We start from the raw sequence: 72089 nt of genomic DNA on the forward strand, positions 1-72089 counted from the left end.
GGGTAATGTAAGGCCAAACAAAAAGTTTCAACTTCGACTCTTACCTTGATTTCTTTCAGTATGAAGTCAACTTCGAATTAATAGCTCCAAAGCCAGTAGTGGTTAAGTCAACAAAAGGATCTGTCTTCGATCAAGTCGAATGCTCTCCTCTGTCAATCTCCATCTCCATCTCGTTGTGATGTTTTATTGTGAAAACCACCCATTTTAAAATGACAGTCCTTTGTGTATGGGAGCCATTCGCTCTATGATGGTGGTCCCATCAATTTGAAATTTTATCTCTCCACCTCAAATTTTTCAATACCAGATAAATCAAAATCTCAGGCAAAATCATTCCCAAGTAAATCGAAATATCTGGAGTTAGGGAGATTTTTTCAAAAATTGATGTTGTTGATGGTTGTCAATGCTGAATGCCAATGATGACTTGGATGCCGAGTTGTTGTCTATACTACTAAAGCTTGGACTTGGAGTTAATGCCACCATTTCTACTAGAGTTTTTTTCTCTCTCTATATACTTCCATCGAGCCAATACTAAATCAATCCCTATTGAAACTCAATTTCACAGATTTAAAGAGATTTAATGGATATTTTGGCAATTAATTACTGATTTGGCAAGATTCTTGTGATGTTTATTAGGATTTGGTGGTTAATCCATTCGCTGGCATCAAATTTGTAGCCCTACAAATATATGGTGACCCTCCATTTAGAAAATCAGTCCTGACCAAGGCACATTTGCTGGCATTTTTGGCTCCTTCCTGAGTTTTGTAAACAGAAATTTGCTATTCAAAAAGAAATAATAATCCAATGCCCACCTTAATGCATGAAGCCCTTTATAACTTGGATGAAAGGGGATCAGCACTTCATTAAAGACTGCCTGATCCCAAGTTCAATCCAAAAACTCAATTGAAGGAATATCGAGACCCAAAATTAGAAAAACCCAGAATTAAATACCCAAATCCTCATCGTGTGAGCATATCGAGACCAACCCATAGAAGGATCATTGAAGACATCATCGTATCCATATGCAGTCATATTTGAGAATCCATCTGTCATGGATTCAACATCACAGTCCCTGTAAAGAAACTTAAATGGGTTCTGTAGATAGACAATATCGACATCAGACAGTAATACATTGTACCCTAGCTGCAAAAACTCCCTCAATAAATGGAATTTCAGGCCTAAAATTGCATGGTTATCTCTAGTTTCAAATTGCGGTGGAAAACCTAAGCAAAAGGTTTCATGCCCGAGGGGCTTCTCTAGTTCATACCTTCCCAGCAAAACATTAGGCTTTATCTCCATTTTTTTTTAACAAATCACTAATCAGCCTCAGGGCTTTGTTCTATTCATGATGCCTCTGTTGATTATTTTCTTTCTTTCCATGGCATTCTCAGAGAGCCGAATCAAATCCACACTATTCAACCATCGTCAGGTAGTTTCCTCAACATAATCCTGAGGAAAATATTCTCATTCCAGAAAACCTCCTCATAGCCCCTTGAATGTGTCATATGCAGAAACCTAATTGTTTCATGGGTGGTTGGTTTTTATTTAGTTTTGTTTGTTTTTTATTTTTTTATTAAATTTTTAAATGATTTTTCTTGGTCTGGATTTTAATTTTTCAAAAATTAAAATTTTATCAACGTTGACATTTATTGTATTCTATCTGATTTTGAAAGAAAATTTATTTATTTATTTATTTATTTTTTCCTTTTAAATTTAAAATATATATGAAAATTCTTTTTCTGATCCTCCAGGTCACACAAAGTGCAGGAGGAGAGCATACTCAAGTTTTTATTAGTCGATTCCTCTTCTTCTTTTTTAAATTTGGATGCAGAAAATAAAATGAAAAGAATCGATCTCATACTTGAAATTATCGCTCCTGATCTTCGCTTGTGCTCCTTGTTCATAATCACTTTTATTGAAATTTGTCCTACCAAGGATTAGTAGATGTGCGACTCTTATTGTACCACAAAATCGCAAATTTATCCTAAAAATCACAAAAACTTGTTTTTTATTTGTTAGTCCTATTCTATTGAAAAAGAAATCAAACATTCTCTTAAGTATAAGAGAATTTCCAATGCATCCATTTGCGCAACAAGATCATGAGTAGACTCATATCCAAGTTTGAAAAGTAAACCCTATTGAGTTCTTGGACATGATCATGAAGACTGACTAGTTGAAACCAAATTTGAATGTGATCTTTAGGTTTTTTATTTTCTTCAACTGTCATAGCACGAAGCTCTTTAGATCTTGTTTTTGCAATTGGATATTTTTTTTGTTTTTTTTTTTTAATGAATGGGGGTTCTTGATTTTAATGTTCTATGTTTTCTATATGAAAATACAAAAAAACTTAAATGAAAAATGCATCTAACCCCAAATGAAAATGACCTTAAAAGAAAATGTTTCCTAAACAATCCTCCTAACTTAGTTACCTCTAAGTTTGCTTCCCCGGCAACAGCGCCAAAATTGTTGGGTGATTTAATGGTATGTTAAATCCCTTGTTATTTTAATATGTCAACCCTGGGGTTTCGTAAACTTAGAAGCAAACCAAAATATATGGGACCTCAAATGAAATTGTTGTAGAAGGTTTGTTTAGGATGGAAAGAAAGAAAGGAAATGCATATTAAAAATAACTTCTAAAACTAAAAAGTTTCTAGTTCAAGATGTAACAAGCAAGAGAAGAGGCTCCTAACTTAGGAGGTCTTGGTTGTCCTTCCTCATAGTACTGTCCCCAAGAAAAGAAACTAAAGTGCAATGGTTGATGATGTGTAGATAGCAAGGGAAGAGGCTCCTAACTTAGGAGATCCAGATTGTCCTTCCTTACAATTCTATTCCATCATTGTTACCATTGCATTAAAACTAGAGATTCAGAAATAACTCAAACAAGGAAAAGAGGATGAATTTCAGTTATTGTTCGTGATCAGATAGAAGGAGAATTTAACTTAAACCCTTGTTTGTCCCTTCATATGCAGATTAGAATTAAACCAAGAATCATCCAACAAGCATAAGAAATCTTCACACATCTAACTTAACACATGGCCATAAAATGAATTCACATTAAAGATATTTACAAATATTTACAACAAATGAATATAATAAACATGAAGAACTAAACTAGCATATGCACAAATATAAACATCATACAACAAAGTGTACTTGGCTTGGTATGGGGGCCCTCCATTCCTCAACGAGCACACTTGAACAGCTATCACATCTTAAGAATCAAACAACACTCATAACTCATGATTTGGAGAAAATGATATTATTCATGCTAAATGAACAATCATAAATCTGATGCTAATGATTATCTGACAACTGTTAGCTTCCTTTGAAGGATGCTCCTCCTATTTATACATGAATTAGGGATATCTACTCAATAAATGTAGATCCCTTAAATATCTACTAGATCCATACTTGTCTCAACTTATCCCTAAATGCTAGATACAAATCCTATGACACATCAATATCTTCAAGATCCTTCTCCTTGGAATATGGTCCACCTCTTGAGTTGAAATTCGAATTTGATCTTGGGAGGCCAAGTAAGACCCTTCTAGAACCTCCAAATAAGCCTACACATGTCACAAAACTCATAACACATATATAGATATATGAAACCATGTTAATTTCCTAGTTTTTAATCATAAATTCACTTTAAATACATAAAATAAATAACTTTGGAAAACAAGGATCCTAACCCATATAATCATGAAGATGGTCACTTGATGTAGGGTTTTAGGCTAGATAGTTATGAAATGAGGGCTAAATAGTTATGAAATGATGGAAATATGGATGATAATTTTGAGACTCAACACAGTCGTTTCCCAGACCCCAGACTTGCCACCACTATGAATCCCTACTAATTCTTCCATTATTGCCCATTCAAAATGTGATAGTTGGCACAAATATATCCATTCCAACCACCCACATTCTCTACTACCTCTCCTCTAGTATCTCCTCATTATCTCAATATTTAACATTGTCAATAACTGCGTCTACCGACATTTTGTGTGGAGTGGAGTGAGGACCCTAGCCAAGACCACACGAGAAAGAAGTGAGGGATAAGGGATCACACTAGAGATAGTACATCCACCTACCACCATCCTTATTATAATACTTAACCATGTTCCCTTCACTTGATTTCTTTCGGTGCCACCTAGATCCATCACCCATCCTTCGGATTGGTTGCGTGGAGAGATGGGTTCTTGACTTCAGTTAATCATTTATTGTACATTGGAATTTTCCCCTCACTAGGGTCTATCACATCCTTAGTCACTTCTTCCTGATGCTTACCCTTATTAAGATTGTCCACCTCATCCAATCATTTGTAGTTTGTTCTGAATGGGTCATCGTGGACCCTTCTCCATTTACATTCTTATTTCTCTAAAGTCCCATTGGCTCCCTTATTTTCTAACCTCTCAGCAACCATGTTCATTGATCTCTGAACTAGATTTAAATTGATGGTTTGCATGGTCACTAGGTGTCCTTATATTTTCTGCATAATTTTGCCTAAGTATCAATGGGTCGTTTCCTTGCCAATTTTTATGCCACATTTTAATTTCTTCGCCACCTTAATCACTAAGTTTGAGTCCCCTTCAATGGTGATATTGTGAATTCCTTCACGAACAAGTGATTATAGCCCCTGTTTTAAAGCGTGAAATTTCACGGCATTATTTGTTGCCTTGCCTAGATTGTTATAATAAATGTTATGAATCCTCCCATTGCTATATCTGATAACCCCCCCTACACCAGCTCGTCCAGGGTTACCTTTTGAGGCCCAGTCGAAATTTAGTTTTAGGAAACGAGAAGTTGGAGGCGGTCATTTTTTTGTAGCTCCTTGGATCTGGGGTTCCCTATTTTGGTTATGGAATCTTGACCTCCTTCCAACCTTAGGATTTCTAAAATTATTATTTCCTGGTCCATTGACCTTTCCTCTAATAATATTACTATTGGGGATTGTTTCTTACATTTGTTGTAGGATTTGAGTTAAAAGGATTATCGTCATGAGGAATTTACTCTAGAAGATTCACTGGTGTCTTTCCTTCCAAATGGCCCAAACCACAAAACTTGAAACCATCCGCTAGGTAAGGTTTACAAATTTGTGTTTCATATTTTTTCTCTCCACTTTCTCGTGGTTTCTTTAATATTATATCATTGTCGCTCTGTTTAGTGAAACACTAATGAGATCCAATCCCATAAAGTGGTTGTATACTCGCACGTATTTAGGAGGTAGTTAATTTTTTCCTCGTTTTTCTCACAGAGACAACACCATTAGGGTCTCGTGAATCCTCTTTGGAGAAGATTCTCCCAGGTTAATATTTTCCTGTGCAACACTAACCGTGACATAAAAAAAATGATTTTCATCTAATGAGGAATAGACCATATCTTATTCCACAATGGACTTAAATTTTCTTGCTAGTGTCCCACAATGTAGAGGTGGGATTACTTTAGAGTGAATTGTCCTCCATCCTATCACCCCCAGCTTAACTGGTCTTCTTCCTCTAAGATAAATATTTTTCCTTTCTGTAGTTTTTTTTTTTTTTGGTTCTTTACCAATGTGGATTAGTTGTTCTTTCTCCTGGTGACTCATAGGTGTCTATTTTTGCCATTTTTTACTTTCTTCCCCTGGGTCCCAATAATGGTGAACTTCCCTTTTCCCAAATATTTGTGTTTCTTGCTGAAGGGTTCTTACTTGAATGGTCAACCAGGGTTCCTTTTTCCATGCATCCTCCCAAAAGAGGGTGGTTTTACCATTCCTAATTTCCCAAAAGCAGTAATCTTGGATAACTCCTTGATTGCACCAAGTCAGATTCTAGGTTACAGAGCCTTTAATGTTACCATTTAATCTAATTAGGGCCTGGGGGTTCCATCTTGGATCATACCTGGATTTCCAAAAGGCATCACGGGGGACTCTGACCTCCTTAATCCATATTCACCATGACTTTTCCCCACAAGCCTCATTAACTATCTCAGGATCCTGCAGGTCTAAACCTCACCTATATTTCGGTTTTCAAATTTTGTCCCACCCTACAAAGGCAAATTTTTTCCACTCCTCGATCCCCCTCCATAAGAAATTACTTTGAATTTATCTTATTTTTTGGAGGGCCCCTTTGGGGGCGGGTAAGACCGACATCAAATACATTGGTATGGACTGCAACACCACTTTTGCCAACACTAACATACCTGCAAAATTTAGGGCTCTAAAGGTCCACCTGTTAACCTTATTTTTCATTATGGAGAGCATGTTTTCCCAAGTGGACTTTTTACAGGCTTTGTTTATCAAAGGTATTCCCAGATACTTTGAAGGAAATAATTTTCTTTGGAATCCTAGAATGTTTGTGAGATCCCTCTGCACAGATATATGGGTATTAAAAAAAAAATCATTGACTTCAAGCGGTTGACGTCCATACCTAAAGCTTTTGCAAATTCGTCTAAGATTTGTTTATATGCCTTGGATTATTTTATTGTTGGTATTCCATGGAGCATGGTATCATCCAAAATCTGTTGATGGGTGGTTGGTTTACATTATGGGTGAGGTTGTAATCCTTTGATCTTGCCTGCTTCGACCTATTCTTTAATAGATATGTTTAGTCTCTCTATTAGCAAGACACATAGAAATGGAGAGAGTGGGTCTCCCTAATGCAAACTCCTTATGGGGGAGAAAGGTTTGGATGGGGTTCCATTAACCATAATTAAGAAGCTAGGAGTAGTGACCAACTACATAACCCACCAGATCCAATGTTGGTTAAATCTGAATGCATGCATAGTGTTAGTGGGAGAAACCTCCCTTCGGCAAGGGTTGAGAACCTTAACAAATCAAAGAGAGAATATCAACAAGAAGCACTCATTCAAGCAAGAAAACTATGAAAATTGATAAATTTGGATTTAGAGAGAATACCTTAAGGTCCCATGTTTGATGTCGATCATGTAGGGTCCAAACCCTCTGCTTACTCCAAGCGTTCAAACCTACAACATAAACTAGAGAAGCATATACATAGAAAATATTTCAAATAATGTGCATATTAAACATGTTAGATAATCAAGTATAGATATATAAAGCATGACATATTAGACATGAATTATAAAAACATGATATCATAACATTTTAGGAAAAAGACATAGATTCTTTCTTGGTAGCAACAAATAAGAATGGAAGAATACAACCTGGTCCAACCACGCAGCACCAACGAACCTTACTCTGGATCTATCCAACCCAAGCCTCAAATATCACCTCAATATGTGCAAAAAGATGTCATATAATGGAAGATGAATATCTCTGCAAGGAACCAATGGTTTCCTATGACTTGGAGTGCAAGAGGCATAGGGAAAATCAGACTTGATCTAGGGACAAAAGGACTATAATGTTGATATCCTCTCTCCTTCTACGTTTTAGGTCTTCCCATGAGGTGTATAAATACCACTATAAATCAGTTCATTTAGTTAGGCCACGGGATCCTATAGGTTTTCTTTCGACGAAACTCGTAAACCCCACCCAAGAATTTTTTTTTTTTTTGTATGTGGGTTTAGTATTATGGTATGCGCATGTACACATGCTTTTATAAGGGCAGAGTCTGAAATTTAAAAAAAATATTTTTTAATAAATGACCAAGTCTGAATGGGAAAGGGTTGCCCAAGGCCATATAAGAGAATCATAACTATAGGAGTGTTGAATAATGATATAATAGATGCTCCCTAATATATAAAGTCAGAAGGGTACATGATGGCTAAAATGTATTAAGTACAAAGAGAGATCATTTGAGAACCTGAGAGGGGATCACTAGATTATGGCCAGCTGAATACTTGTAGAAGGAATCAGAAAGAAGATTCATGTCTAAGGCGGGCATGCCAATGCTCAGAGATAATAAAGCATGTTCATTGATCAAGTACAAAGTGGATCCATCATATGTACATAAGTGTACAAAGAAGACTGGAGAATACATAGTGGATTGTCTAATCATAGCCACAAAGGAGTACATCGGACAAATGTGAGACAACTCACTCATAATGGTGATGAGAGTCAAGGTACTCCAGTACAATCTATTAAGTGTGAATAAATGTGTTGAAGTTGAAAATTTCAGATAATCTATAAAAAATGACACATTGATGTATTCTCATTGTTGATAGTGAAGGAATCTACCACTAATGACTGCAAAACCTATGTTACTGAAAAGAGGACTCTAGAGATTATTCCCATAGCAATAAGTTGAAGTCGATGCGAAAAGACCTACTGGAAGGAAGGCAATAAGGCATCCCACATCAACCAGCGCAAGTGTAACCCGCAAGCCAATAATTTGGAAGAACTCGCACATTCCTTATTGTTAAAATGAGCAATTTATCAACACAGTAGAAAAATATTCAAACATGTTAGTGGAATTGATTAATAATTAATATAGATAATTCCCATATCTTCATGCTCAGGTACCTCCTAGGTTAATTTCAAGCTCAGACATATACATAGGAAATGAATTGTTCCTTAAATCTTTAAACAAGATATTGATATTCCTCATTCATGCAGGTAAACAACACTCCTCAACATTATCATGACATTATTTCATAACAATAAATAGCGACTTGATACTCACATGGAAAAAGACATAAGATAATACTTATCTTATAAGAGATCTAGAAACTGAGATTAGGACTCTAACTCTCCACCCATCCTTTGACAAACTACAAACACATTTACTTGTAGCTACCAACCCCAAGCCAAATTCCAGTGCTTGAGGTGGAGTGATTTTAAGAGGAAACTTAACAAATATTGATAGCTAAAATAAGATGTCACAAGTTCACTCTTCTTTCATCCACTAGCTACACAAACTTCCACTCAGTCTTTCCAAACTTTAAATACATGATTAAAACCCATGCCAAGATACCACAATACAAAGAGTCTCATCTCACTTCCAGAAGAAGAGATTCCACATTAAGGGAAGGTTCATTATTGGATAATCAATTGATGGGTAAAGAGATCACCTCTCTAGGTACATCAATAATGATTCAAGCATTAGAGCTTCCACCCCAAGGAAACTCCTCATGGTTTATCAATCCTCACAAATACATGAGTGTCTCTTCCCAATCTAGTAGGTTCATCAATCTGCAAGTTTCTAGTGGGTTATTTAGCCTTCAAGCAAACTACTACTCTCTATAATATTTCACCTAGTAAGCCTCTCAAGGTTTCCTCAACTGGTTCATCTTTTCCAAAGCTCAATCACTATGATTCTAATCATTTCTCTCCACAACACCTCTGATCCTTGGAGGAATTACTCCTAGTTCTCACGACTATTTGTTTTTTTTTCCATTGCACATGCATTCAATGAGTTCTCTTCTCTCCCTCGCCAATTTGTTTTCGTGCTCCCTCAACAACGAATCGTCTTTCTTTTTCAAGGCTCCACACAAGTAAACTAACTTGGACAACGCAACCTATTCCTTCTTTAATTTGTTGTCCTTTGTTGCTTGCTATTAGAGCTAAGAGACACATGGGCATGTCATTTTCTTATTTATTTCATAGTCATCCCATTAAAATTCTCAGCTAACCCATGGCTGATACATTTAAAATAATCAATTCCTCAAGCAATCTTCCTCCCCAAGCAACTAGAATATGTGTCCCTTTATCTCAACCTTTTTAAATAATTATAATTATTTACAATGAGGGAATATTAACTAGGGGCTATCAGAGAAAACATTTTAATGTGAACATTCATAAGTAAAATATTGGATGACTATGTTAAATAACATATTTCAATGTTAATTATGTATATATTATATATGATTAGAAAAAATATTTATGTGCATATTATATAAATGCCTAGAGCATCTCTCATGCATACATAGTCTTGCCTAGGGTTGGACCACAAGACATATGAGAACCAAATCTCCCCACCTAACCTTTGGACCGCATCCACAATATATACACACACCATGGATCTATGAATATTGGAGAGTGAAGTTCCAAGATTGATGGTGAAACCTTTTTTTAAGATTTGCACTCAAAACATCTATGCACTTCTAAGAGATTTGATCATTTTTTGTGCTTGTTAGAATAGTGGTTAACATGGATTTGTACTAGTCATAATACCAACATTTTTAGTAGGAAATTAAAAACCCACTCAATGTTATTGTTGAGTGAAGCATCGAGATGAAAATTTTTGAGAACTTGCCTCTCAAATGACATCTAGGGACTAGGTTGTTAGATATCTCTAGAAAAATTAATAATGAAGTACATTTTTTTGTTTAAATATATATATTTATTTATTTTTAATTATGTGAAGAGGTGATTTCTACAGTATGGGGAAATGTGTAATACCTTCCATGCTCAATGTAGAGTTCACAAGCATTCATTTTAAAATAAAAATAAAATATTCTCTAAAAAAATTGTCAAGTATAATAAAAAACAAAAATGAATATACATGTTTGGTTAATTATAATAAAAAGTATTATAAAACATCAATGCTAGCTTGATTTATATTACAACCCTTTGTGAAAGAGTTGTAGTGAAAATATTTCATTCTCACTCTCAGATATAAGTAAAATATTTCCATGTCCATGTGAAAACATAATTTTATACCAACTTTAGAGAGATAAAGTAAAAACAAATATTATATTTTCACTTTTGAGTGTGAGGAAGATATATTATTCTTATACTTTAAAAAAATATTTCAATACAAGACTTAAATAAACTACTTGAATATCCATATTAACTAATTTATTTCAATATCACATTCATATATCAAAAAAACTATTTTAATGTTGACAATTATTAAATATTTCAACTTACAAAAACAAGAAGTAATTGAAAGTAAAAAATCCAATCCCCAAACCCCAAACATTTATAATCTATGATTATTCCTTGAAACAGAGGATCACCCTTCCCACTCCTTCCACCCATAGTCTACCCTTCGATGCTTTATAAAAAATAATAAAAGCTGATACTTGGCTTCTTTTCCAACTCTATAATTCATCCTTCTCCATTCTTAACTAAGGAAAATTACTTGCGTTAGGACGAGGGTTGAAGCTGACAACATAATTTGGATATGTAGGAATTTCTATCCATTTTCTTTCTTTAGGTTTTAAGTCCTCTACATCTGAGGTTTTAAGGCCTCGAGATAAAATAGTTTCAAATAGCAAACTTTGGGATTTTTAGGCCACTCATTAGAAAGAAAGTTGTTCTTCTTAAAAAAAAATACTTTATTCCTCTCTAACCATATGGTCCCACCCAAGAATTTTGGCAGAGATGCCCAAATTCGTCAGGCTAGAGGAGATAAGATTCGTTCTCTTGGAATTTTATTTTTCCACTGTTCAAACATGTCCTTCCAATTTCCCGGAATGAGATTTACGCATTGCACCTTTCCGAAAGTATATTGTCATACTTCCAAGGAGAAAGGACATAACTAGAATAAATGAGGGATTGATTCTTTCGTAGATTTTCAAAGGGAACACCTCCACGGACCATGAAAGTTCATGTGCTTTAAGTTCTCAACAGTAATAATTTTTCCATGAAGAGTTTACCTTAGGAAGAGCATAACTACGCCAGATCCTTGAAGGGGTTGGATGGGGAGCCTGCGTAACAATAGACTATACCCTTCCCTGGATTTACTTGGCAACCACGTTCGAAGATCCTTTTATTCGAAGTCAATGGGGGCAAAGACCTTTAGGGACATTATTAGAGATTCCCATTAACAACGAAGATTTTCAGAGAGACCTAGACTCTCCCAACCTTTCCATATGCTAGACTCATCCCATTTAGAGATATCCTTTAATATTACTATGCATTTCCATGCCATCCAATCGACCAATTCACTTACCTCATTTCGGTCCTTTATTAATTCATCAAAGGAAATATTGTCCTTCCATAGGTTGATTCTTTACCCATTTCCTAAATGTTGACCCAAATTTTCTAGTATCATAGGGGCTATAACCTTCCAAATCTTCCAAATCTTTGAGCAATCTACTATCCAATGGGAATTTTTGGCTCTGAGAAGTTGATTTTTGTTAAAGTGTCAATTTAGGAATGCCACCTTCCACTACTCTTTAGAATTTGAAATCAACTTCCATACAATTTTTCTCCCAATGTTAAATTCATACACATAATATCTTTGATTTCCAAGCCTCCAAATTCTCCGAGAAGGTGAACAATGTTCTAGTTTAGCATATGGAATTTATTCTCATTTTTTTAACCCTTTTCCATACAAACTTTATGAGCATTGGACCAACTTGATTGAGAATTTTTTCAGGGGCAAGAAGACCAAAACAAAGATAAAGTGACAAAGATGATAAAACCAATTTAATTAAAATGGAATTCCCTGTAACATTTAGCCAATTTTCTCCCCCTCAATTTTTCTTTTTAAAATTTTGAATTATCTATGCCCAATGCTCCTTAAAGCAGGCCCATAAAAATATTGGAACCCATAGATATTTAAAGGACATCTAGCCAAGATTCGCTGGAAAATACAAAGAAGTTATCTCTTGCATAGTTGTGTCTGGACAATTTCAACCATATAGTTGGTTTTTCCTTTTATTCACCATACCCCTTGAGAGATCAAAGTAATCTTCTAAGATTGCTTTAAATAAATCAACCATTATTTTTGAGGCACCTATGAAAATGATCATATCATTAACAAACTGGGAATGATTGATAATTTTATCATTCTCGACAATATTGATTCGTATAAAATACTCATTTTCTCTAGCTTTTTATAAGTTTTTGCTAAGAATTTCTGGCACAATGATGTACATGCGGGGGGAAAGAGAACACCCTTGTCGAATTCCTTTGGAAGCTTTGAAGAATGGAGTGGGTCCCCCATTAGTCAATGGAGCAATCCATAGGGGCCCAATACAATCCTTAATCCAAAATATGAATTCACGACACAAAGGAAACTTTTATAAGATGAAAAAGAGAAAGGAGTGTCTTACTTGATCAAAGGAATTGACCATGTCTAACTTTATTAGGATATTTGTTTGCCCCTTCATTTTTTGAATGGATGGCCTCAAACACGAGAATGATGCTATCTAATATATGCCTTTGTTGCATAAATCCACTTGATTTTCATAGATTAATGTCGTCATGGTTTTCTTTAATGTGTTAGCTATAACCTTGGATAGAATTTTATAATATGCATTGCATAATGAGACGGGATGAAAACGAGAGAAATTAATAGGGTTAGTTTCTTTTGGAATCAAAGAGAGAAAGGAGGAATTAGTTCCCCCTCCAAATTTTCCCTTTCTTTTTGAACATTTTTATCAAGTCTTTTTTATTACTGAACAAAACACCCTATAAAATCTGATAGAAAAGTCGTCTAGGCCAAAATATTTGTCTAGATCCATTAACCATATTGCACCAATCACCTCATCTTCCTCTATTTCCTTGATAAGTTATTGATTTTCCATTTCTGATATCTCTGGTTGGAAAGTGTACAAGAACTCTTCAGCCTTGATTATATCCATCTCATTTCCTTTTGAATATAAGGCTAAGGCTTGATAGTGAGAAAATGCTTCCTATTTAATATTCGAGAAGGATGAAATTTTTTCTTTCTCTTTCGAAGTGATCTCTCTCACCCTATTTCTCAGCTCCCTTGCTTTTGTTTGCTTGTGAAAGAATGTTGTATATTAGTCACTAGCCTTTAACCAAATACTACTAGACTTGGGTCTCCAAATTTCCTCCTCACTCCAATTTGCTTGAAAATTTTGTCTATATAATACTTTTTCCTTCTCCAAGAGCCATTCCTCAACTTCATTATTCTCCATATTTGCCAAATGTTGCTCCAAATCTTTTACTAACTCATCTTTCTTCTTACCTAGAGGAACATAAACCTCGTTTGCCCAAGTTCACAATGCTTGCTTGATTGTTGTTAGCTTTGAATCCCAAACATAAGCTGGAGAACCCTGAATAGGAGTTGACAAGCCTTCTTGATGATGTCCATGATTTTTTCTTCCTTCACCCACTCGAGATTATACTTGAAGGGAATAGGGCCCAAATCCTCCCTCCTAAAAGAATTCATCGAGATTGGGTGATGGTATGATTCACTCTATGCCAAAATTGATGAAGAGGAGTCCAACCCTTGAAGAATCCAAGAGTTGTGCATTAAGAAATGATCTAGACAAGTAGAAATATGTCCACTTCCACTTCTCTTGTTCAACCAAGTGAATTTTCCTATGTTGGGTTTGATATCAATTATATCCCACTCAATGATGAGGTCCTTCATCCTTTCTCTGAATGGGTCAAGAACCAAACTTCCTCCATTTTTCTCCAAGGCACAAATAATGGTACTAAATTATACATTCACCTCCCACTATGGATCCATGATTCCATTGCTCTTCTTTGAGTGAAATTAGTTTATCCCAAAATTCTACTTTTTCCCCATATAGAACTGGTGCATATACATTCACCACCTTAAGCCTTTCCTTTGTGTCATTCCTTTCCAGAATAAATTCTATCTGGTGAGGATCCTTTTTACTTTCCATAAGAGAAAAAATAAAATTATCCCAAAAAATGTCAAGGCCCCCATAAGTACCCCGGGAGCTTTGCGCAATTCCAACATTGTCTTTCCAAAAAACTTTGGCCGCAATCATGAGTTCACTTTCTTCTAACTTTGTCTCTTGTGGAAATAGAATTGAAGACTTCTCCACTTTTATCAAATCTTTGAAAGATAGGGATTTTGTTGGGTCGTGCATGCCCCTTATGTTCCATGATAGAATCTTCATCATTTCTTTAGAGGGGTTTGAATTATAATACCTCCATATGTTTTTGTTGTTGAATCCTTAATCCAATAAGACTTTATAATATTAGTAATTTGGGACTGACTACCCAATTTCTTGTTTTGATCTGCTTCATTCCATATGATCTCTTTTTTGGAGTGTCTGTCCCACCTTTTTATGGTGTTCTCAGTCTCCTCACTACTCGCTTCTTCTACCCCACTAGATTTCAAGGCCATGTTTCTTGTAATAATTTTCCTTGGCTCTCCTAGAGGATTGACTGGATTTTTGGGTGTATTGTCCATCCTTTGATTTGGGTTGAGAATAAGACTTCCTTCTCCTTCTGATGCAACGAGAATATTATCACTTTTAGGGTTAGGAATACCTCCATCTCTTTTTCCTGTTGAATCCTTAATCCAACAAGGCTTTAGAATATTAGTAATTTGGGTCTGACTACCCAATTTCTTGTTTTGATATGCTTCATTCTCTATGATCTATTTTTTGGAGTATCTGCCCCTCTTTTTTATGGTGTTCTCAGTCTCCTCACTACTCACTTCTTCTACCCCACTAGATTTCAAGGCCATGTTTCTTGTAATAATTTTCCTTAACTCTCCTAGATGATTGATTGGATTTTTGGGGGTATTGTACATCCTTTGATTTGGGTTGAGAATAGGACTTCCTTCTGCTTCTGATACAACATGAATATTATCACTTTTAGGGTCTTGGATTGGAGAGTTCCCTGCTAATTTAGGGCTTAAATCTATCGACAACTCCTAAATCTCTCCACCTTCTCAATTTTCATTCTCATTTCCTCCCAAAGGGGGAGAGGTTTGAACTTCCTTTATTAATTGTTCCTCTTCATTCACATCTAGATATTGCAGTACACTAAAATGGTTCGATGAAGTTGATGGTGCATTCTTATCTTGAATGACATTGTTCATGTTTATCGTTGTAGTCCTCTTATTGCGTCCTTTCCTTTGTTTTTTCCATTGTTCATCCTGAGATTCTGAAGTTGCTTCCTCTTTATTGACTTATGCTTTCTTGTAGTCCCTTGCAAAGTGGCCATATTTGTGACAAATCTGACACTTGAAGGGGAGTTGTTCGTAGTCAAGAATTTGGAAATGTTTCCATTCCTCCATTGTGAGGTTGATTTTTCTTGGTAACCCTTTCTCCAAATCTACTTCCACACATATCTTGGTTTGCCATGCAAACAAAGCCCCTTTTGGTTTGGCTCTGTCTAAATAATGCCCATCCCATTTCCTATGGCTCTGAGATAATCCTCGCTCCAACAAGATAAAGGAAGTATGGGTAGTTTAGCCTAAATAGGAACATCATTAGGGATATCTTCAATTGGGTTGAAATAAAGAGACAATTTGTTCATATACATGCCCCTGGCCCCAAAGAAATATGGGTCATTTCTAAAAATGACTTCTTTGTCTTGCTTCAGCTTCATGCTATAGTTACCCAAAAGGGTTCGATGAAGTTGATGGTGCATTCTACCTTGAATGGCATTGTTCCTATTTGTCGCCATGGTTCTCTTATTGCTTCCTTTCCTTTGTGTTTTCCATTTCTTATCTTGAGATTCTAAAGTTTCTTCCCCTTTATTGGCCTAAGTTTTCTTATAGTCCTTGCAAAGTGACCGTATTCATGAAAAATTCGGCACTTGAAAGGGAGTTGTATGTAGTCAAGAAATTGGAAATGTTTCCATTCACCCATTGTGAGGTTGCTTTCTATTGGTAACCCCTTCTCCAAATCTACTTCCACACATATCTTGGTGCATGAAAAATGAGCTCGTTTAGGTTTAGCTCTATCTAAATATTCGTATAGGTTCAAATCTATCTATATATTTTTCCCAACCCATTTCCTATGGCTCTAATAAATCCTCACTCTAACGAGATAAAGGAAGTCCGGGTAGTTTAAACCAAACAAGAACATCTTTAGGGATATCTTCAGCTAGGTCAAAATCAAGAGACCATTTATTCAGATACATGCCCCTGACCTCAAAGAAATATAGGTCATTTATGAAAATGATTTATTTGTCCTCCTTTAGCTCAAAAAGGCGAAGAATCCATTCCCGCAAGTGTAGATGCTAATGTTTCCTTTCATCATCAGCTTCCAGGTTTTCTCTATCTATTGCTCCATGGACTTCAAGGATGGCCACATGTCCATAAATTTCCCAACCAGTGCACGTTCTGAAAATACCAAGATTGTGTGACGAAATCCCGATGGCAATGCAATGGAAGGAATGTCATCCACCATTTTCATAAACTTAGATTGTTGTTTCTTAGTCTTAGGTTTTTTTAAAAAGAATGCGATCAACATGTGAAAGACCACTATAACATCCCACATAAGAGGAAGAGCCCCCTTTGGGCAAGCCATATCAGAAGCCCAAGCACCTTTGGTTTCTAGGATTTCAAAAGAGTAAAGTGCACCATAAGAGAGAATTCATATATTAACAAGGATGGCTGCGGAGCAGCAAGTCCCTGCGAAAGTTGGATTAGGAAATAGAGGTTGGTGTGCCAAAGTAGGATTAGGAAATAGAGGCTGGTAGACTACTAAGATATATTGTATCGGCTTGCTTCAGCACTATTAGCTTTCACGGATCAGTTTTGTGGGTGTTTTGTCTACTTGTTTTTACCTCAGAATTCAGTGGGTAAGCACTTGAGAAGTGGACGGATATTGGTTCCCTTGCCCAAAAGGCTGAGAAGGACTGGGAAGAGGGTGGTGGAAGGAAATCAAGAATCGTGCCACATCTATTTTGAAGTGAAATACCCATCTGAATTTTTTGATAGAATGGCTTGTTCGCACAGGTTTTGTTCTTCTTGCATGGCCCTGCATATCCGTGGTAAATTGCAAGAAAATTCGTTGCCCATTCATTGCCCAGAACCCAGTTGCAGTGAGAATCTGATTCCTCAAATATGTGAAGCGATCTTTTCGAAGCTTACCATGGAGAAGTGGAAATTGGCATTGACGGATGTGGAGAATCCCATTTCTCAGAGGTCCTGTTGCCCTTTTGAGGATTGCTCAGTACCCTTGTTGAAGGATGTGCCTGAAGCAGGAAGCTCAACTGCGGCAGCTGCTGTGGTTATTAAAAAGTCAGAATGCCCTCATTGCGCAAGGTTAATTTGCGTTCATTGCGGTGTGCCATGGCATGAGGGTTTGGATTGCACTGAAATAAAGGAGGTGTCGCCTGCGAGTAAGAGAAAGGTGACATGGCACTCTTCAAGCTAGCCAAAGAGAAAGATTGGCAACAGTGTCCAAGATGCAAACAGATTGTTGAAAAAATGTCTGGATGCCATCATATTATGTGCAGGTCAATAAATTGGTAACTGCATACCTGTTCAATTAATAGCTGCTTAATATAACTAGCCAAATTTCTAGGAGTCGATTCATATTTGAAATAATTCTTATAAGTGTGTAGTGATTGAATATGCAAGGACCACCTAGTTTTTTGTATTTTTTTTAAATTAATTTAAAATTTTTCAATTGTTTGTCTGGTTTCTTTGCCTCGGCTCTAGCTGCCTTTTCCGCTGCTGTGAATGGCTAGCAGAAATGGTAGTAAAGCAAACAGGTAGAAATTCAGTAGTAAAGTAAAGCAAACAGATAGATTATTTTAAAGCAGTCGAAAGTCAATACGGCATATAGAGTTCCACCCTTTCCTGAGAACATGTCGCATGTCAATTTGCATGCGGTTTCCTTGGAGGCCCGCGTTCGTCTGTAAGTTCAACATGCTATAAGTTGGGGGCATTTGCAATGACCACTTTGCTAAAATCGGGAAAAGAAATCAGAAAATTGATGCTCAAATATCAGATTCTCTTATGTTAGATACAATTCAGGAAGTAGCTTTACTAAAACAGATAATTCATAAGCAGGGTATTAATTCACCTGGAATAACTTATGTATCCATCTACACAGTGAAGTAAAAATTCATAACCTACAACTCAGGTTAGCAATCTTTTCCAGATTGGAACCAAAAATTTTCAAATATATATGTCAACAAATTTGAAAAGATAAATCATTATACGATATTTGAAACATATGAATATGTTGATATTTGAAACTAGTACAAAGAGGCCGATTGTATTCTGAAGAGACTTTCGATTTGCCTTTGACTTTTTGTATATATTAATTGAGCATTTAATGTCTGTAATAGCTTTAGAATATAATTACATCAGTGCAATGGTACGTAGGAGGTAAATTAGAGGAAATTTTGCAGGAGAATTTGAAAATAAAGTGAACCTTTATTTTTTATTTATTCCATGTCCCAGATTCCCAGTACAACTATTGCTTTTTGACTGAAAACGAGGAGTAGTGTTTACGCATATGCAGAGGTAATTCATTTCATTTCAAACCAACACCACCAGGAACATTTCATGCTGCAGCCTTACATGCATACATATAGAAATTTCGGAATGTGAACCCTGACCACGTGAAGCTTCACATTAAGCGACACAGGATTGAAAAGTATCATCACGACCATAAGGTTCTTGCCAATAAAGTCACCACCTGTCACTCTGTCAATGCACAGAATACAAAACCCCCAGTGCACCGATATGGTAGAACACACTACCACAATGAGAAAAGAATGAGACAAGTGACAAGTGGCACTCATAAATAAAACGTGTAGTCCATGCAGGTTCATTTTTAAATTCGTAACTAGCTTTTACTGGTTGTATTCACTTTTGAAGCCAGAATCATTTATCGAAGGAAAGAAGGGTAAAGTTCGACCTATTTGTTTTGAGAAAATAAACCAGCAGCCGGTTGTGGCATCGTTTTCACAGCCCTCTTGCATTCAATACTGCCAGAAGACAGACTACTTAGATATATTGTATCGGCTTGCTTCAGCACTATTAGCTTTCACAGATCAGTTTTGTCTGCTTGTTTTTACCTCAGAATTCAGTGGGTAAGCGCCTGAGAAGCAGACGGATATTGGTTCCCTTGCCCAAAAGGCCGAGAAGGACTGGGAAGAGGGTGGTGGAAGGAAATCAAGATGCCCCTTCTATGAAAGAATCGTGCCGCATCTGTTTTGAAGCGAAATACCCATCTGAATTTTTTGATAGAATGGCTTGTTCGCACAGGTTTTGTTCTTCTTGCATGGCCCTGCATATCCGTGGTAAATTGCAAGAAAATTCGTTGCCCATTCATTGCCCAGAACCCAGTTGCAGTGAGAATCTGATTCCTCAAATATGTGAAGCGATCCTTTCGAAGCTTACCATTGAGAAGTGGAAATTGGCATTGACGGATGTGGAGAATCCCATTTCTCAGAGGTCCTGTTGCCCTTTTGAGGATTGCTCGGCACCCTTGTTGAAGGATGTGCCTGAAGCAGGAAGCTCAACTGCGGCAGCTGCTGTGGTTATTAAAAAGTCAGAATGCCCTCATTGCGCAAGGTTAATTTGCGTTCAGTGCGGTGTGCCATGGCATGAGGGTTTGGATTGCACTGAAATAAAGAAGGTGTCGCCTCGCGAGGAAGAGAAAGGTGACATGGCACTCTTCAAGCTAGCCAAAGAGAAAGACTGGCAACAGTGTCCAAGATGCAAACATATTGTTGAAAAAACGTCTGGATGCCGTCATATTATGTGCAGGTCAGTAAACTGGTAACTGCATACCTGTTCAATTAATAGAATTGCTTTCTGGTTGGGATGTTGTAGCTTTTATCTTGAAAATACAATAGTTTCCTGTTGAAAAGAAAAAATGATGGTCCTCATTCTTATTCTACCTCTCCTATTGTTTGTTGATAAGAATTTCTGGTTCCAATCTGGAAAAGATTGCTAACCTGAGTTGTAGGTTATGAATTTTTACTTCACTGTGTAGATGGATACATAAGTTATTCCAGGTGAATTAATACCCTGCTTATGAATTATCTGTTTTAGTAAAGCTAATTCCTGAATTGTATCTAACATAAGAGAATCTGATATTTGAACATCAATTTTCTATATGCCGTATTGACTTTCGACTGCTTTAAAATAATCTATTCGTTTGCTTTACTTTACTACTGAATTTCTACCTGTTTACTTCACTACCATTTCTGCTAGCCATTCACAGCAACAGAAAAGGCAGCTAGAGCCGAGGCAAAGAAACCAGACAAACGAGTCCCATGCGAGTATCCAGGCAAAAATATGGCTATCAAGGTAGACGAAAGCAGTGCGTACCCGAACTTTCTTGCTGTCAAGTTTCTGTACGAAGGAGGCCAAACAGACATTTCCGCCGTTGAAGTTGCCCGGGTGAGTAACCACCTGTCATTTTCATATCACTCATCTATTCTAATTATCTTAATTAACAAATAACATTAGAATCTCACCGAAAAGAGAAATACAATAATTGAGAAACACGTTACAAAAAATTACACATCACACCATCTGAATCTCAATGGACTGACTGGTATCGCAGGTAGGACAATGGAGATGGTACGCTAGCCCCCTTTCCAGTTCAGAAAAGAATGCCTCTGCAACAAAAAGCCCCAACAAAGATAGGGGAGCTAAAGCCTGCAATGGAAAATCAGCTTCCAGCCCCAACAAAGATAAATCAGCTTCCAGCCCTAACAAAGATAGCGGAGTTGAAGGCTGCAACAGAAAATCAATTCAACAGAAAATCAACTTCCAGGCATGGCGGATGCAGCAAAAGGAAAATAGAAGCGGTCTTGTTATTGAATTGTCGAATTTCCCCTTCATGCATCACCGGTCTTGTTGTCGAATTGTCAAAGCTGGCAGCTGTTGCACCACATGGCAAGTTCAATGCACAAGAACAATTAGAACATGGGAACTTGGTTACCAATATAGCATTTAATATCTGTTCAACTATGAAACTAATGCTAGCATTAGTTTTCATTAGTTTCAAATTTGCGAAATAAGTACACATAACATATGGTTTTTGCCTCTACGCCTCGGGAAGAGGCCAAATAAGATGGCAAAACTATATGCCTCTGGAAACTTTGCTTTATATAAAATAGTAAAACCATATGCCTTTGAAAACTTTGGTTTATAAGTGGCAGCGACTAATAACAAGCACGTGAATTAATGTTATGACATCGCAAATCGATTACTATAGTCCCTGACCATTGCCAGATGGCAGGGACTAATAAAATTATAAAAAACTCAAAATTTTAAAATATTCAACTTACTTTTAATTTACATTAATATTAAACAAATGATCATTATATAATTTACAACATAACCACAACATTACAAAAATAACTTAATGTATTTTAACTTTTAATTTCAATTTTTAAAATATATTATATTTTAATAAGGATTACATTCTAATGCCCTCATTAATGCGTTTATCGATGCATTGATTTATATTTTAATGATGCCTTGATTTAACGAGTTACCTTGGTGTTGTCACCAAGGCGTTGGTAATAAGCGATGTAACACAAAGGCCTTGGTAATAAACGATCTATCACGTTGGATTAATTGATTTACAAGGAAACTAGTAGTTGTACAGGTCTTTATATGGTACTTTAAACTTGGTAACATCAAGTCAAATTATGTGTTTGTGTTAAGCTTAAGTAAGATTTTGGCGGTTGGGTTGTTGTTTTATCTTGAATTAGTTTGTTTGTTTGTAAGAGGTGGTTGAGTTGTGGTTTTATCTCGAATGGGTTGGTTTGTTTTTACTGGGTTAAATTTGGTTTCTCTGAGGTTGGTATTTGTATTTTTATATTAGGTTGAATTTTCTTTTTCCCGTGGGCTGGTATTTGTATTTTTAAATTACGTTGATTTTTTTAAAAAAATGTTATGATTTTGTATGATAGTTATAGAAAAGGAATTTATTAATATTTTTACAAATTTTTTTATGATTTTGATAAATAATATTAAAAAATTATATAAATAGAGTTGACAATTTAATAAGATTATAAAGTAAAGAGATAATTTTGAAAATGAAACTCAATTATGAATGAATGTTTATTAAATTATTTATTTGTTTCATATTTTTATATGTTAATGTTTTGTAAATAGTAAATGATTTTTATTTGGGATATAATAGATCTAGTAAGTGGACAATTTTGAGGACTTTTGTTTTATCAGTAATGTTGGCAATGAAAACAAAAGGATTAATATTTATGAAAGTTTTGAAAAAGTAATCAATTTATTTATTAAATGTTTTTTTATGTTATTGTTAAGATGGTTTTTATTTACTTATTATGCTAGTTTAATGATGAAATAATTGCTAAAGTGGATGGCAAGGGCATATTAACTGATTGGTGATATTTGAATACACACTTGTAAAGTGATTGAGCTTGAGATGAATCTTGAAATAAGATCATGATGAACTTGATGTCTTTTTGTTTGAGTTTGAGATGAATCTTGAAATAAGATCATGATGAAATTGATGTCTTTTTGTTTGAAACTTGCAAGATGACATGGGAAATCTAGACATGTTTTAGTTTTTATGTTAATAATCTTTGATAATAAGTTGGTTGCCCTTATCTATTAAGTTGATCTATTGACATTTTTTAATCTAGATCCTTGTTGTGGGAATTTAGCAATTTGAGTGGATTTGATACATTTATTTGGTTTATGTAGCAAGGATGCCATAATTTTGAAGAATTTTTACCTATTTTTGGAAAGCCTTATTTCTCATTTAACTTTTGCCGCTTGTATTGCAATTCTTAAAATTGATCTTATGTAAGATTTTTAGGATATTTTGGTCATATCTAGAGGCTAGAATTTCCATGTCTACATCCTCCACCTCCTCTTCACATTTAACTTTTGCGGCTTATATTGCAATTCTTAAAATGGATCTTATGTAAGGTTTTTAGGATATTTTGGTCATATCTAGAGGCTAGAAGTTCCATGTTTACATCCTCCACCTCCTCTTCTTTGAGCATATCTAATTGTAATTTTATCCTCTATGTTCTATCATTGTTATCTAGATTGATACTATTCCTCTTGGTTCTCTCCTCGCTTTAAAATACTACTTTGGCCTCTCTAATGTTGATTTTAACCAGTCAATACCTTATTTTATTTATCTGAATTTAATTTTTCTTGAGTTATAACATGCTCCACTTATTTCCCATTATATTAAGTGTTAGTGGTTTCTAGTTTTTTCCCAACTCTTTGACTTTAAGATGACCAACAAAATTACTTTTAAATTCCTTAGTTTAGAGACTTATGAAGGTGACTTATAATTAGGGTGCCCCTTTTTCTAGCTATATTTTGTTTCTTCTTGGTCTTTTACTTGTGCTTTTTTTATTGTTGCTTCCTTGCTTGGTTCAAAATTTTCTTTTACTTGGTTCAAACTTTGAACTAGTTAGATTTTTTATGTTGAGTTTCTTAACCTTTTTCCCATATTCTACTATATATTGAGTCCTTAGATTTGACCTCTTTGTGACCTTATAGATCCACTTTCTCCTTCTAGGTAGCCCTTTGATTCATTGAACTATTGTGCATTAGTTTTCCATGGTCATGGCATGTTACACATTTGAAAGGTATTTGCTCATAATCAATAGTTTGCATTATTCAATATCTTGATAATATAAACCTAGATTATAATCAAGGGTTAGATAGATCCATTACAACACAAAGACATCCATACACAACGTATTTATTTACTTTACTTTGCTTAGCTTTGAGGACTTAATAAAACCCAATAGTATTACTTATGGCATTTATTGTTTCCCCATTTGAGAAGTGTAATGGTAATGGGTAAAGTATTTTAGCCTCTAAAGATTAATCATTAATAATATCAAACTACTATGTCTAATATCTCATATATATTCCTAATAAATTTATGAAATAAAGTATTACTTGGAATTCTCTTCCAACCATATTATGTGTGTAAAATTCAATATGAAGAATCCCTTGACACATAACCTAAAATTTATGCATCCTTTGACTTTTAATTTAGATGCAATACACCATAAAAATGTTTGTTGTGATGACTACTATCTTAAGCAACAACCTATTAATACATATTCTTCATTGTATATTAGATTTCATCCACAACCACCATGGAAATGTTTGTTATGATGACCACCATCCTAGGAAAAAACCTACCAATATGTTATTTTTTATTATGTTAAATTTTATTCACAATATAAGATAAAGTGATCTTCCACTCGAATATTTTATCATCATTTTCCAAATATCCTTTTAACATTTAAAGATTGATTTATACATATTACCCAATATTTTCATAGTTGTTGTAGAACTACCATCAAATTTTATAAATGATAAATGAATAATAAATAAATAAATAGTTTCATTTTACATCTTATTAACATCCCAATTCCCTAAGAAAAAAAAGCTCTCTTTACATATTATTATAAAATTTAAATATCCAAAAAAATTATTTATATATACATCTTTTTTTTTTAATCTCAACGAATCATTCCTAAATTTCCATTGGCAATTCTTTTATAGCTTTAAAACCCAACATTTCTAAATTTCTTCTCCCGATTCTTAATTTCTTATCCTATTTTTAATCTTTTAATCTCTTATCCTGAGGGGATCTCTTATCCTTAGGGGATTTAAAATTTCCAAAGGCAATTCTTTTATAGCTTTAAAACCCTAACCCAACATTTCTAAATTTCTTCTCCCGATTCTTAATCTCTTATCCTATTTTTAATCTTTTAATCTCTTATCCCGAGGGGATTTAATATAAGGTGATAAATTTCTTCCACCATTTACAAGTCTCTTATTCTTTTTGTCTCTTATCTATAAAAGACTTAAGAGGATCTAATATAAGGTGATGGAGTCTACTAGTCTCTTATTCTTTTTTAGTCTCTTATCTAGAAGAGACTTAAGAGGATCTAATATAAGGTGATAGAGTCTACTAGTATTTTATAAATTACATAAACCAACAAATAGAATGAGCAATGGAGGATTTAACTATATAAGGTGATTGAGTCCATCACTAGATTTATAATTTACACAAACAAACACACATATACTATCATGAATAATATTCATGATATATATTAAATATTATTTTTCTTTCTCAATATCCACATACTCCATTTAATTAGTCACATAATCTCTCATTTCCTCCAACTAATTAGTCACATAATCCCTCTTTAGCAGCTCAATATAACTCTTTTGTCCATTTTGCTTCTCACCATTTTTTCCTTAAACCAAATGCAACCCTAAAAAACCCTATGCAAACATCCAAAAAAACTGAAAATGACCCTTCAACATATCATGGCCTCTTATTAAGTCTCATTTTAGCTATCACTTTATTAAGGTTTAATTTTAGCAGTGACTTTATTAAGGTTTAATTTTAGCATTCACTTCAACAATCATTAGGTATACAGGATTATTTTTAAAATAAATGCTGAGTTTCTTGAAAATAATATTTTTGAATGGTTGGGAGGTAAATTAATATTTTATAAGTGAATTTAGATTCCTAAAAGGATATTGGTTGTCATATCTTAGCTAAAAGGTAGGCGCTCTTAAGATGTCTTAAGACATCTCGACCCTAATTCTAGGCGTGAGCTTCATATCAAGTGTTAGACTGTTAAGTTGCTAGCAACTAAACTAAGATTTATACTAAAAACTAATAGATTCCTTGCCAAGCAATCTTTGACCAATTAATGATGATTTTAAATTTATAAAATATATATTATTTTTGTGATGGTTTTAAATTTATAAAATATATATTATTTTTGTGATGGTTTTGAAAATTACATGAGGTTGAGAAATTTTTTGAATTTGAATATTGTCCGAGGCATTGTTCGTGGATGCGGTAAATTTTTCTGATGTCAAAAAATTGTAGTCGTTTTTTCTCTCAAAAAAATATTACAGTATAAGTGTTTGAATCTTATTTTTGATGGAAGAAATGGATTCATCACTATCAAAAACCGTTAGACACCCAAAATCTTAAAACTTAGTAGTTTTAACCGGTATTTCCCAAAAATCTTAAAACTTGGTAGCTGTAACCCATATTTCCCAAAATTTCTGCCAAATTTTATCAAAATCTTATCGAAATTTCCATTATTTGAGGGTAAATTTGCAGCCTCATTAGACTACGCGTAGTCAAAATATTTTTTAAAAAATTACCATTTTTCTATATCAATAAATTATATTCTTATATATCTATACAATATATTTTATTCTTCTCTATCTTATATTTTTAATTCACATGATGTTGAGAAGAGACAAATTAAATATTTTAATTATAACTTAATTGGTTTTTAAAATTATATTTAGGAAGATGGTATTCGAAGTAAATTAATTAATTACAGTGTCGACAATTTAATATAATGAGAACATCCGGAATTGCCTACAACTCACATGAAAAGGGGTTGTGGCTCCTACTATACTTGGTGCATTGCATGTGCTCCTGTTACTTCATCCACAAAATTGGAGAATTCTATCAAATTGGCATAGTTGGAGGAAAAAATTAATAGTCTAGACTGCAATTTGACCATTCTAGCTAGGAGATCAACCAACATGATACATCTCCCTCTCCTCACTAGTTGTTATAACTCAGTGGTTTTTGCTTGCAACACTAGTAGTGTCTTTTGTCTTCTCATGTCGATGTATATCAAGATCTAGCACGACCAACATATATTTATAAGTTTCTATTTAAGTGATGCTCTAAATAGGTGAGGTCTTAGCAATCTCAAGACTTTAAACTTATGTCAATGGTTAATTTCTTTTTGGGTAGACTAGTAACAAATATTTTTTTTATTTATATAATTTTGGTTTGATATAATGCAAAGTACCTAATTATATATATATATATATATGTAATATTAATTAAAAATCAATAATTTTAACGAAGATAACTGATTAAAAACATGAATTACGATTTTTTATTTGCAATTCACAATACTCGAACATTCAAACTAATTAATAAAGTATTATTTTAGTTGTAACTTAAAATCATAATTTAAATAATTTATAAAGTATTATTTTAGTTGTAACTTAAAATCATAATTTAAATAATTTACAATTTATCTTTTTATAGCTCTTCCAAATAATATAAAGGAAATTAAATAATTTAAAAGTGAGTCAAAATCATTTCAAATTAAAAAATAATTACAAATAATAAATAATAACATTAGATAAATTAATTACATTAAACAGATTTGGACATGCTAAACTTATTTTGATGTTAAAAAATAATATTTTATTAATTTAAAAATGAAAGTTTGACCAAAAAATGACATGACAGAATTCGATAAAATTCAAAATTTTAAAACGCTTAACCTTCTTATAACTTAAATTAATATTAAACCGTTTTATCGAATACCAAGCACTTTATAACATAACCACAACATTGCTAAAATAATTTTGTTTTATCTTATCTGCTTGTCTTTAACTTTTGTTTTCAAAATAATTAGGTAAGGATTCCATTTTAATGTCTCCATCACTGGAATCTTCTGGCCATCTTTCTTCAATAGAGCCTTTTCCCGCATCCCATTGCAGTTTGGAACATTGAGACACATTAAGATACTCCAACTAACCCAAATGCTCAACATTGGGCACCATCTCTAAATTGGAACAACGGGCCAACCGAAGAGTTTGGAGGCTCGTTAAGTTGCCAATCGAGTCTGGGAGCCTTTGCAGAGCGGAGCACTCAGACAGGACAAGACTTCGGAGGCTTCTCAACTTCCAGACTGAGTCTGGAAGCGTATGCAGAGCGGGGCATTCGGACAAGGTAAGACTTTGGAGGCCTCTTAGATCCCCAACTGAGTGTGGGAGGGTATGCAGAGTGGAACACCCTCCCAAGTCGAGATGTTGGAGGCCTGTTAGGTTCCCAACCGAGTCCGGAAGCGTCTGCAGAGCGTAGCAGTTCCACAAGTTGAGATGTTGGAGGCCTGCTAGGTTCCCAACCGAGTCCGGAAGCGTCTGCAGAGCGTAGCAGTTCCACAAGTTGAGATGTTGGAGGCCTGCTAGGTTCCCAACCGAGTCCGGAAGCGTCTGCAGATAGGAACACTCCGACAAGTCGAGATGTTGGAGGCCTGCTAGGTTCCCAACCGAGTCCGGAAGCGTCTGCAGAGCGGAGCAGTTAAACAAGTCCAGATGTTGGAGGCCTGCTAGGTTCCCAACCGAGTCCGGAAGCGTCTGCAGATAGGAACAGCCCGACAAGTACAGATGTTGGAGGCCTGCTAGGTTCCCAACCGAGTCCGGAAGCGTCTGCAGAGCGGAGCAGCGGCTCAAGTCCAGAAGTTGGAGGCCTGCTAGGTTCCCAACCGAGTCCGGAAGCGTCTGCAGATAGGAACAGTCCGACAAGTACAGATGTTGGAGGCCTGCTAGGTTCCCAACCGAGTCCGGAAGCGTCTGCAGAGCGGAGCAGTGGCTCAAGTCGAGATGTTGGAGGCTTGCTAGACTCCCAACCAAGTCCGGAAGCGTCTGCAGAGCGGAGCAGTCCCTCAAGTCCAGATGTTGGAGGCCTGCTAGGTTCCCAACCGAGTCGGGAAGCATCTGTAGAGCGGAGCAGTCACGCAAGTTGAGATGTTGGAGGCCTGCTAGGTTACCAACGGAGTCCGGAAGCGCCTGCAGAGTGGAGCAGTTACGCAAGTTGAGATGTTGGAGGCCTGCTAGGTTCCCAACCGAATCCGGAAGCCCCTGCAGAGTGAAGCAGTCACGCAAGTTGAGATGTTGGAGGCCTGCTAGGTTCCCAACCGAGTCCGGAAGCGTCTGCAGAGCGTAGCAGTCACGCAAGTTGAGATGTTGGAGGCCTGCTAGGTTCCCAACCGAGTCCGGAAGCTTCTGCAGATTGGAGCACTTCGACAAGTCGAGATGTTGGAGGCGTGCTAGGTTCCCAACCGAATCTGGCAAACTTTCAAGATGAAGACTGTGGGACACTACAAATATTTCGAGATGCTGCAGGTTCCCAATGAAATCTGGAACATTTAAAAGGGGAGCCTGAATCCACAATTCCCTCAGCTGCAGAGGTGCCTGCATTGTTCACATACATTATTAAAGTACGTCAAAGACTGTAAATGTCACAGGCAGTGTGTTAGAGGAAGACAAGTCTTAAATGCAGTAAATATTTACAATTTGAAGAAAAAAACAAGAAATAGAAATTTAAGAAGAATACCTGAGATTCGTGTTGCCAGAGTGTTTTCAAAGATTTTCCCTTTATATGTAAAACTCTCGAATTTTTGGTTGGAATCCAGGAAGGGAAGGAGGACTCGGGACAGCTCAGCCAGTCTAAATATATTAGGTTTGGTAAATGGTGGCAAACATTCAATAGGCATTTAGGAAAATAACCTTCAGCCTTAAGCAACTGCAACCCGCTCATATTACTCAATAAACGAGTGCGAGCAGGCTCCGCAAGGTTTTCGAAAGATTGTTCAACCTCATTTCCATCTACCAGGCTAATTCCACGCACCTGAATTGTTCACTCAGAGCTGTTAGAAACAAGATTCATTCTTGCAAAGTTTTAAGAATTCAAAACTAACCAGACACAATTTTGATAACAGGACGCTAATTGGAAATCTGTCGAAAACACTTCAAAATACTTACAGGTAATTGGCCGGAAAGCTTATGAAAAAGGTTGGCAGTTGGGTTCCAAAGCCGAAGCTCACCATCAGGAGGTTCCTTCTCCGCCAGATATCTGCCCATGTCTCTAACATGGTCATGCATTCTCAGACGGTTTTCACTGTCCACTTCCACCAAGCATCTCTTTTCCAGCTTCCAAAGACCTAGCGACCCTTCCCAGCGAGATCCATTCCATATTCTAATGACTGTGTCTCTGTCTTCTCCTCTGAAGAAGCAGGCAATGTCTAAGAATATCTTCTTTTCCTCTTCATCGAGACCGTCGTAGCTAATTCTTAGCCTGCCTTGTATATCATCAGGAAGCATGTTGGAGATTTTGCGAAATTGTGCTTCCCAATGATTTAAATCATTTATTCCACAGAGAAGCGACCCAAATACTTTAATAGATAACGGCAATCCAAGGCAGGCACCCAAAAACTTTTCAACCTCCTTGTCAAATCCGACAGCAGGATGAGGCTTGCCAAATGCATGCCAGCAAAAGAGCTCTCGGGAATGCTCTGGATCGAGACCTTGTAGCCTGTAAATCGACGTCTCTGGAATCTGTGATCTTATGAGAACATCCTTATTGCGGGATGTCACTAAAATTAAGCTATTGGTTTTAAGGGCATCTTTCGCTGGTAAAAGTAATGCCTCCAACTGCTTAATATGGTCCACATCATCTAAAATAATGAGACAATCAGAAGATGGAAGATACCTTCGGAGCTTTTCTTTGCCTTCATCAGTGCTGCCTATTTGCACATTTGATTGAATTAAATCCTTCATAAGGTCGCTCTGCAAGGTAGCTAAAGATTTGTCTCTTATATCAAATAAAAAGCAACATCGCTTGTATTTTGATCTCTGATTGTTAAAGAACTCTTTTGCTAGGGTGGTTTTGCCAACCCCTCCAAGGCCCACAATTCCTATAACTCTAACCTTCCCATCTTCCTGCTGCAATGACATTGTGGTTTCAAAATCTTTTAATTTTCCCTCCAAGCCTTTTGGATATTCTGACACATACAGTCTTCTTTTCACATTTTTCAGCACTCCTTCCACCACGTCTTCTAGGAGCTGCTCCATACTAAAACAGTGAAAGAAACCAAACATGAACAGTGGTTGAACATCAGACACTCGCTATGAAGTACAAGGGCAGAACTAAAGATCTCAAAAGAATAATAGACAGGAAAGAAGAATTTATTTTGAGTGATATTTAATCTAGATTTGGTTTCATCTTTATCATTAATCATAATTAGAAACAAATAAAGCTGCCTATATGCATGCATCGGAAGTTTTAATCACATTTAACTATGAAATTTTTATGAATTTAATTTGCTTTTGCTCTAGGATATTTGTTTATTTGTTCATTATTTTTCCAAAGAGATTTTATTGATTTTTTTTAGGAGTGCTTATTGCTACCACGCAAACGAAATTCATCTTCATCTCTTTCCTTCTCTTTTAAAACAGAAATGGAAACAGATAATAATTGGCGAAAAGTCAGCATGTAGAAATGGGTACATATGGTGCTACCTATCTATCAATTAAATGCTCAAATTTATATGGAGGGGTGGTTTTCTCACCTGTTGTATGTCGCTCCGTCAAAACCTTTTATATCTGCAACTGTAGACAGAGCATTCCTCCATTTTTCAATAATGTCGGAATCGTGTCGATGCTGACCATCAAATGTTTTTTTCCCTTGAAGTTTGTATAGGGCTTGAGCGTAGACTCCCTGTCCGTCCTGCGTCCACCGAACCTCTGCAGGCGTGACACCGTAGAAGACTGGGATGATGGTGGACTTGTACTTTGACATAGAGTCTACCATATTTAGCAGCTCATCGAGGCACCATTTTGAATACGCATAATTTTGAGAAAAAATCGCTATATTCACTGAGGATGTTCTAACGGCGCTTTCAAGTTGAGGGTTTACAGTATCTCCCGCGCGCAATTCCTGCTCATCTAAAAATACCCTCAAGTCATGTTTGCAAAGGCGATGGTAGAGATCGGTGGCCAAGGTTTTCTTGACATCGGGGCCCCTGTGATTGATGAAAACATCAAACACATAGTCGTTGTTGTTGACGCTATGTGAGGTGGAGGTGGATGTTGAGGAGGAAGCCATGGGATATAGAAATGAATAACAAAGAAGTAAAGATTAAAAGTGCGTTGCAGAGCCGGGAAATGCGCACTTAACCTCAATATTGTTGTCGTCCTCCTCGCCTTTATGGTCTCACTATTTCAGAGAAACCAGTATTATGCGCCTTTATCACTCTCAACATTCGGCCAATATTCACCCAATCTATTGAAAAATTCAGCTCTGAGATCTGGTTGAATTCTGAACTTATTTTCTTGAAGAAACTGAGTCGTGAGGCCTTTTCTCTTACTGTTAATACCCTTTTTTTTGTTTAATGGATGGAAGGAAGGAAGTAATAATACATTAGTTGAACAGGGCCAGCCAGGAGTCCTTGGAAATTTCCTGGCCACTGCTTTTTAGAGTCTTGGATGTGACGCATTGATCACAGGTAAAGCATTTAACCTGTATTCTTTGTCTTATGTATGGACTGTGATAGTGATAGTAATAACATGTGATAATGATGGTAACCTGTATTTTTTGTATTTTTGTCTTATGTGTGACGCATTGATCAAAGGTAAAGCATTTAACCTGTATTCTTTGTCTTATGTATGGACTGTGATAGTGATAGTAATAACATGTGATAATGATGGTAACCTGTATTTTTTGTCTTATGTATGGACTGTGATAGTGATAGTAATAATATGTGATAATGATAATAATAACACTCGTAAGAAGAATATTCACATTACCTATAATCTAACCACTTAACCTTTTTTTTCCCGCGGAAAAAAGCAACTTTTTATTATAAGAGAAAAAGTTTTGATCCAATTTTGCTTAAGCCACGCAGGGCTTAAAGAAGCTGTCACAGCTCGACCCGCAGGGAGCTTTTTAACTGAAGGTAGCCAGAGAGAGTCTTCCTCCAAAGAGGAGGATGTAGAACCAATTACATCGGGAAAAGAAACAACATATTCTGGAGTCTCCATTATGGAAAACAACTCCATTACAGTCATATAAAATAGTATCCATCAGCCCTGAGTTTATACAAAAATAGTAAGAGTCTGGAAACTGTGAACTAACAGCCGGTAGTATATGGAGCAGCAAAAGGAAATCAATATACAAAGAAATATATACAGCGTGATAAAGCAAAACTAATAATGAGCCGAAGACAAAAAGCGGAAACAAAAATGCTGGAGGAGATGCTACTGATCATAAGGAGGCAGGACAGATCTGAAGGACTGTCCCTGTATTATTTCTTCTATCGCCCAGCTGTCCGGATCCTGTAGAAGACCTGCCTTAGATAACTGATCGGCTTCTTCGTTCCTTTCCCTGTAGAAGGTTATGTAGAAGGTTATTAATTAAATTTAAAAATAAAGTTTTGAAAATTATTATTTAAATTATTTTCAATCTAATATGCATATTATGATTAGATTATTTATTTATTTATTTAAAAAAATGTAACTTTATTAATAAAAACAAATATAATAAATTAAATTTAGCTCTTATTTTTTATTAATATTTTTAGCTTCTTTTAATTTTTCTTTTTTTCTTCTTCTTAAAACCCTAATTTTCGCTCATTTATAAAACGATTCAAAATTACATTATGTGTTTACACCTTTAAGCCTATTTCAAGAAAAAGTTTTGAGTTCCTGTACTTTGAGCTAGCATGCTTCTTCTGAATACATTTTTCTTTATTTTAGAAATTTCAGAAAAAGCTATATAAATAATATTACTACAAAAATTGATAAAAATAATTTTTTCCACCCTTTGAAAAAACGGCATATGGATGGTAAGATTCTATGCATCTTTTATGTGAAGTGTTTATACAAAAAATTAAGACCTTTTAGGCTATATTATTTGTTTTATGTATATACTGTGATAATGATAGTACTCATAGGAGGAATATTCACACTACTAGATATACCAAAAGTCTTGATCCATAATTAAACTTTATTTTGAAAACTGTGAAACACTTAACATCATTACTTTAAAAATTTATCCATATTAAAACCAATACAATATCTAATCCATATTACACTGTGAAACACTTAACATCATTACTTTAAAAGTTTATCCCAAATCTAAAACAATTTAATTTATTTTACCAAATTTTGATTCAACAAATCGTGATTAATGCTTCTCACATTACAATGCAAATGTTGGTAGAGGGCAGCTTTTAAAATAATATCAGGCAACGTTAAAGGAAAGAATTTGGTAAGAGTTATAGGAAATTGGGTTAAAGGAAAGAATTTGGTAAGAGTTATAGGAAACTGGGTTAACATGGCGCATGGCTTTTTTCTTGAGTTTGAAGAGGTTTCCATTTACATAGATCAAGTTTGTCTCAGAAGATATTTAAAGAAAATTTGTAGTATAAAATAATTTGATTTCCTCATTGTTTTTTTGGATGATTTTTGAGCTTTATGTTTGAATAATCTAGTTTAGGAGATCTTATTGATATAATAAACAACAAATATAACAATGTGGAAAAAAATAGATAAACAATATCATTTCAAAATTATAAAATTTCATAATAATTTCATAAGGTAAACGAAATTATATATAGGATTAAAAAAAAAAATCTTCGTATTTTGAGGAATTTTAAAGACACTAATTATTTTTATTGGAAAATTTGTTGGACTTTTATGCTTTTAAATAGGCTACATTAAAGAAGAATACTATGAGAAAAGCCATAAATTTTGAGAGAATTCAATAATTTAATTTAATATTATAAATTTTATGTGTTAAAATTATAATTATAATTATTAATTTTATTTTTTTATTTGTATACTTCTAATTATGCATTGATTTGAGTTTTTTATTATTTTATTTTATTTTTATTTGTCTACAATTTGACCAAGTCAAAATATTTACAAGACAATATTACAACATCTAATCTATACTAAGTTGAAATGCGCACATAATAATAATAATAATTTAAAATTATAATCAATTTAAATAATTTGTTAAATAAATAATTTTATTTTAAAATTATATATATATATATATATATATATATGATTAAAAAAGGAAGAAGCACATTTTAAATTATTAAAAAAATACATTTTTTAAAAATTAAACTATATTTTAAAAATTAACTCATACAATAAACTTAACGACTTTACCAATAAAGTTTAAACTTATATTCTCAATTAACCAAGAGAACCTTTATTCCTATTTAAAGCCAAAGTGGTTCCCAAACCAATTGCCTTTGGTGAGACTTTTTGGAAGCTTTTCCACTAGTTTTTTCCGGTCTAATTTCTCTAAAATCCGGCACGAATTTATTGAAGTCACAAGCTTGATGGGTAACAACTGCACAATCTAAGTGTCCTAAAAGATTTTTTAAGGCATTGAATCCATAAATACAGTGAAAAAGCAATTTTAAATAACACAAATAAAAAAATCACAAGTTTGATGGGTAACAACTGCAAAATCTAAGTGCCCTATGGGTTTTTTAGGGTGTTGAATCTGCATATACAATCAAAAAACCAGTTTAAATAACACAAATCAAGATTTCACCTCAAAACTTTCCGCCAGATTCCAACACTAGAAAGTCCAAAAAGTCACACTAAAAACAACTTCATTTCCAAGTCCTTTCCTGTATATCAAGCTAGTATTTTAATCACCCACTTTTTGAAGATAAACATCATCTATGTTTTTCACCCAATTTTCAAAGATAAACTTCATATATGTTTTCATGTACGTTATAATTATGATGCCTTTGATGTATGTTATAATTGAAATTTATGGTGGTGTTTCATATATAGGTTTGGGCATTAACCTTTTGTAAATGAGATGACTGACAAGTTTGGAGAAAATTGACATTGTAGTTATTTTATTAATTTTATTTTATATTTTGATAATGCAGTTGTAATGTAATTAATTTTCTTAAAAATTATTTAAAGAGGTAGATTTGTATAAAGAAATGATGCATTGAAATTTTACAAGGAAAATGATTGTATTAGTATGAAGAATTGAATGCATTGTATGTGGAGTATGTTTAGGAGTTATAGAGGTTTTCAAACATGATCAAATGGAAGGAAATTGATGGATCATCTATTATATTCATGAAATTATAAGTGAGAATGGATGTTTCTTGGTATGATTTTGTAAAAATATAATCAATGATGTTGTTGCAAGCTAGTTGGTTCAATGTCCAAGCCATAAATTCTAACATGAATGAAATATTACTAGCATAAGTCAAAGACACCACATAAAAAATGCAACCTGAATTGGAGCAAATGTTGAGATTGAGGAGGATTGACGATAATGCAGGAAAATTTGTTGTTTGGTATGTAAACCAAAGATGTCGCATTAAGGAGGAACAACACTACTCACTCTAAAAATTTAAAGAAAAGTTGAGACCCTTGTTGGGGTAGAAACATTTGTCGATAAATGTGAGTTGAGCTAGATAAAGTGACACCCTAAAAAAACAAAATACACATAAAATCAACTCGACCCAATTAGATTGTTGCATAGTTCTATGAAATAAGAGAACGTCGCAATAACCACTTAAACTAGTACTGGAAAAAGTTACATAGATGATGCTACCAGAACTTCTAGATGGTTTGCTTGGTGGTATGGATGTCAAATAGAGTTATTTCAGTATAAACACAATTTGAAGTTGTTATTCCCTTTAAGAGTCTTCATGATATTGAAAAAGGAGAACTAAGTCATCAAGTGATCTTGATTGTGAAATGGATATTACTATACAATCGAAGAAAAAAAGAGAGCCCATGTATGAAGTTGGCATCAATTAAAATAATTTGGATAAAGAACAACTCTTATACTTCTTATAAGATTTTTACATGTGTTATCTTAAATTATTATATTTTAACTTAGAACTCCATATAAAATATATGGACATTGTTTCATCCCTTGAACTTAATTGAATTTTAAATGTGATTGATCGTGTAGTTTTTCAATGTTATTTTTTACTTGTTAGTGTTATAGCTTCTTTCTACCCATTTGTTTTTGTCTTGAAATCATTCCATGTTCTAGGGTTTTTATTTATTTATTTGTTTATTTTATGTAGAAATGCTAATTTTTGTTGTATTATCAACCCGTTATTTCTTGTTTCTATCCATTTGTTTTATTATGTATTGAAATCATTCGATGTTCTAGGCATTGTTTTTTATGCACCAATGTTGATTTTTGTTTTTATTGGACACCTAATCCTCTAAGCGTTGTGTGGAAGTTGAATGGCCAAAGGGAGTCCAAGAGACCGCTTGGAATATGAATCCAAGGGTCACACCATGTACTATAAATGTATATCATGTTGTTGGGAACGGGATCCCCTAAGGACAGTTTTGGGTCTAAAATCCCATGTTTTGGGTCAATTGTGTAATAAAGTTGTAAAGTCTCCGCATTTTGTGGTCGCGGAGCGCGAAGGTGTCAAGAGTTATAAAGGGTTGTCCGCCCTTGTATTGTAAAGTGTAAAGTCAGCTGTAAAGATCCACCCATGGTCTACGGACCATGGGATGGTATAAAAAGGAGCTAAGTAAGTAAGCTCTAAGTATTTTAGTTGTAGTTTCAAGAATGAAGTGAAGAGTCTTGGTAGAGAAGTCTAAGTGTTTAGGTCTTAGCGTAGGTAGAGGCTCTGTAGCTGAGTGCATAGGGGCCTAGGGTGGAAGTTCGCAGCTGAGTGCGCGGACCCCTACAGCGGTGTGCGCAGGGCGAATAGAGTCTGTAATAATATGAAGATATCAATAAAGAGAAGTATTCTGCAAATTCTGTGTATTTATTTCCTGTTAATGCATTAGGTTATATTGCGTTTTGTGTTTCATTTACAATTTTTATGTGATGCGCGAATGTATGTGATTATATTAGTTAATTGAATGCAAGTAAGAATATCAGTTTACGTGGAGCTAACTGTGATTTTTTAGTAAGATAAGTAAAACACATAAGATAACTTGGGAACTTGTACAATTCGTTGTCATAGCAGCACGAAAGTACCTGGACTACATGTTAAGGCTGCACGAAGGTCAATCGTACACCTTTGCGGGGTACTGAAGGGCAAAATAAAGGGCTAGACTGATAGAGCCCTAAAGCTTAGTGACTTGCACGAAAGTAGGAATAGAGGGTATAACCCTACATCACGACCATCTCAGGGTGTGGAAACTTGGTTCCAACATCTCCCCATACTGCTTCGGGTGAGACTTCAGTTCGCGCTCCGTGCGCTGATGCCGAAAGGGCCAGTAGTGTAGGGATTTGTTTGGCTAACTAATGCTAAACCTGGGTTAGGCCCCACACAACCAACAAATGGTTCCGTTACCAGGACCAGAATTTACATGTTAGAAAATTATATATATACAGAGCAATGGAACACATAAAATATTACAGAAACATAAACATAGAAAATGCATAAAACACGAGAGACACAAATATACGTGGTTCACCCAGTTTGGGCTATGTCCATGGAGAAACAGCCAGTCCTTTTTTTATTATATTATCAAGCAAACTGAAAGAGATACGACCTACAACAGATCCGCTGTAATTCCCTCTTCGCTCTCAATCTCCTCTCTTTTCTTCTCTCAGAATACAGATCTACATAGACGCAATACAATTCCCTCATATATAGTGAGGGTTTGCCTTCTAGGGCAAAAAACCCTAAATTAAACATAACTTCTACCGTCAGATCATCCACCTAATGAACAACCTAGATTGACTAGAAATTACTAGAATTTTACAAGGCAATTTTACATCTATTTTTAGCTTCCAGGGGTGCTGCCCTCGAACCCTTGTCGGGGGATTGCTGGCCACTGGACCCCCCAGCCCGGGGGGATTTACCCCCCCGGACCCCCGCGAGGGGGACAAGTCCCCCTTGCACCCCCCCACGTGGATGGGTGTACAGTCTTCCTGGGGTATACATCCAGCTGAAACCTTTGAATACATAAGATAATTAGGCTCCACACCCAACACTGCATAAGAGATGTGTGATGTCGTATCACTAGAACCTAAATAAGAAAGAGATCGAAGACTGGTTGGACAAGAAGATCCATGAATTCACAACGTAAGAGAATAGAAATCCATGGCTGGCAAAGGAACAGTGGCTACATAGATACCTATATACAAAAATTCACGAGATCTTTTTTTGTTCCTTTCAAGTTGAGTTATACGAGTGGATCGCGAAGCTAGCGAGTAGTCAAGGGAGGTGGAGACTTGACAGTGCTATTGTCTGGACCCCGTAGTTGGTATAGAGACTAGAAGCCTTTGAGGATAAGATCTCCCATGCTGTTGATCATTGGCTCGATCACATCATAGGAGGATTTGTGACTGAATTCGTGGTCGATACCTCAGTTGGTTACAGTGAGGCAGAGCGATGCTTTTTCAAAGGTTCGCGAGGTAAGTACTTGAAGTCTTTGAATACCTAGATTAAGATGTTATTGTGCGAAAAATGGGTTATGCAGGTACCTTGATGTTCGGAGCTACATGAAGTGGAAAGACTTACAGAAATGAAGGAAGAAAGGGTCTTGAGTATAGCCCACTGATTTCACCTCCATTGGGTGATGAAGAAGGAGTAACGCAGGCATCTCCACGAAGTGAAATTCAGTTAATAAGACATGGATTCCCACAATTGCAACCTCCACCCATGCCACCTCCAACTTCTCCACCATCACCTACAACTTCACCCATACCACCACCACTTCCACTGCAATTCAACATGGAAAATTCAGTGAAGTTTCCTTTGTTTAAAGGCTTGGGAAATGAGAACCCATGTCAATTTTGGTTCGTCATGAAAACTGTATGGGAAGCTCAGGGTGTCACAGATGATCACATGAAGAAGGAAACATTGGTTAGTGCTTTGCAGGATCACGCGCTAACTTGGTACATCAAGTACTCTAATGATAACCCAAACGCTGGAGTGGCAGACATCCAGACCGCGTTGAATAAAGAATTCAGTAGGCCTAAATCTGAGGCACAGTCGATTGTGGGGTTCAAGGAAATCACGATGAAACCAGGCGAGACACCTTGGGAATTGGATCAGAGGTTGAAGTGCAAAATCCACATAGACAATATGAACTTAACAGATGGACAACAGCGCAGATGGTTCGTGGCTTCGCTCCTACCACACTTAAGGGTTGCAATATCACAACAAAATATTACGACTCAGGCAGAGGCCTTGGAGATTGCAATGAGACTGCATGAAACACCGATGCAAGATTTGAATCTGGGGGTTCAACAGATCCATGCGCAGTTGCAAAATATTTTCCTTGAAATGAAAAGTTTGAAGCAGGACAGAACAGTTCGACTGGAGGTGCGCAAAGAGGTATGGTGCCTGAAATGTAAAGGTCAGGGGCATGACAAAGACCACTACCTGGTCTTTGCGAACTATATTACAAGAGGAGGACTGATGCCTTTGAGGCTGGAAGCCCAAGCAAGACCAAGAGCGGGGCCTACGTTTTGGTGCGTTATACATCAGGTAGTAGGAAAACATGCGATGGATAGCTATCATTTGTTGCAGAAGTTTGTACAAACACCGCAACAACTGTTCTGCAACCTCTGTAGGTGGGTAGGGCATGATGAGCGCAACTACAGAATTAATGAATTGATGATGGATAGAACACTCGCCTATAGGGTTCAGGCATAAATGCGGCCCCCTGACCAGAACACTGGGATGGCACGAACAAGATTTTAGGGGTGCGGATGAGGCCGAGACGGAGGAGGACCTGGCAAAGGTCGAGGATAGTTGATATGTTACAACTGTGGAGGACTAGGACATTATGCCCATGAATGCACTAACCCAATGTGACCATCGTGCAAATATTGTACTTAGTTTGATCATGAGACAAAGGACTGTCCTACGATGATAGCGAGGATACGCGACAAAGGGGTGCTACCACCTCAACCAACTGAGAACCTGCAGATGATGAGGGCTGAGCCTCATGAGGAGGATCCGAATATGAATATAGTGCTTCAAAGTGGAATTGCAATGGGCGATGATAAGGGGAAACAACCCAAAGACAATGCATGGGTTCACAAAGCTCTACCAAAGGAGGCTGAATTTTATTTGGAGCATGCACGTGAAACGTTCATGGAAGCAAAGAAGAGCTTTGTTGAAGCCTCCACCTCAGGGAGCAAGGATAAGCCTGATCAGGAAATGGACCCTTCTATGCTTATGACCTTTCTAGAAACCTGCATGAAGCTACTGCACGATAGCAAGGCTATGAAGGGATTACAGGAGCTTATAAATAGATGCGTCGGAAACACTCAGGGTGAACCGCATGTGGTATGGAAGATTGGTAAGCATAAAACAAGGACAGGATGAGAGATGAGACTGGCCGCACAGATAGGAGAATATGAAATGGATCAGGTTATTTTGGATCGAGGATTAGATGTGAACGTCCTACCAAAGCATACTTGGGAGCAGATGGGAAGACCCGCGTTGCAGTGGTCTCCGATTCAATTAAGGATGGAAAATTAGTAGAAGATCATCCCCATGGGATGACTGCAAGGAGTGATTGTAGATATTGAAGGTGCGAGCTCGCTGGCTTACTTTGAGGTAATAGAAATTGTGGATGACAGCAACCCCTACCCTACGCTCCTTGGCATTGATTGGGCTGCTAACCTGGACAGAGTGATCAACCTAAAGAAGCGAAAGATGATATTTGAAAAGAAATCACTCCTCGTAATAGTACCCCTAGATCCTGCTGAAGGATCATGCTATACTAAACCAATCTGCGATTATGAGAGCGATGACGATTTGGACTGCATATATAAGATAACAACATGAGACCAAGATTGGGTGAATCCAACAGCAGATGGACGAATTACATGGGATTACAAGATTTCCTGCACCTCGGACTCTGATGAAGAATTAGAGCGCTGAAAGAATTAGCTACATGAAGTAACCATGCTAACTTGTAACATGATGACCTGATTGCTGCACTGTGTGTCATCAGAAGTAAGAAATCTACCCACTTACGATGGCTTGAATGATTTAGATGTATTTTTGGATGCCTTTGAGAGGGAAGTACCAGAGAAGCAGTGCTTCCAGGCTTTGGACTGGGCACCGCACGCTACGCTACAAGATGGTGGGGTACGCACAAGGGTAGCTTTGATGATTGGTGTGAGTGTAGGAAGATCACGAGAACACACTTTGGGACGCTGAAGGTACGAATAATAGACAAATATGACGGGAAGGATGATCCGCGTGCACACTTGGTCAAATGGTCTAAGTCTTATGGAGTGAAGCCCCAACCTGAATGGGTGAACTTGCTCTATCATACCCTGGATGTCATCCCGATGAACTGGTACTTGGAAACAGAGCTCCGCCATGGTACAGGTGAATGGGATATTTTGCATGAAGGATTCATAATGACGTTCAAATTTGAAGATGGGTTTGACTGTATTGACGAAGCACTACAAGAAGTGAAAGCAACAATCTTTAGGATACTGCAGGATCCTTTGGATCTGATTTAACCCGATTGGACTACTCAGCTGAGCTACGCGCTAGAATGTTATAACATGACTGCTAAGGAAGAAGATGAGGATCTGTGAAAGATTAACATCCCTGAAACAGAGGGTCACTGTGAGGTTGAGGAACTACAGATTGAGAATCCTGATATAACCGCGCCACTGAAAACGAAATAGGTAAATATTGGTACGAAGGCGGAGCCCACATTCGCGAAGATTAGAGATTATTGGGATGGCGCGACAGTGGATAAGGTTGCTAAATTTCTCTGTGAATACCAGGATTTGTTCCCTACTAAGTTTACGGAGCTAAAAGGGATAATAGGAGACCTAGGCATTATGAAGATCACGTTAAAGCCCGATTCGAAGCCGGTTAAGAAAAGACCTTACCGTCTCAATCCGAAGTATAAGGAGAAGGTTCGCTTAAAGCTAGACAAGATGCTCATGGCAGGCATCATTGATCCCGTAGAAGAATATGATTGGGTAAGCCAAATGGTGGTACATGAAAAGAAGTAGAAGGATGAAATAAGGATATGTGTAGATCTCAGGAAGTTGAATGATGCTTGCGTACATGATCCTTTCCCGACTCCATTCACTGATGAGGTATTGGATAATGTAGGTGGCCAAGAAACGTACTCCTTCACTGATGGATTCTCTGGGCACCATCAGATCAAAATCGCGTCGGAGGATAGAAGTAAGATGACCTTCACGATTGAGTGGGGATGTTTTCAGTACACTGTAATGCCTTTCAGATTGAAGAATGCGCCTGTGATTTTTTCGTGCGTAGTCATTGCTGCATTCAAGGAATTTATTCATAAGTTTCTGGAGGTGTACTTTGATGACTGGACTATGTTTGGGCTGGTAAAACGCCATGTGGAAAGTTTATGCTTGATGTTAAATACTTGTCAAAGGTACCAGATTCTACTCAATTTGAAGAAATGCCTATTTTGTGTTCCTTTTGGGACCCTGCTGAGTCATGTGGTTTGTAGACAGGGACTGATGGTAGATCCCGCTAAGATCAACGCGATACTTAACTTGGAGCTGCCGAGGAGTGTGAAATAGCTGCACGCAACCTTAGGACATACTAGGTATTACAGGAAGTTTATCAAGGGATATGCCTAGATCACCGCGCCTATGGAGAAGTTGTTGAAAAAGGATGTCACGTTCTGTTGGAAACGAGGACTATAAGAAAAGCTTGGATGTATTGAAGGAGAAAATGGTTATCGTGCCGATCTTAGTCTTCTCAGATTGGAAGAAGGAGTTTCATGTACATGTAGATGTGTCATGTATAGCGCTGGGAGCAGTACTGACATAGGTTGGTAGAGGAGAATTGGACCATCCTATAGCATTCGCAAGCAAGAGGTTATCCAAGGTTGAGAAGAACTATTCCACCACCGAGCGCGAAGGGTTAGCCATGGTATACGCACTCCAGAAGTTTAGACACTATTTGCTGGGTGGACATTTTAAGATGTATACGAATCATTCCACGTTGAAATACCTGGTCAATAAGCCTATGTTGGGGGGGAGAATATGCAGGTGGTTGTTATTGTTCCAGGAGTATTATCTTGAGGTTATTGTGAAGCCTGGATGACTGAACATGGGATCAGACCATTTGTCACGCATCGAAACAGGGGAAGAGCCCACTAATTTTGAGGAGGGATTGCCTCATGCACATCTATTTGTAGTGCGCATCGCGGATGGTCACTTTTAAGACACCGTACACTTCCTAATGACAGGAACTACCCCGAAAGGTTACACGTCCAACAAAATAAGGAGTTAGTGGTTCCAACATCCCCCCATACTGCTTTGTGTGAGACTTCGGTCCGCGCTCTGCGGGCTGATGCCGAAAGGGCCAATAGTGTAGTGATTTGTTTGGCTAACTAACGTTGAACTTGGGTCAGGCCCCACACTGTGAACAAATGGTTTTGTTACTAGGACTAGAATCTACATAAGAGATGTTTGATGTCGTATCATTAGAACCCAAATAAGAAAGAGATCGAAGACTAGTTGGACAGGAAGATCCACAAATTCGTAGTGCAGGAGAACAAAAATCCATGACTGGCAAAGGAACATTGGCTCGACAGATACCTATATACAGAAATCCACGAGATCTTTTTATGTTCCTTTTCAGTTGAGGTATACAAGTGGATCGCGAAGCTAGTGGATAGCCAAGGGAGGTGGAGACTTGACGGTCCTATTGTCTGGACCCTAGAGCTAGTACAGAGACTGGAAGCCTCTAAGGATAAGATCGCACATGTTGTTGATCATTGGCTCAATCACATCATAGGATGATTTGTGACTGAATTCGTGGTCGATACCTCAGTCGGTTACAACGAGGCAGAGTGATGCTTTTTCAAAGGTCTGTGAGGTAAGTACTTGAAGTCTTTGAATACCTGGATTAAGATGTTATTGTGCGAAAAATGGGTTATGCAGCTACCTTGATGTTTGGAGCTACGCGAAGTGGAAAGACTTACAGAAACGAAGGAAGAAATGGTCCTAAGTATAGCCCACTGATTTCACCTCCATTGGGTGATGAAGAGGGAGTAATGCAGGCTTCTCTGTGAAGTGAAATTTAGGTAATAAGACAGGGATTCCCACGACTGCAACCTTTACCCACGCCACCTCCAACTTCTCCACCATCACTTGCGACTTCACCCATACCACCACCACCTCCACCGTAGTTCAACATGGCAAATTCAGTGAAGCTGCCTTTGTTTAAAGGCTTGGGAAATGAGGACCTGGACCAGTTTTGGTTCGTCGTGAAAGCTGTATGGGAATCTTAAGGTGTCACAGATGATCTCATGAAGAATGCAACATTGGTTAGTGCTTTGTGGGATCGTGCGCTAACCTGGTACATCATGTACTCTAATGATAACCCAAACGTTGGAGTGGAATACATCCAGACCGCACTGAATAAAGAATTCAGTAGGCCTAAATCCAAGGCACAGTCAATTGTGGGGTTTAAGGAAATCGTGATGAAACCAGGCGAGACACCTTGGGAATTGGATCAGAGGTTAAAGTGCAAAATCCACGAAGCCAATATGAACTTAACAGATGGATAGCACTGCAGATGGTTCGTGACTTCACTCCTGCCACACCTAAGGGTTGCACTGTCACAACAAAAGATTACGACTCAGGCAGAGGCCTTGGAGATTGCAATGAGACTGCATGAAACACCGATGCAAGATCTGAATCTGGGGGTTCAGCAGATCCATGCGCAGTTGCAAAATCTTTTCCTTGAAATGAAAAGTTTGAAGCAAGATAGAACAGTTCGACCAGAGGTGCGTGAAGAGGTATGGTGCCTGAAATGTAAAGGTCAGGGGCATGACAAATACCACTACTCGGTCTTTGCGAACTATATTGCAGGAGGAGGACCGATGCCTTTGAGGTAGGAAGCCCAAGCAGGATTGAGCGTGAGGCCTATGTTGTGGTGTGTTATATGTCAGGTAGCAGGAAAACATGTGACGGATAATTGTCATTTGCTGCAGAAGTTTGTACAAACACCGCAACAACTGTTCTGTAACTTTTGCAGGTCGGTAGGGCATGATGAGCGCAAATGCAGAAGTTATGAATTGATGATGGACAAAACACCTGCCTATAGGGTTCAGGCATAAATGTTGCCCCCTGACCAGAACACTGGGATGGCGTGAACAAGATTTCAGGGGCGCGGGCGAGGCCAAGGTAGAGGAGGACCTAGCAGAGGTCGGGGATAGCTGATCTGTTACAACTATGGAGGACCAGGACATTATGCCCATGAATGCACTAACCCAACGTGACCATCGTGCAAATATTGTATTTAGTTTGATCATGAGATAGAGGATTGTCCTATGTTGATAGCGAGGATACGTGACAAAGGGGTGCTACCACCCTCAATTGACTCAGAACCTGCAAATGACGAGGGACGAGCCTCACGAGGAGGATCCGAATGTGAATATAGTGCTCCGAAGTGGAATTGCAATAGGTGATGATAAGGGGAAACAACCCAAAGACAGCGCATGGGTTCACAAAGCTTTGGCAAAGGAGGTTGAATTTGATTTGGAGCACGCACGTGAAATGTTCATGGAAGCAAAGAAGAGCTTCATTGAGGCCTCCACCTCAGGGAGCAAGGATAAGCCTGATCAAGAAATGGACCCTTCTTTTCTTACGACCTTGCTAGAAACTTGCATGAAGCTACTATGCAATAGCAAGGCTGTGAAGGGATTACAAGAGCTTATAAATAGATGCATCGGAAACACTCCAGGTGAACCGCGCGTGGTACAGAAGATTGGTAAGCATAAAGCAAGGACAGGACAAGAGATGAGACTGACCACGCAGATAGGAGAATATGAAATGGATCAGGTTATTTTGGATCGAAGATCAGACGCGAATGTCCTACCAAAGCAGATTTGGGAGCGGATGGGAAGACCCGTGCTGCAGTGGTCTCCACTTCAGTTAAGGATGGAAAATCAGTAGAAGGTCATCCCCATGGGACGACTGCAAGGAGTGACTACAAATATTGAAGGCACGAGTGCCTTGGATGACTTTGAGGTAATGGAAATTGTGGATGACAACAACCCCTACCCTGCACTCCTTGGCATTGATTGGGCTACTGACATGAACAGAGTGATCAACCTAAAGAAGCGAAAGATGATATTTGAAAAGAAATCGCTCTACATAATAGTACCCCTAGATCCTGCTGAAGGATCATGCTATACTGAACTAGTCTGCGATTATGAGAGCGATGACGATTTGGACTGCATATATAAGATAACAGTGCGAGACCAAGATTGGGTGAATCCAACAGTGGATGGACGAATTAAATGGGATCATGAGAGTTCCTGCACCTTGAAATTTGATGAAGAATTAGAGCACCGGCAGAATTGGCTACATGAAGTAACCACGCTAAGCTGTAACATGATGACCCAGTCGCTGCACTATGTGTCATCAGAAGTAAGAAATCTAACCACTTACGATGGCTTGAATGATGTAGATGTATTTTTGGATGCCTCTGAGAGGGAAGTACCAGAGAAACATCGCTTCCAGGCTTTGGACTTGGCACTGCACACTACGCTTGCAAGATGGTGGGGTACGCACAAGGGTAGCTTTGATGATTGGCGTGAGTGTAGGAGGATGATGAGAACATAATTTGGGAAGCCAAAGGTACAAATAACAGACAAATATGATGGGAAGGATGATCCGCGTGCACACTTGGCCAAATGGGCTAAGTCTTATGGAGCGAAGCCCAACTTGAATTGGTGCACTTGTTCTGTCATACCCTGGATGTCATCCCGATGAACTGGTACTTGGAAATAGAGCTCCACCATGGTACAGGTGAATGGGATATTTTTCGCAAAGGATTCATAATGACATTCAAATTTGAAGATGGGTTTGACTGTATTGACGAAGCACTACAAGAAGTGAAAGCAACAATATTTAGGATACTATAGGATCCTTTGGATCTGATTCAACCCAATTGGACTACTCAACTGAGCCACATGTTGGAATGTTATAACATGACTACTGAAGAAGAATACGAGGATCCGCGAAAGATTAACATCCCTGAAACAGAGGGTCACTGCGAGGTTGAGGGACTGCAGATTGAGAATCCTGATATAATTGCGCCATTGAAAATGAAATAGGTAAATACTGGTACGAAGGCGGAGCCCAAATTCACGAATATTAGAGATTACCAGGATGATGCGACGGTGGATAAGGTCGCTGAATTTCTCTACAAATACCAGGATTTGTTCCCTACTAAGTTTACGGAGCTAAAAGGGATAATAGGAGACCTGGGCATTATGAAGATCATGTTAAAGCCTGACACGAAGCTGGTTACGAAAAGACCTTACCGTCTTAATCCGAAGTATAAGGAGAAGGCCTGCTTAGAGCTAGACAAGATGCTCATGGCAGGAATCATTGATCCCGTAGAAGAATATGATTGGGTAAGCTGAATGGTGGTACAAGAAAAGAAACAGAAGGATGAAATAAGGATATGTGTAGATCTTAGGAAGTTGAATGACGCTTGCGTACATGATCCTTTCCTGACTCCGTTCACTGATGAGGTATTGGATAATGTAGGTGGCCAGGAAGCGTACTCCTTCACTGATGGGTTCTCTGGGTACCATCAGATCAAAATCACGTCAAAGGATAGAAGCAAGATGACCTTCGCGATTGAGTGGGGATGTTTTCAATACACTGTAATGCCTTTCGGATTGAAGAATGTGCCTGCAATTTTTTCGCGCATAGTCATTGCTATGTTCAAGGAATTTATTCATAAGTTTCTGGAGGTGTACTTTGATGACTGGACTGTGTTTGGGCTAGTAAAACGCCATGTGGCAAGTTTGCGCCTGATGCTAAATACTTGTCAAAGGTACTAGATTGCGCTCAATTTGAAGAAATGCCTCTTTTATGTTCCTTTTGGGACCCTACTAGGTCATGTGGTTTGTAGACAAGGACTAATGGTAGATCCCGTGAAGATCGTAGTGATACTTAAATTGGAGGCACCGAGGAGTGTGAAACAGCTGCGCGCAACCTTAGGACATACTGGGTATTACAGGAAGTTTATCAAGGGCTATGCCCAGATCACTGCGCCTATGGAGAAGTTGTTGAAAAAGGATGTCACGTTCTGTTGGAACCGAGGACTATAAGAAAAGCTTGGATTTATTGAAAGAGAAAATGGTCACCATGCCAATCTTAGTCTTCCCGGATTAGAAGAAGGAGTTTCATGTACATGTAGATGTGTCATGTATAGCGCTGGGAGCAGTACTGACACATGTTGGCAGAGGAGAATTGGACCATCCTATAGTGTTCGCAAGCAAGAGGTTATCCAAGGCTGAGAAGAACTATTCCACCACTGAGCATGAAGGGTTAGCCATGGTATATGCAGTCCAAAAGTTTAGACACTATTTGTTGGGTGGACATTTTAAGATGTATACGGATCATTTCACGTTGAAATACCTAGTCAATAAGCCTGTGTTGGGGGCAGAATATGCAGGTGGTTTTTATTGTTCCAGGAGTATGATTTTGAGTTTATTGTGAAGCCTGGATGACTGAATATGGGATTAGACCATCTGTCGCGCATCGAAACAGGGGAGGAGCCCAATAATTTGGAGGAGGGATTGCCTGATGCACATCTACTTGCAGTGCGCATCATGGATGGTCACTTTGAAGACATCATACACATCCTAATGACAGGAGCTGTCCCAAAAGGTTACACGTCCAGCAGAAGAAAGAGTTAGTGGTGCGCGCGACAGACTTTTCTGTCATTGTCGGGAATCTGTACAAAATGGGGTCTAATGAAGTATTATGAAGATATGTACTGGAGTTTGAAAGGAGTAGTATCCTCGCAGACACTCATGGGGGTGCCGTGGGAGGTCACTATGTAGGGAGAGTGATCGCACAGAAGATTCTACGCGCAGGGTTGTGGTGGCCAACCCTCCATCAGGATTCAAAATCTTACTGCAAGGCATGTGATGTGTGTCAAAGGATTGGCAGGCCATCGTGGAGAGATGAGCTACCTCTGAACCCACAGATGACGTTACAACCCTTTGAGAAATGGGCAATAGATTTTGTGGGACCCATTCAACCCCAAGGGAAGAAGACGGGAGCGCAGTACATTATCATCGCGACTGAGTATTTGACTCGATGGGCGGAGGCACAACGTGTAAAGGATTGCACAGGTGTTACCACTGTGAAGTTCCTCTTTGAGTATGTACTGACGCGATTCGGGTGTCCAAAAGTTATGATGAACGACCATGGTACACATTTTTTGAACAAGACGATCAGCGCGGCGACGGAGGAATTTTAGGTATATCACCAAAAGAGCACACCTTATCACCCACAGGATAATGGGACGGTGGAAGCATTCAATAAGGTGTTGGAAAATGCGCTGACCAAGGTTTTCAATGCTTAGCGAAGTGATTCAGACTTATGCATACCTACAGTTCTATGGGCCTATCGGACGACATGCAAAAAGTTGACTGGACAAACACCCTTTAGGCTTATATATGGCATTGAAGTAGTGATGCCCATGGAATTCATTGTGCCTAGTCTACGCATAGCAGCACTCACGGGTATGACAGATAGTGGAGCCTTGGAAGAGAGGCTCGCACAGCTAGCTAAGCTTGAGGAAGAGAGATTTCTAGCTGGATTCCACCAACAAGTCCAAAAGTAGTGTGAAAAAGCATTGCATGATCGGCACAAATGACCTAGTTTTGTTATATGACAACAAGTTTAATAAATTTCCAGGGAAATTTAGAATGCACTGGTTATGGCTCTATGTCATTAAGGAGATTACTGATGGTGGAGCTGTTCAGTTGGTTAAATTGAATGGAGATCCCTGCCAGGAAAGGTGAATGGCATCCGATTGAAGCCATACACCGATGATCCAACCAGGTGACTATATGATGGTAGCATAGTCTTAGCGCTCCACGCAGCTGAAAGGAGGCGCGGGACTATAAACTACACTGCCTAGGTTGGGGAGCTGCGTGATTGGAGGATTGTGCGAAGCGAGGAAATGTCACAAGGTTCGCGACAATGTGAAGGGAGCTGCGCTACCCAGGGAGAAATCGTGTAGGTCAGCTGGAAAGTGATCGTTAAATTCACTGTTCATGATTTGATGGTAGAAATGCGACCAAATGGAGCGGGAAACCAACATTTAAGATGAACTTTATGGGTCATATCCTTGGAAATCTGCCACCAATCTTGCATTAATGAAGCGAGTGTGGGGGGAATGGTTGGATTTGAATTCAAAATGCCCTATAAATTATAGGTGGCTACCCAGCGAAAAACACTTGCCATTTTGAGAATTGAGTTGTTGAGCTCTCAGGTGCACATGAACCTTGAATTCTTCAAAGCTTTGATAGCGAGTTCGACATTTGAGCAATTATCACACATGACACAAGAGTTGTTGAATAGCGTCATGTTGGCACCCGTAGAAGTTATGGACACCGAAGCAGTGACAACCAAGGACACTGTGCTGGACGTTATTAGGGAGGTAGAGGAAGTTTCCTCGAAGGTTCCAGAAGTATTAGCTGAAGTTCCCAAATCACCATGGACACCTAGACCAAAGCCAACCCTAACCAAGGAGAGTGCGAAGGATAAAAAGGACTAGAAACCTTCAATACTGGTGCACGTACCGCTGAGAAGGAACCCATCAAAGGACAAGCCCACCGCACAGGAAAAGGGCAAAGCCATTAACCTAGAGCCGGAGGAGGAAGAAATTGAAGACATCCCGATGGATGATGAGGACTTGGGGATAGATGTGGAGGAAGTTGAAGTCCAGGGTGCTGACCCTATCACTCAGTTGCCTGAGTACATCCCTTTGTGCAAGGGAAAGACCAAGGTTCCAAAGGACATTGACGAGAGCAAGGTCCCCTTGTAAACCCCTCTACTACCGGATGAGATTGTCTTTGAAGGACTACACTTGGGGCAGGTTCCTCTATTAAAGATGGAATATTGGGACTTAGCTGACCATGAGAAGTTCCCACACTTAGAGACTGAGTAGTTGATGCACCACATTATTGACACAACCACCAAGATGACCACATTGGAACCACAGAAGTGGCTCAAGGGAGTAGATAAGGCAAGTCTGCTCAACCTGCTATGGGTGCCGCACTACAACCGTACCCCCATTACAGTGTTGGCCATTAAGCAACTGCTATGCTTGGTGCATGATGGGTGTATGTGGTTGGAGGAGCCAATACCCATCACCGACAGATTGATCCATAGGATCACACGACTGCCCTACACAAGAGAAAATCCGGCCATGATGTTTGGTGGAAAAGGTGGCGAGAAGGCCCTCACAGAGGCCATGAAGGATAAATTTAAGCTTGTGAAGAAACCGCGAGGCTATGCCATCTCAAGTATCAGTGACCCTGCAGTCAAGGTGGCCACATAGATCTTGGCAGGAAAGGTTATGAGGAAGTGTCGCGCAGATGAAGTGTCAGCACCAGTTGTTGCTCTTACAGCCCATTACGCCGAAGGAGTCCAGTTCAATTGGGTGCACTATCTCTATGTTGAGTTCCTTACAAACTGCCTCGAGGCACAAGAGCTCAGTAAGACCTTCCAATACGCGTGGCTCTTGCTGTCTATTATGATGGTAGCATGGGAGCTGCCAGAAGCAGCGAAGTATGCTTCGCTGTGGATGACCAATGATGCTCAACGCATCAAGGATAACAAGATATTCTGGATCTTGATGGAGATGGACATCTGAATGGCTATCAATCACAAACCGCGGTTGTCACCTACTATGTTTTCCAACCTGTAGGGGTACACGGAGTTCAAGGCAGACTTCCACCATGTGTCGATTAGGGCATGGAAGGACCTTGTGTAGACATGGTATGACTTGCCTTACTTGGCAACGGACGACACCATTGGTGCAGTACTTGATCGTTGGCCGGCAGAGTGGCGCACTACATCAGAATTGGCAGTGGGGGCGAGTAAGTCTGCCATGTAACATAAAAAGGGGGAGGCCAAGTTCAAGATGGTGCAGCTGGCTGAAAGAAATAAGGAGGCCATTGACAAGGCCTAGGCGAAGCGCGATACCGCCCAACAGATAGAAAAGAAGACAAGTATAACAGAGCAGGGATCTGACAAAGGAACAAGGTTGCCTTCACTTGACATAGAGTAGGAAATGGATGAGAAAATAGAGCAGCACGGTGTGGAACTACAGGCGACGTCGGCCCGCATCAAGCATCCATGAGAACAAGAGAAAGGAGGGTTGAGGAAGAAATCCAAGGCCACTAAGACGTCGTTGGACCCAATCACCCTCATAGAGGGAAATTTGCATGACATTGGAGACACGGTGTGAGATGTCACCGTGGAGGCACTACAATAGTTTGAATAACAACAACAACTACTATTGGGAGCCATCCAAACAGGTCTACAGGAGATGTAGACCTGCGCATCACAGGTTGGTACGGTGTCCACCAGCCTCGCTATCGGCACTTCAGAAGCTGTCGAGATGCTGCGCGCGAAGGTCTCCAACGCGATAGTGCTGCCAGATGGAGCACTGACCATAGAGAATGAAGCTGACAGGCCCACTGTCAGTGCCCTCAAGGGAGTGGGGTTGAACTTGGTAGTGCTCCCTGGCGAGGTGCTCCACCTATTGCAGGATGGAGTGATTGCGGAGCTGAGGGCCCACGAACACCGCGCTTTGCAGTAATTAGCAAGCAGAGGATTAATAATGAACAGATGGCCCTACAACAAGACTCTTCCATCAACACCGTGACCAAGGTAACTGACTAAAACAAGCGTATAATTCAGGTCATGGAGGAGGCATGCCGAATGGTCCCGGAGTTGGCTATTCCTGAGGAAGAACCGATCGAGGTGTGTGTCCGCAAGCTTGCTACAGGGGTGCGCAACGATCGCACAGAAATGGCTAGGATTTAGCTGGAACTGAACCTACAGATAATAGAATTACAGTTGAAGGCCCAACCTTCAAATCCACCAAAAGTAAAGGAGCAACGCGCAACCGCTGTCACAGAGGCAATAGCAGTGGTCAACAGTGTAGTAGCAGACTACACACAACTTTTCGAACAGTCATTCAAGGTCTTGATGAGCGTGCAGGAGGACCCTAATGTACAGTGGATGGAGATAGAATCACGAGAGCTGCAAAAATGCTATGATGAAGTAAAAGGTACAATGTGAACCATCACACTCACACAGAGACTGGAAAAGCTATAGGAGGCCAAGCAGTTGAAAGAATAGGTAGATGCAACACAACACAAGGAGGAATTACTGAAGGCATGCTTAAAGCCTTGGTTGGATGAGACTTATGTGGTCATGACCTCTATTGAAGGAAAGCTTGCAAATCTACAAGCAACTTAGCGGAAGCCTCAGGCCAACAGTTCAAGACTAGCGACCGAGCAGTTGGTTGAGGAAGCGAAGCAGGTGGCCGCACAGTGCACTGTCGAGGTTGCAGCCATACATGTTGAGCTAGGAGGTCTTCACGCCAAGATCTCCGAACCTGCTACGTGAATCAAGGACGAGTCACCATGTTTGTTTTGGGGGCCTGTTGGGAACAGGATCCCCCAAGGATAGTTTTGGGGCTAAAAGCCCATGTTTTCAGTCAAGTGTGTAATAAAGTTGTAAAGTATCTACATTTTGTGGCTGCGGAGTACGAAGTTGTCAAGAGTCATAAATAGTTTTCCTCCCTTATGTTGTAAAGTGTAAAGTTGGCTGTAAAGATCCACTAATGGTCCGCAGACCATGGGATGGTATAAAAAGGAGCTAAGTAAGCTCTAAGTAGTTTAGTTGTAGTTTCAAGAATGAAGTGAAGAGTCTTGGTAGAGAAGTCTAAGTGTTCAGGTCTTAGCGTAGGTAGAGGCTCTGTAATTGAGTGTGCAGAGGCCTAGGGTGGAAGTCTGCAGCTGAGTGCGTGGACCCCTGCAGCTATGTGCGCAGGGCAGATAGAGTCTGTAATAATTTGAAGATATCAATAAAGAGAAGTATTCTACAAATTTTGTGTATTTATTTCCTATTAATGCATCTGGTTATATTGCGTTTTGGGTTTCATTTACAATGTTTATGTGATGCGCAAATGTATGTGATTATATTGGTTAATTGAACGCAAGTAAGAATATCATTTTACACGGCGCTAACTATGACTGTTTAGCAAGATAAGTAAAACACATAAGATAACTTGGGAACCTATATAATATGTTGTCATAGTAGTGTTAAAGTACCTGGACTACAGGTTAAGGCTGTGCGAAGGTCAATCATACACCTTCATGGGGGTACTGAAGGGCGAAATAAAGGGCTAGACTAACAGAGCCCTAAAGCTTAGTGACCTGCGCGAAAGTAGGAACAAAGGGTATAACCTGACATCACGACCATATCAGGGTGCAGAAACTTGGTTCCAGCATTCCCCCATACTGCTTCGGGTGAGACTTCGGTCCGAACTTCGCGGGTTGATGCCAAAAGGGCCAGTAGTGTAGGGATTTGTTTGGCTAACTAACGCTAAACCTGGGTTAGGCCCCACACATCCAACACATGTCAATAATAGATGTACTCTCATGCTTATCATTCATACTCTGTTGCTACCATGTATGTGTTTAACATGGTATCAGAGTGAGCGATTGCTGGTCTGGCTCCATTTTGAGCCATTATTTTCCTGGGAATACTGACATATCATTTAGGTCACCTTGAGCATTTGTCAGCCATGCGCTTTGTATATTCTCCCATGCAAAAATGCTTCTGCCATTATTCTTTGTGGTATCGGTTCACTGAATCGTTGCTCCTCTCTGCCATGTAATAATATGCCTGATAGTTTTATTACATGCGTTTTCGGCTCTACTCGGGTGTGATTGCCCATACAACCATTGGCTCGAGGTTGTTTAATACCACCACTCGGCCCCTCAACTATCATTTTCTACGGGTCTGGTCCAGTGTAATACCCGATACCACTCATATTGCGCTGTCGTTACCTCCTCCGATGATCATACGTAACAGTGGTTATACATTGTGGTGCCATACATTGGGTTTACATTGCCACCCCCACTCGTTGAGGTTTGAGCTACAAGGCTCCCATATACCAATGCTGTATATACATTGCGTCCCAGTCATTGTAGATTTCTGCGATAAATTTTTGGATTTTCTTAGATGAACCTCAAGGTGGAAAATTATGTTGTCTGGCATGGTTAGAATAGTCGAACGGAGGTGCATGAGATGGTGGTCTATGCAAATGTTGGTTGTGGTGCGACCAATGTGGAGATGCTTCCTAGAGGTGCTGCGTGAATGGTAATAGTGCTCTGTGTTAACACCATATCATTGACGCTCTTAAAGGCCGACCACCACACGTTAAATGTTGTCCATATAAACTTCTGTTAGTTACTTTGACATCACCAAAGCTCTTCTTCTTATCGTCATCATATCTATTGTTCTCCCTTTTGTTCTTCTTTCCAGATCCCCGACAGCATCTCAAAAAACATGTTGGTTCAATATCCTTCTCATTGAGAACAGGGTCATAACCATAGAGTGTCTGTCTATTAAAACAACACCCTGTACCCAGATAGACAGGCCCTTGGATACCATCGAAACCTCTCAAGGTGATATCAAAGAACATAGTGTTGCAATTTCAATATCGATCATGCTGATCAATACCATCAAATCTCTGAGGGAACTGTACATAACAAGTTTTATCTTGAGAGAAGGATCCATTAGAAAACACATCGCCTCATGAAGAGCTTCGTTGTTGTTTATATAATGATCACAGTCAAGGTTCAATAGAAAAGGGCCATTTGTGAGGACAACAGAAACTCAGACCAACACATTCATTGCACCAGCTTTCTTGTGATGTTGAAAACCAGGCCTCTTTTCATGGGATACATAAACTAACTGGGGTAATTCATTTCCATCATTGTCAAATCCCCCACTGTGACCTAAGAATACCTGGATCATCCGAGGATGGTCTCTGGTGTTGTCGCACCATGAACTAATGCACATGATGCCTCTCCAACAGTGAATAATACAAGTATAATGACATCATGGTTATCGCCTATGATATTCACAAACCATCAGGACAGGGAATCAAACAATTGAGTTGCAGGGAGCCCACTTGTCAGTTGAGTTTGGAAGCTTGGCGTTATTTTGAGTCAGTTAGGATTCCTATGGCTTTCTCAGATTCTTGTTCTTTGCTCTATTTATGTTGTGGGTTGATTGAGTTATGAATTCAAGATGGCTTAAATTCAACAGTAGTTTGTATCATTGGAGAATGTCATACAAAAGAATTGTTATTTGGTATTAGTACTGAAGACATGTCTGGATGGAAGTTTAAATTCAAAATAGGTAAAGCTGAAATGGTTTATGTTGTATTATAGAAATATCCATCAACATATCATGCAAAATTTCATGGTCATTCATATACCTTGAGTTGAGTATGATTGCTGGTGTATATACAGTCATTGAACTCAAAAACTTTGAATTGTGGCTTTTGGTTGAAGCTTATATATATATATATATATATATATATATATATATATGTATGTATGTATGTATGTATGTATGTATGTATGTATGTATATGTATGTATATATATATATGTATGTATGTATATATATGTATGTATATATATATATGTATGTATGTATATATATGTATGTATGTATGTATGTATGTATGTATGTATATATATGTATATATATATATATATGTATATATATATATATATATCTATATATACATACATATATATATATATATACATATATATATATATACATATATATACATATCTATATATACATATATATATATATACATATATATATACATATATATATATATATATCTATATATACATATATATATACATATATATATACATCTATATATATATATATGTGTGTGTGTGTGTGTGTGTGTGTGTAGCATTGAAAACTCCTATAATGTGCAGCGTTTAAGTCTTGTTTCTTGCTCCATTTCAAGGGATTTTTGTGGCAGTAACCGCTCCATTTTATTCAGTGTGTCAAGTCTATTAGTGTTGTTAAAGATAGGTGAATGCAACAATTTTGGACACCAGTGGTCCATGTTTCTAATTCTTATAGTTAATTGAAGAAGGGAATAAACTTCAACAACACAATTCAACACACTTCACTAGTTTGGAAAATGGATAAAATTGGTGAAGTATTAGAGTTTCTAAATACTTTAATACACTCCACAGTTCATGATAGAGTTAAAATCAGCAAATATACTATATTTGATATTAGAAATTATCTGCAAAATGCACAAGAGAATATCGAGTTTTTGCAACTTGAGACAAAGCTACAACAAGAAGAGCTACAACAATGTAAGCATCATTATGTTCAGAAAAAACTATTGTTTCAGATTGAGATAGACTCCCATCAACAACAATAATATAAATTTGAGGTTGATTCAGATTCAATGACTAGTTTAAGATCAGAGTTACATGCAGATGCAAAAATTTGGTCTGCACTTCCCAAGTCGGTCCTCAAACCTTGGGAAGAACTTGTCCATAACAAAAATAGAACATGTCTTGGATATGATGAGGAGGTTTCCTTTCATATTCCAGATTACTCAAAACCCATCAAATTTTAGAGTGTTGGGTTTCTTCACGACAGTTCACCTTCAGCTGTTTCAAATTTTGTTCCTTTTCCACAGTAGCAACAACAAAATGTTAAATGCCAACATTGTGACCGAGTTGGCCATGTGAAAGATCACTGTTTTGATCTTTGTCCATGTAAGCATTGTCATAAAACCAGTCACTCTTCAAATAAATGCTTAAAAAACAAGCCTCTTGCAAGAACAAAGATTCATATTGGATGGATCGTTTCTTGGCAATGGGCATCAACAACCAAGAAGATATTTAAGTCATATGTCCGAACTTGTTCTAAAGTATTGAAGAATATTGTTGTTGAGCTTTTTCCATCATCTCACCTTGTTTTTGACAGGGGGGGAATGATGGTCATCTACAAGATTCAAATCCACATCAAGAGAGCCTGAGCCACAACCTGCCATACCAGATTCAGAGTTGTAGCCAGAGACAAAGATGCCCCTAAGCATGCCTTCAGTTGGTGATGCCTCTCCAAAGAATTGGGGACACTTCCTCTAGTAGAAGACTTCAACTTCTTTCCAGTTTAGGAAGAGTTCTAGGAATTTCATTAAGCATTCTAGAGTTGTTGGTCATCCTTAAACCGTCACAAATTGAGACCTCCCTTTTCAAGTTGAGGTTCTACCTTTTATGCGGGGTGAGACCTCCCTTTCATGGTTGAAGGTTTCCCTCTTCAAAACATCATGAGCACTTCCTCTAGCAGAAGACCTCAGCTTCTTGCCAGACCTGGAAGAGTTCTGGGAACTGCACTAAGCATTCCAGTGTTGGTGGTCATCCTTAAACCACCTCCCTTGATACCAACATTTCAGAGAGCACATTCAGCCTAGTGCTACCATGCATTTTTTCACGTTTTGTATTACAACTCTCTTCTTTGGCTCATACATAACCCTTCAGATTAAGGGGGGGAATGTTGGACACCTAATCCTCTAAGGGTTGGTGTGGAAGCTTAATAGCCAAAGGGAGTCCAAGAGACCGCTTGGAATAAGAATCCAAGGGTCACACCATGTACTATAAATGTATATCATGTCAATAATAGATGTACTCTCATGCTTATCATTCATACTTTGTTGCTGCCATGTATGTGTTTAACAATTGTATTATTAACCCATTAGTTTGAAATGGAAATGCCACTCGAAACATCGTGGAGCTATTCCTTCTTATGTGCTAACTTGCTAATTTTAAATATGGAATGTCACTAGTCATATGCCAATGTATTTTCTTCTTGTAGTGGTAACTCGTCAATTTTAAATATACATGCACAACAAATCTGTCGATATTATTTCAACACTTGGATCTAACCTATTCTTTGATTCCTTTAGGAAATGATATTATTATGGCATAGAAGACTAAGTAGGCACTATTACTTAGGATTTATTCAAAAAGTAAGAAGCATATGAATTGAGAAAGGAGAAAGAGAGGATGTCAACCACATCCTTAAATAATTCATGATATAGACCACACTTCGTTATTCATTTTTGTGTAGTCTCAACATGTGGACAAATAATTTTTACCTTGTCATGGTTGCATTGATCCTAAATCCACCAACAAGTGGTTGCATTATTATATGCACTTATCAAAATTTATAAGACATTGGGCAACATCTCTTCTTTTTAACATTTTTTCTCGAATGAAGATATATAGTGAGAATTATTGAACGTAATTGGTTGTTACAAGAGCTCATAAGAGTTTTCTTGTACCTAACCGAAAGAGATGCATTCGTCTCAAAAAAGGATATTGATCGAAATTGGATCCTCACCAAAAAATCTCATTGTAAACTTTGTAATAAGCATTTAATTGAGTTTTTGGCATGTCACATACCCAACCCCTAAACTCTATTAGGAAGGTGGGATAATCAATTTTTTCCTCTGAATCATCTTTCTTCACATGAATCTAATGCCACTTGTGGGCACATGGATGCAATCCATTAATCAAGGGTTTCCAAATTTTTTACTTTTGCTCAACTCCAAGATCTAACCAAGAAGTTATGGCCTTTTAAGGTTCCTTGAGATTCTTTACTTGATATGTCACTATGCCTACCTGAAATTCCCTCCTATTTAGAACCACACATGTTGGATAACATGCCATTGTATGGTGACACATCAACAAGTGTATAAACGATCACTAGGTTTCACATTTTTCAAAGCAATTCTCCACTCTCTGGCTTATTTCATCCTAAAAAAACTTTCTCTATTACGGTGTATCACATCCTTGAACATTTTATCCAGTGCGACATTTTGCACCATAAATTTTTATGCCACAATGTATTGCATTGGAGAAAGTTTTCCTCCTCATAATAAATGAATCATTTATTTTTTTTCACATCATAAGAAAGCTTTCTTTCTAGTGACATATCACACCATAAATTTTTATGGTGTGATATGTAACATCACACCATAAATTTTTATGGTGTGATATGTAACATCACACCATAAATTTTTATGGTGTGATATGTCACATCAAACCAAATTTTCTTTCATATGACAAACATATATCCTCCTCCTCCTCCTTTCTTTCCTTCCTTCTTCTTCTCCTCCTTCCTTCCTCCTTCTGAATATTGTCGCCGACCAGATACTGATGCATTGTGATTAAACAAAGCATTTAGCAGAATTTGTTAGGCAATTTCTTCGTCAGTGCATTTTCAAATCCTGCCACCACCAACCAACTACCTTACCTCAGGTATCACATTGATTAGACTTAAGCATTTAGTCAAATTTATTAGTAATTTCCTTGTCACTCCATTAATGTAATGATAGCTTCACATTCTTGGATGTCGTAATGCTCACAAGTTGTAAAGAAAGTGGTTTCATTTTCCTGGAAAAAGAAGACAGTCACCCTGATTTGACCTATCTTGTCATCATGTATTTGTGGTATGTGGACATACTTTAATGTTCACAATATCCATTGGATATTACGATGCCAAAATTCGGCAAATAAAATTTTAATGATTTAAAAAAAAATGTTATTATATTTTTAGTTATCAGTTCACATTGATGTTAATTTTAAATCTACAAGTGTATAGAGGAATCAACTAAATCTAAATCTCTTTTCATTTTAAAAGAGATTTGCATCTCAATATATTTGATCCTTCTTAGCACTTTGTAGATCAGGAGTTAAGATGGATCTAGGCTACTGGTCCGTAAAAGGGAAACCTCTCACTTCAACTAAATACTTATGGGTCTTGGGCCTCTTAGTCATGCAAAATCAATTTTGCTAAAAATTTAACTACTTAACACACACACACACACACACACACATATATTAAATTCGTATATGGTTATTAATTAAATTTAGAAATAAGGTTTTGAAAATTATCATTTAAATTGTTTTCAATGTAATATGCATATTATGATTAAATTCTTTATTTATTTATTTAAAAAAATTGTAATTTTATCAATAAAAACAAATCAAACAAATTAAATTTAGTTATCTTTATTATTATTATTATCTTTAGCTTCTTTTTCTTCTTCTTAAAACCCTAATTTCATTCATTTATAAAATGATTCAAAATTACATTATGCATATACACCCTTAAGCGTATGTATTTCCGGAGAAAGTTTTGACTGTCTGTAATTTGAGTTAGCATGCTTCTTCTTAATACATTTTTCCTACTTTACCTTAGAATTTTCAGAAAAAGCTATATAGATAATATTACTACAAAAATTGGTTTTCACCCTTATTAGAAAAAAATGCATATGGATGGTAAGATACAATGCATCTTTTATGTGAAGTGTTTATACAAAAATTAAAGCCTTTTAGCCTGTATTGTTTGTCCTATGTATAAACTGTGATAGTACTTATAAAATGAATATTCACACTACTTTTGGATATGCCAAAAGTCTTGATCCGTAATCAAATCTGATTTGGAAAGCGTACAACCAACCCATTTAACTCTCTATTTAACTTTTATAATTTGACTAACATTATATTTTAACATTTCATAATAACATCTCCCCATAATAAAGTGATATTATTTTTTTCTATTTAATATTTATTGATTTAACTCTCGAGGACCACTCTAATATCTAATCCATATTAGAACCACTTCAATATCTAATCCACATTAGATAGTGAAACAGTCAACATAATTACCTTAAAAAATTATCCCAAAACTAGAACAATTTTTTTGACCAAATTTTGATTCAACAAATCGTGATTAATGCTCCTCACCTTACAATGCAAATGTTTGTAGAGCACAGCTTGTAAAATAATATCAGCAAACTTTAATGGAAATAATTTGGGAAGAGTTTTAGGAAACTGGTTTAACATAGGCGCATGGCTTTTTTCTTGAGTTTGAAGAGGTTTCGATTTACACAGATCAAGTTTGGTAAGAGGTTTAGGAAACTGGGTTAACATGGTACATGGATTTTTTCTTGAGTTCGAAGAGGTTTCTATTTACACAGGTCAAGTTTGGTAAGAGTTTTAGGAAACTAGGTTAACATGGCACATGGCTTTTTTCTTGAGTTCGAAGAGGTTTCCATTTACACAAATAAAGTTTGGTAAGAGTTTTAGGAAACTAGTTTAACATGGCACATGTATTTTTTCTTGAGTTCAAAGAGGTTTCCATTTACATAGATCAAGTTTGTCTCACAAGATATTTAAAGAAAATTTGTAGTATAAAACGATATGATTTTCCCATATTTTTGGATGATTTTTGAATTTTATGTTTGAATAACATAGTTTAGGAGATCTTAATACACTCCATAGAAAAATGTTAGGCCCTGCAATAGACGACAAATATAATAGCATGGAAAAAAAAAGATAAACAGTATCATTTAAAAAATAGATAAACAATATAATTTTATTTTAAAATGATATATACGTTATTTAAAAAAAACAAGCTCATTTTAAATTATTAAAAAATCATATTATTAAACAAAAATACATTTTTTCAAATTAAACCCCATTTTAAAAACTAACTCATGTAATAAACTTAACGACTTTACAATAAAGCGTAAATTTCTATTCTCAATTAACCAAGAGAAACTTTATTCATATTTAAAGCCAAAGTGGTTTCCAAGCCAATTGTATTTAGTGAGACTTTTTGGAAACTTTTCCAGTAGGTTTTTCCAGTATAATTTCTCTAAAATTCGACGAGAATTTATTGAAATCAGAAGTTTGATGGGTAACCCCTACATAATCGAAGTGCCCTAAGGGTTTTGGTTTTTCAGGGTGTTGAATCCATATATACAGCCAAAACACCAGTTTAAATAACACAAATCAAGATTTCACCTCAAAATTTTCCGCCGGATTCCAGCGTTAGAAAGTCCAAAAAATCGCACTAAAAACAACTCCCTTTCCAAGTCCTTTCCTCTATGTCAAACGGGTATTTTAATCACCCACTTTTCGAAGATAAAAATCATATATATTTTTCACCCGATTTAAGCCTCATATATGTTTTCGAGGATTATATATATATATATATATATATATATATATGTGTGTGTGTGTGTGTGTGTGCTTCTCCTATGATGCTTTTGATGAATGTTACAATTGAAATAATATATATGTGTGTGTGTGTGTATTGTTTTTATTATTTTTGTCTACCTTATGATGTATTTGATGTATGTTACAATTATGATACCTTTGATGTATGTTACAATTGAAATTTATAGTGGTGTTTGGGCAATTGAAATTTATAAGTTTGGGCATTAACCTTTTGTAAATGAGATGACTAACAAGTTTGGAGAAAATTGACATTGTAGTTATAAAATAATTTATTAATTTCATTTTATATTTTGACAATGTATTTGTAATGTAATTTATTTTCTTAAAAGTTAATTAATGAGGTAGATTTGTATAAAGAAATTATTCATTGAAAATTTTACAAGGAAATGATTGTATTATTATGAAGAATTGAATGCATTGTATGTGGAGTATGTTTAGGATTTATAGAAGTTTTCAAACATGATCAAATGACAGGAAATTGATGGATCATCTATTATATTCATGAAATTACAAGTGAGAATGGATGTTTCTTGGTATGATTTTGTAAAAATATAATCAATGATGTTGTTGCAAGCCAGTTGGTTCAATGTCCAAGCCATAAAATCTAACATGAATGAAATATTACTAGCATAATTCAAAGACACCATATAAAAAATGCAACCTAAATTGGAGCAAATGGTGAGATTGAGGAGGATTGATGATAATGCAGACAAAGTTGTTGTTTGGTATGTAAACCAAAGATGTTGCATTAAGGATGAACAACACTACACACTCTAAAAATTTAAAGAAAAGTTGAGACCCTTGTTAGGGTAGAAACATTTTTCTAGAAATGTGAGTTGAGCTAGATAAAGTGACACCCTAGAAAAACAAACTACACATAAAATCAACTCGACGTAGTTAGATTGTTGCATAGATCTATGAAATAAGAGAATGTCACAACAACCACTTAAACTAGTACTGGAAAAAGTTACATATATGATGCTACATGAACTTCTAGATGGTTTGCTTGGTGGTATGGATGTCAAATAGAGCTATTTTTGTATAAACACAAGTTGAAGTTGTTATCCCCTTTAAGAGTCTTCATGATCTTCGAAAGGGATAACTAAGTCATCTTGATTGTGAAATGGAGATTATTATACAATCCAAGAAAAAAAGAGAGCCCATGTATGAAGTTAGCATCAATTAAAAGGATTTGGATAAAGCACAACCCTTATACTTCTTATAAGATTTTACACGTGTTATCTTAAATCGTTAAATTTTAACTTAGAACTCCATATAAAATATATTGACATTGTTTCATCCCTTGAACTTAATTCAATTTTAAATGTGATTGATCTTGTAATTTTTCAATGTTATTTTTTACTTGTTAGTGTTATAGCTTGTTTCTACCCATTTGTTTTCGTCTTGAAATTATTCCATGTTCTAGGCATTTTTTTTTATGAATCAATGCTAATTTTTGTTGTATTATCAACCCAATATTCCTTGTTTCTACCCATTTGTTTTATTATGACTTGAAATCATTCCACGTTCTAGGCATTGTTTTTTATGCATCAATGTTGATTTTTGTTGTATTATCAACCCATTAATTTGAAATGGAAAGGCTACTCGAAACATCATGGAGCTATTCCTTCTTATGTGTTAACTTGTTAATTTTAAATATGGAATGTCACTAGTCATATGCCAATGTATTTTCTTCTTGTAGTGGTAACTCGACAATTTTAAATATACATGCACAAAAAATTTGTCGATGTTATTTCAACATTTGATCTAACCTATTCTTTGATTCCTTTAGGAAATGATATTATTATGGCATAGAAGACTAAGTAGGCACTATTAATTAGGATTTATTCAAAAAGTAAGAAGCATATGAATTGAGAAAGGAGAAGGAGAGGATGCCAATAACATTTTTAAATAATTCATGATATAGACCACACTTCGTTATTCATTTTTGTATAGTCTCAACATGTGGACAAACATTTTTTACCTTGTCGTGGTTGCATTGATCCTATATCCACCCACAAGTGGTTGCATTACTATATGCACTTATCAAAATGTATAAGACATTGGGAAACATCTATTCTTTTTACCATTTTTTCTCGAATGAAGATATATAGTGAGAATTATCGAATGTAATTGGTTTTTACAAGAGCTCATGAGAGTTTTCTTGTATCTAACCGAAAGAGATGCATTCATCTACAAAAGGGATATTGATCAAAATTGGATCCTCACCAGAAAAAAATTCATTGTAAACTTTGTAATAAGCATTTAATTGAGTTTTTTGCATGTCACATACCCAACCCCTAAACTCTATTAGGAAGGTGGGATAATAAAATTTTTCCTCTGAATCATCTTTCTTCACATGAGTCTAAAGCCACTTATGGGCTGATCCAAGTGGATATTGGTGGCCACTTGCCAAGCCCACCTGGACCCCCACCATTGTTTCTTTCATCTTTTCAATTTCCTTAATTGTAGCACAATTTACTATTTTTAGCAATTTTTCAAGCCCTGAACTTTTGGAGTCGTTTTGAGGCCCTAAACGACATTTTTTTTTCAAAAAAATGGGAGCAACACATGGGTCCATGGACCGATGTTTGCCTTCCCAAAGTTTTATTTCTTGGATAGATATTTCTAACGAGACACTGTACGCATCAAACGAAGATCGTATGCCAAAGTTACGACCCTCGGAAGTTGATGTACCAATTTACCCAAACGGGGCCCATAGTTTGGCGTTTCATATTCTAGGGTTAGGTTTTTGGATGTTTAGGGTTTTCCATTGTTTCTCAACAATAAATAGGCCTCATTGTAACATAGTTCAAAGGCATGTAGCCACCACATCTCTCTCAGAGATAAGATACCATCACCCTAGCCGGTTTATTTCCATTTCTATTTGTAAGCATATTTCAGTATTTTACAGTAATGAAATGAAGTATTATTTCCGATGCATATCTGTGTTTATGGTTATCTCCGTAATTTGTTGCATTCCTGTTTAAATCTGGATCAGTGGTATCAGAGTGGTCTACTTTTTCTCTATTTTCTTTGCATGTCCCCAATGAGGTCGGGATATAAGGAGTTAGGTCTTGAATTGGTCGAACCTTTGCAAGACCAGCATCACAAATCCCAACGGCCTCCCATGGCGGATGAAAAGAAAGACGAGGGGGCAGGAGATCCTATCAAAATCTTGCTCAAAGAGGCCCTCAAGTGACAAAGGAACGCGATGATGGACAACTTTGCACAGATCCTTCAGCGACTGCCTAGAAGCGACACATCGTCTTTGAGCAGCTCCTCTGGAAATGCCACGCCCTTTAAGCTACAAGTTAATTTGGAAATCCCCATCTTCGAGGGTCAAATAGACGCAGATGCCGTAGAGAAATGGTAAAATCTGCTAGATGGTTATTTTTCTGTTCATGATTTTTCTAGTCGGGAAAGGATTATTTTTTCTCTTCTCAAAGCAACCCCCCACGTTAAGGACTGGTGGGAAACCTACTGCGAGTTGAAGGATGAAAGTACAGGCTCACTATTTTCAACCGCACCGACTTGGGATTCATTTCAGGATGCCATCAAGGAGCTGTACTACCCTGTTAGAAGCTATGAGGATCAATACATAAAGTGGACCACGCTGTGGCAAGGAAGGGACCAAGACATGTCGGAGTTTACCAATATTTTACATACCCTTTGCACAAAGTTAGGTATCAAAGATTCGGAGCAAAATTTGGTACTCAAATACCATGGCTTCTTGCACAAGTACATCCAAGAAGAAATGGAATTCTTGAACATGCCCTCACTCGGCATGGCATACTGATATGTCGTCAAGGTCGAGAAAAAGTTTAAACAGAAGAAGCGAGACTTTGGATTTGCGAATTCGAAGCAAGGGAAAGGTGCCCCCAAACTGCAGAACAAAGGACAAAGCTAAGGCGGAACGACCCAAGACAACCCGCCAAAGCTGCAAGCAAAGAACAACGTCGTGAAGCCGAAAAAGGACACAGGAAAGTGGTGTGAGTTCCATAAGAGCTCCACTCGCAACATAAGTGAGTGTCGAGCCAAGCAGTCACTGGTGGCCAAGTTAAAGGTTTCAGAATCAGATGCATGTTTCGACTCTGAGTTAGAACCCGACAAGGGGAATGAAAAAGGGAAGTAGATTATTGATGCAGATCCCAACGCCACCGTTGCCACCACAAAGATACAGAAGGAGGAACCCGAAGATCCAAAGGAGGAGGAGTTTCTCTTCCACTCCCAGATGTGGGTAAAGGGTTCCCCGCTATAATTTTTTATCGGTAGCGGGAGCCAAAAGAACCTCATTTCGACAGAGGTCGTGAAGCGGTTGGGCTTACCAACCACAACACATCCACAACTGTACACCATCGGGTGGCTTCACCAAGGATGGGATCTTCGTGTGAGCCAATAGTGTCACCTTCCATACAACATCAATCCCTTCACGGATGAGGTATTGTGTGACATTGCTCCCCTTGAAGTTTGTGATGTATTATTAGGACAACCATACTTGTGGAAGCGACATGCTATGTATGAATCAAGGCCCCGTGCTGTTATTGTTACTTTGGGAAATAAGTTGTACAGGATATCGGAGGTAGCACCACCTACCACCATCTCTTTGGTTACTGCAAAACAATGCAGTAAGCTCATTTCCAAAACCAGGAAATTTGTTTTCTTGATGATACACCCTCAAGGAAAGAAGAAGACGGTGGCCACGACCTCCAGACAGGGCCCCTCCGCATGACAACTACAGATGGACAAGGTTGTGGAGGAGTACGAGGACATCTTCACCTCCCCCGCAGGGGTTCCTCTGCACTGTCAGGTCAAGCACTCCATCGATCTGACCCAAGGTGCACTGCTGCCCAATAGACTTATCTATCAGCACTCTGTTCTGGAGAACGATGAAATCAAGAGGCAGATTCAGGAGCTGCTACAAAAAGCTCACATCCGTCTGAGTTCATCACCCTGTGGGAGCCCTATTGTGTGGGTACAGAAGAAGGATGGGACTTGGAGACTCTGTATTGACTATCAGGCGCTGAACAAGATCACTGTCTGTAATAGGTACCTGATCCCGTGGATTGATGACCTCTTGGACCAACTAAAGGGGGCAAAATATTTCAGCAAGATCGATCTGAAGTTAGGATATCACTAGGTACCAATCGAACCCTCTGATGTGTGGAAGACTTCCTTCGAAGCCAAGGAGGGCCTTTTTGAATGGTTGGTTACGCCTTTCAGATTTACGAATGCTCCTGCAATTTTCATGAGGCTAATGGATGACATCTTGCGGCCATTCACCAACTCATTTGTAGTGGTATACTTGGATGACATCCTAATCTTCAACCAGAGTTGCGAAGAGCACCTCCACCACATCCGACAGGTTCTCCAAACACTGCGACAACACAAGCTATGGGCCAATTTGGAGAAATGCACTTTTAGGATGACCCAGGTTCAGTATCTGGGATACATTATTGATGAACAGGGGGTGCATGTGGATCAAGCCAAGATCTAAGTCATTCGGGATTGGGCATCTCCAACCACTCTGACAGAGCTCTGCAACTTTCTAGGTCTTGCCAACTTTTACCACAGGTTCATGTTGGGTTTTCCTCATATCACTTGGCCCTTGAGTCAAGTCACCAAGGGAGGATCGAAAGCAAAATTCTTTTGGTCTAAACCTCAACAGAAGGCATTCACAGAGTTGAAATATTGCCTGTGCACGGCACTCGTGCTTGTATTACCAGACTTGCAACAACCATTTGAGATTGAGACAAATGCCTCTGACTATGCTATTAGGGTAGTCCTTACTCAACACGGGAATCCAGTGGCATATCATAGTGAGACACTTTTAGACATAATCCGGAAGTATCCCACTTGTGACAAAGAGATGAATTCCATTGTGCAAGCCTATTGATAATGGAAGCATTACATTTTGGGGAAGGAAATGGTCATCCACATAGAACACCGACCCCTGTAGTTTATGCAGACCCAAGTGAAATTGTAGAATGATCACCATCAGAAGTGGCCCACATACCTGCAATAGTTCCATTTGAATATCAAGTATAAGAAGGGAAACACCAATAATGTTGCAGATTGCCTTAGTTGACCACTGATCATGGAATTAACCACCGTGCTCAACTCTTGTGGGCACGAGACTTTTGATTGGCCACTTCTCTACAAAAGCGACCCAGAATTCGGCCACACATACTAGACACTCTTGGAGGGTCAGCATGTTCCAGATTTTCACCTCCAGGATACTCTGTTATGCTACTTGGGTCACCTTTGTGTTCCTTCAAGCGAGCGTGCCAAGATGATTTTGGAAGCAGACTATAGTCGGGCTGTTGGGCATTTCAGGGTCAAGAAAATGGTGGCAGTACTGTAGAAGTATTTCTATTGGCCGAATCTTAGACAGGATGTCGGGAAGTACATCAGATCATGCACTGCCTGTGTCATTGCCAAACCGACCATCAAGAAGCAAGCCCTATATACCCCGCTGCCTACCCCTAGTCAACCTTGGGAATCCATCTCCATGGATTACATGTCAGGCCTTCCTTCCACTAAGCATGGAAATGACTGTTTTTTTGTGGTCGTCGATAGGTTCTCAAAGATGGCCATTATGGCGGTCTGCAAGAAGAATATCACAGCAGAAGCCACTGCTAAACTCTTCTTTGAACGAGTGTGGGTACACTTTGGGATCCCACAGTCTATCATCTCAGATCAGGACCGTAGGTTCCTCAGTACATTTTTGTCAAGTCTCTGGTCGATGCTGGACACCAAACTCACTAAGCCCACAGCCTTCCATCCTCAAACTGATGGCCAGACAGAGGTTGTCAACAGGATGATCGTACACATTCTGTGCATGTACAACTCAAAGCATCCATGCACATGGGACAAGAGCCTCCCTTATGTTTAGCACAGCTACAGCCGGGTTCTCCACAGCTCGATTGGCCATAGCCCTTTTCAGGTGGGCTTGGGATTCCAGCCATTATGTCCCTTTGATGTGGCCATGCCATTTGCAGCTACTCACGCAGATTCGGCTCATGTCTAGTCCAAAACAGATAAGGCAACCAGCTTCATTGAGCACATCCAACATATTCACCAACAAGTCCATGACATTCTGGAGAAATCAAATGCCAAGTACAAGCAACGACATGATCAACATCGGGTGTCGCACAGGTTTCAGGTGGGCGACAAAGTCTGGTTGTATTTGCAAAAGGAATGCCTTACCAGAGCCTATCAGAAACTTAGACCACTCTGATATGGTTCTTACACCATTACCAAGGCTATGGGAGACAATGCATTTGAGATTAGCATTCCCCCATTCCTTGGCCTGCACCCAGTGTTCAATGTGGATGGCCTTCAGCCATACTTTCCACCATTACTAGACACATCCGACATTGCAGAATAGCTCACATCCACAGAGTTAAATCCTAATTGCATAGAACAAGCTGCAACTGATCGGATCATGGACACACAGATCAAGCACACTCGCTAGACAAATATCCAACTGTATTGAGTTGTCAAAGTGGGCCAACTCCTTCATCAGGGCAAGTGGCTCACCAGGGACCAAGTTCAGCAGAAGTTTCCTCATCTCATGGAGGAACTCAATGCAATGGGGACCATTGCTTCCTAAGGGGGGAGGAATGATCCAGGTGGATATTGGTGGCCACCTGCTAAGCTCACTAGGACCCCCACCATTGTTTCTTCCATCTTTTCAGTTTCCTTAATTGTAGCACAATTTACTATTTTTAGCAATTTTTCGGGTCCTGAACTTCCGGAGCCATTTTGAGGCCCTAAACGACGTTTTTTGGGAAAAATGGGAGCAACATGGGTCCATGGATTGAATTTTCTCTTCGCAAAGTTGTAGTTCTCGGATAGATCTTTCTAACAAGATACTGTAGGCATCAAATGAAGATCGTATGCCAAAGTTACGACCCCGGGAAGTTGATGTACCAATTTACCCAAACGGGGCCCACAATTTGGCATTTCATCTTCTAGGGTTATGTTTTTGGATGTTTAGGGTCTTCTATTGTTTCTCAACAAT

The 72089-nt window shown here is 37.9% G+C and overlaps 2 protein-coding genes across 2 annotated transcripts; one reads left to right on the top strand and one right to left on the bottom strand.

The window, feature by feature from the left end:
* Positions 1–17137: 17137 nt before the first annotated feature.
* LOC149159190 (uncharacterized) lies at positions 17138–20350 on the top strand. Its single transcript, XM_089434225.1, has 3 exons — positions 17138–17200; positions 17320–17883; positions 19570–20350. Exons 1-3 carry the CDS (start codon positions 17138–17140, stop codon positions 20272–20274), a joined length of 1332 nt encoding a protein of 443 aa, XP_089290351.1. The 3' UTR covers positions 20275–20350.
* Positions 20351–27984: 7634 nt separating this feature from the next.
* LOC149159191 (TMV resistance protein N-like) lies at positions 27985–32426 on the bottom strand. Its single transcript, XM_089436424.1, has 4 exons — positions 31676–32426; positions 30090–31179; positions 29662–29955; positions 27985–29519 (listed from the first exon to the last, which is right to left on the bottom strand). The coding sequence occupies exons 1-4, from the start codon at positions 32209–32211 to the stop codon at positions 28077–28079; spliced, it is 3363 nt and encodes a 1120-aa protein (XP_089292550.1). The 5' UTR covers positions 32212–32426; the 3' UTR covers positions 27985–28076.
* Positions 32427–72089: the final 39663 nt, after the last annotated feature.

This window comes from Pinus tabuliformis, chromosome 5_2, assembly GCF_031772625.1.
Source record: "Pinus tabuliformis cultivar Carrire ecotype Pingquan chromosome 5_2, CPIR1, whole genome shotgun sequence".
Taxonomy (NCBI): Eukaryota; Viridiplantae; Streptophyta; class Pinopsida; order Pinales; family Pinaceae; genus Pinus; species Pinus tabuliformis.

Excerpts from the sequence above, each read along its gene's own strand:
- LOC149159190 (XM_089434225.1), top strand. The coding sequence starts at position 17,138 with ATGGCTGCGGAGCAGCAAGTCCCTGCGAAAGTTGGATTAGGAAATAGA. Across the intron at positions 17,201-17,319 it reads ATAGAGGTTGGTGTGCCAAA|AATTCAGTGGGTAAGCACTT; the intron begins GTAGGATTAGGA and ends TTTTTACCTCAG. Across the intron at positions 17,884-19,569 it reads CGCCTGCGAGTAAGAGAAAG|AATTCAGTGGGTAAGCGCCT; the intron begins GTGACATGGCAC and ends TTTTTACCTCAG.
- LOC149159191 (XM_089436424.1), bottom strand. The coding sequence starts at position 32,211 with ATGGCTTCCTCCTCAACATCCACCTCCACCTCACATAGCGTCAACAAC. Across the intron at positions 31,180-31,675 it reads GACGGAGCGACATACAACAG|TATGGAGCAGCTCCTAGAAG; the intron begins GTGAGAAAACCA and ends TCACTGTTTTAG. Across the intron at positions 29,956-30,089 it reads AGCTTTCCGGCCAATTACCT|GTGCGTGGAATTAGCCTGGT; the intron begins GTAAGTATTTTG and ends TGAACAATTCAG.